The 72,089-nt window shown below is 32.3% G+C and overlaps 5 protein-coding genes, 1 non-coding gene and 2 pseudogenes across 8 annotated transcripts; 5 read left to right on the plus strand and 3 right to left on the minus strand.

Annotated features, from left to right (window-relative positions):
- Positions 1–6,996: 6,996 nt before the first annotated feature.
- LOC110269019 (TATA-box-binding protein-like) lies at positions 6,997–9,616 on the plus strand (annotated as a pseudogene). Its single transcript, XR_015905213.1, has 6 exons — positions 6,997–7,644; positions 8,127–8,234; positions 8,421–8,492; positions 8,767–8,815; positions 9,086–9,132; positions 9,229–9,616. The product of XR_015905213.1 is annotated as a TATA-box-binding protein-like (transcript).
- A 1,747-nt stretch (positions 9,617–11,363) lies between these two features.
- Positions 11,364–11,455, plus strand: TRNAY-GUA (transfer RNA tyrosine (anticodon GUA)). The gene is given in 2 exon segments: positions 11,364–11,400; positions 11,420–11,455. It is a non-coding gene; the product is annotated as a tRNA-Tyr (tRNA).
- A 15,427-nt stretch (positions 11,456–26,882) lies between these two features.
- On the minus strand, positions 26,883–28,510 carry LOC107625859 (CBL-interacting serine/threonine-protein kinase 11 pseudogene; annotated as a pseudogene). Its single transcript, XR_015904890.1, has one exon. The product of XR_015904890.1 is annotated as a CBL-interacting serine/threonine-protein kinase 11 pseudogene (transcript).
- Positions 28,511–35,961: 7,451 nt separating this feature from the next.
- Positions 35,962–37,745, minus strand: LOC148575268 (uncharacterized). The gene is made up of 5 exons (XM_088503607.1): positions 37,725–37,745; positions 37,526–37,639; positions 37,326–37,423; positions 37,045–37,156; positions 35,962–36,060 (listed from the first exon to the last, which is right to left on the minus strand). The coding sequence occupies exons 1-5, from the start codon at positions 37,743–37,745 to the stop codon at positions 35,962–35,964; spliced, it is 444 nt and encodes a 147-aa protein (XP_088359733.1).
- Positions 37,746–37,819: 74 nt separating this feature from the next.
- On the minus strand, positions 37,820–38,572 carry LOC148575269 (long chain acyl-CoA synthetase 5-like). The gene is made up of 4 exons (XM_088503608.1): positions 38,516–38,572; positions 38,326–38,382; positions 38,194–38,242; positions 37,820–37,947 (listed from the first exon to the last, which is right to left on the minus strand). The coding sequence occupies exons 1-4, from the start codon at positions 38,570–38,572 to the stop codon at positions 37,820–37,822; spliced, it is 291 nt and encodes a 96-aa protein (XP_088359734.1).
- Positions 38,573–41,876: 3,304 nt separating this feature from the next.
- LOC148575270 (uncharacterized) lies at positions 41,877–42,547 on the plus strand. The gene is made up of 3 exons (XM_088504425.1): positions 41,877–42,258; positions 42,375–42,433; positions 42,515–42,547. The coding sequence occupies exons 1-3, from the start codon at positions 41,877–41,879 to the stop codon at positions 42,545–42,547; spliced, it is 474 nt and encodes a 157-aa protein (XP_088360551.1).
- Positions 42,548–48,705: 6,158 nt separating this feature from the next.
- Positions 48,706–49,376, plus strand: LOC107625862 (uncharacterized). The gene is made up of 3 exons (XM_016328594.3): positions 48,706–49,087; positions 49,204–49,262; positions 49,344–49,376. The coding sequence occupies exons 1-3, from the start codon at positions 48,706–48,708 to the stop codon at positions 49,374–49,376; spliced, it is 474 nt and encodes a 157-aa protein (XP_016184080.1).
- An 18,511-nt stretch (positions 49,377–67,887) lies between these two features.
- Positions 67,888–70,492, plus strand: SAUR21 (ARM repeat superfamily protein). Its single transcript, XM_016328595.3, has one exon. It carries the CDS (start codon positions 68,215–68,217, stop codon positions 70,315–70,317), a length of 2,103 nt encoding a protein of 700 aa, XP_016184081.1. The 5' UTR covers positions 67,888–68,214; the 3' UTR covers positions 70,318–70,492.
- The last annotated feature ends 1,597 nt before the right edge of the window (positions 70,493–72,089 follow it).

Genomic DNA, 72,089 nt, shown 5'->3' on the forward strand with positions numbered 1-72,089 from the left:
GCTTCTACTCCATAAGCAAGTTGGAAGGGTGTTTCCCCTGTGGCAGACTGAGGCGTAGTCCGATAAGCCCAAAGTACTTGTGGAAGTTCTTCAGCCCAGGCTCCCTTTGCATCTTGTAGCCTTTTCTTCAACCCTGCTAATATGACTTTGTTAGCTGCCTCAGCTTGCCATTTGCCTGTGGATGTTCTACCGAGGTGAACTGATGCTTGATCTTCATGCTGGCTACTAGGTTTCTGAAGATTGAGTCGGTGAACTGAGTGCCATTATCAGTGGTGATGGAGTGAGGTACCCCATACCTTGTGATAATATTTTTGTAGAGAAACTTCTGACTTCTCTGAGCAGTGATGGTGGCCAATGGTTCTGCTTCTATCCACTTCGTGAAGTAGTCTACTCCCACTATCAAGTATTTTACTTGTCCAGGTGCTTGGGGAAAGGGTCTTAACAGGTCCAATCCCCATTTAGCAAAAGGCCATGGAGAAGTTATACTTATGAGCTCCTCGGGGGGAGCGATATGGAAGTTTGCGTGCATTTGGCATGGCTGACACTTTTTTACAAACTTGGTGGGGTCTTTCTGTAAAGTCGGCTAGTAGAACCCAGCTCGGATGACTTTCCTGGCCAGTGACCTCGCTCCGAGATGGTTTCTGCGGACCTCTTCTAAGACTTCTGTCGTCCTTGAGGTCGGAACGCACTTTAATAATGGTGTTGATATCCCCCTTTTGTAGAGGTTATTTTTCACCAAAGTATAGTTTTGTGCTTCTTTCCAGATTTTCTTAGCTTCTTTTTCCTCTTTGGGTAGGATGTCGAATTTTAGATATTCGATTAATGGGTTCATCCATCCGAGGTCCAATCTGGAAACTTCAAGGACGTCTTATTTGGCCTCTGTTTTTGCTACAGAGGACTCTTGGAGAGTTTTTTGGATCAGGCTTCTATTATTCCCCCCTAGTTTGGTACTTGCTAGCTTGGAGAGGGTGTCTGCTCTGCTGTTGAGATCCCGAGTTATATGCTTGATCTCGGTTTCTGCAAAGCGCCTAAGATGCTCCAGGGTTTTATCTAATTATCTCTTCATGTTGGGGTCTTTAGCCTGATACTCTCCGTTTATTTGGGAGGTCACCACCTGAGAGTCGCTGAATACCACTACTTTCGTTGCACCGACTTCTTCTGCCAGTTTTAATCCTGCAATCAAAGCTTCATATTCTGCCTGATTGTTAGAAGCTAGGAATTCGAACTTGAGGGAGACTTCTATTTGTGTCCCCCCTTTTTCGACCAGTATTATGCATGCATCGCTTCCTATTTTGTTTGAGGATCCATCTATGCATAACTCCCACGTAGTGGATTCTTCCTCTTGGTCTCCTGCATATTCTGCTACGAAGTCGGTGAGGCACTGGGCTTTTATTGCTGTCTGAGTTTCGTACTTTAAGTCGAACTCGGATAGCTCTATTGCCCATTGAACCATCCTACCCACAATATCCGTCTTCTGGAGGATTTGCTTCATGGGTTGGTTCGTTCAGACTCTTATTGTGTGAGCTTGAAAATAAGGTCGTAACCTTCGAGAGGCTACTATTAAGGCATATGCAAACTTTTCAAGTTTTTGATATCTTAATTCAGGGCCTTGTAGAACTTTGCTGGTGAAATATACAGGATGTTGCCCGACCTCATCTTCCCGTATTAGAGCTGATGCTACAGCTTTGTCTGCTATCGACAGATACAGGACGAGTTCTTCCCCGATTTTAGGTCGGGTTAGAATGGGAGGTTGGTTTAAAAACTTTTTGAACTCCTGGAATGCTTCTTCGCACTCAGGAGTCCATTCGAACTGGCATCCTTTTCTTAGTAGAGAGAAGAGTGGTAGGGATCTTAATGCTGATCCTGCCAAGAACCTAGAGAGGGCGACAAGTCGGCCGTTCAGCTGCTGGACCTCTTTTAAGCAAGTCAAACTTTTCATTTCTAGGACTGCTTTACACTTGTCGGGATTAGCTTCGATTCCTCTTTGTGTAAGCATGAATCTTAGAAAATTTCCGGCCTCTACTGCGAAGGTACATTTTGCGGGATTCAACCTCATCCCATGTAGCCTTATGGTGTTGAAGACTTGCATGAGGTCTGTCAAGAGATCGGTCTCATCCTTGGTTTTTACTAGCATGTCGTCTACATAGACTTCCATCAATCCCCCAAGGTGAGATGCAAACACCTTATTCATCAACCTCTGATATGTGGCTCCAGCGTTTTTTAGCCTAAAAGGGCATAACCACATAGTAATAGTTTGCTCTAGGTGTGATGAATGATGTTTTTTCTTGATCTGGCTTGTACATCGGGATTTGATTGTATCCCGAGTATGCATCCATAAACAACAAGTATCGATACCCTAAGCTGGAGTCTACTAGAGTATCAATGCTTGGAAGTGGATATGGGTCTTTGGGACACGCCTTGTTCAGGTCAGTGTAATCGACGCACATCATCCACTTGCCGTTTTGTTTTTTGACTAGCACTACGTTTGCCAGCCATGCCGGATATTTGAACTCTTTGACGAACCCGGCTTCTAGGAGTGCTTGCACTTGTTCTTCCACCACTTGAGCCCTTTCAGGTCCGAGCTTCCGCCTTCTTTATTGAACAGGTCACGATCCGGGGTAAACTGATAGTTTGTTCGACATGAGCTCAGGATCTATTCCTGGCATGTCGGAGGCTTTCCAGGCAAAGAGGTCAGAATTTTCTTGTAGGAGTTTTATAAGCTTCTCCTTCAACTCTTCTTTCAAATCGGCTCTTATATTGGTATTTTTTCCTTCCTCTTTTTCGACCTGTACCTCCTCAGTTTTTCCCTTAAGTTGTGGTCGCAACTCTTCCTTAGCTCTGACTCCTCCGAGCTTAATGGTGTGCACCTCCTTTCCTTTCTCTCTCAGGTTCAGGCTTTCATTGTAGCATTTCCTTGCTAATTTTTGGTCTCATCTGATGGTTGCTATTCCCTCTGGTGTTGGGAATTTCATGCAGAGATGAGGGGTGGATACCACTGCTCCGAGCCGGTTTAGGGTAGTTCTGCCTATTAAGGCATTATAGGCTAACCCTACATCAATGACTATGAAGTCGATTCTCAGAGTTTTGGATTTTTTTCCTTTTCCAAAAGTGGTATGAAGGGGTATGTATCCCAGTGGTTTTATTGGTGTATCCCCCAGTCCATACAGGGTGTCGGGGTAGGCTCTCAACTAATTTTCATCCAACCCCAGCTTATCGAATGCTGGTTTGAAAAGGATGTCGGCTGAGCTTCCCTGATCCACTAGAGTTCTATGAAGATGGGCATTGGCAAGGATCATGGTTATCACTACCGGATCGTCATGTCCAGGTATGATTCCTTGTCCATCTTCTTTAGTAAATGAGATAGTGGGGACGTCGGGAGTCTGGCCCCCGACCTGGTAAACTTCCTTCAAATGCCTCTTGCGAGCCGACTTTGTGAGGCCACCTCCCCCGAATCCCCCTGAGATCATATGTATATGTCTTTCTAGGGTTTGCGGGGGTGGAACTCTCTGGTCCTCATCGTCTCGCTTCCTTTTCCCATGATGGTCCGACCTTTCCATGAGATACCTATCAAGCCGACCTTCTCTGGCCAACTTTTCTATCACATTTTTAAGGTCGTAACAATCATTCGTTGAGTGGCCATATATCTTATGGTACTCACAGTAGTCGCCGCAACTCCCCCTCTTTTTGTTTTTGATGGGTCTATGGGGTGGTAGCCTTTCGGTATGGTAGATTTCCTTGTAGACATCAACTAGGGAAACTCTTGGAGGAGTATAAGAGTGATATCTCCTAGGCCTTTCGGGGCCGACTTCCTCTTTTTTCTTGGGTTCTCTTTCTTTCTCTTTTGATGAGTGAGAGTGCCTAGGTCGCCAACTTGGTTCTTGCAGTCTGGCATTTTTCTCCATGTTGATGTACTTCTCAGCTCTCTCTTGTACATCGTTCAGGGAGGTCGGGTGCCTTTTTGATATGGACTGGGAGAAGGGACCTTCTCGAAGTCCATTTACTAGCCCCATAATTACTGCCTCCGTGGGTAGATCTTGAATCTCCAAGCACGCTTTATTGAACCTTTCCATGTAGTCCCGTAAAGGCTCTCCGACCTCTTGTTTTACTCCCAGGAGGCTCGATGCGTGCTTTACTTTGTCTTTCTGGATAGAAAACCGCATTAAGAACTTTCACGAGAGGTCATCGAAGCTAGTGACCGACCTTGGAGGGAGGCTGTCAAACCACTTCATCGCTGCTTTCGACAAGGTGGTCGGAAAAGCTTTGCAACGAGTAGCATCAGAAGCGTCAGCCAGATACATCCGACTTTTGAAGTTGCTTAGATGATGCTTTGGATCCGTGGTTCCGTCATAGAGGTCCATATCAGGGTTTTTGAAGTTCCTCAAAACTTTTGCCCTCATTATTTCCTCACTGAATGGGTCTTCACCTCCCAAGGGGGAATCTTCTCGGTCATTACGAGAGCTTCGATTTTTGAGAGCGGACTCTAGCCTTAAGAGCTTTTCTTCTAGCTCCTTTCGTCGCTCTATCTCATTCCTCAGGTTCCTCTCCGCCTCTTGCTGTCGTTCTAGCTCCTGCTCCAGCTGCTCCAAACGTCCTTGGTGGCCATGGAACAGTCCCATGAAGTCGGTTGCATGGGGTTGTCCTTCTTTTCCGGACTCGCGCCCTTCAGAAGAGTTTTTCTTTGGGTCTTTCAGCCCAGAAGTGCTTTCTCTGTTCTAGTTGGTCGCGCCTTGGTGGGTGGCTATGTCCGTGTCGTTGTTTCTAACATCGAGATTCTCTTGCTCAGAGTCAGACGCCGTATGACCATCTTCTGTTGAATTGTCCGCCATTACTGGATGATCTCTCGGGTCCCCGGCAACGGCGCCAATGTTATGAGGGGTAACCGGAGATTAGTGGACTAGACTCGTTGGGTTGGCCCAATCGTCTGAGGGAGGAAGCCTCCGAGCAGGTTTGCGTTTGGGAGCCTCCGTCCGACTAGTATGTGAGAGAGAGTGGGGGGTGGTACCTGCAAAGACACTCCGATGCTTAAGTCAGTAAGGGTCTAAGCAAGTCTAGAGAGTATTGGGACTTAGAGATACCTAAGGGGTGTCAGTGTATTCATAGTGGTGAACCAATAACCACCGTTGAAGTAGTTCCACCTTTTAAGAAGGATAACCGTCCCTTTATCTTAGGGAAGTTGAGATATGACTCCTTGAAGTGGGTTAAGGAATTTTAGGGGCAGTTACTTATTTGAATGAGTGTTATCTGCCAGCTAACCTTCGTCCCCGACTTTTTTTGACCAAGTCGTTGTTGGGACCAACTTCTTAGGAGAAGGTCGGCGTCGAGTGAGAGCCAATCTTTGGATTGGGCCTTTTATTTGGACCTGGGCCCTAATGTTGGGACAGGGTATGAACAAGAAGTATAGAGAGAAAATAATTTTTTCTCTATTTTCTTTCTAACATTGGAGAGAAAAAAAATTAGTGAGTCCTACCAAATTTTTTTCATCTCTTTTTCTTTCTCTCTAATTTCCTTTCTCAACCAAGCAACGAAAAATAATCTGTTTTTTTTTAATTTTCTTTCCTCCATTTTTTTCTTTTTATTTTCCTTTCAAACAAACATAACTTCTTTAACTTTTTGGGATTCACTTTCACCAGAGTCCAAAGTCAATTCATATATTACAAATGTGGCAATTGATAATTCATAATGGGTACTATGAGGCTGTTACTTAAACTGTTACTTAAACCAAAGAGTGAGAATAACAAACCCCATCCACTCCTAAAAAATAGCATTGCAATTAGATATCTTTTAAAAATTGTCCATCATTTAATCTTTAAAAAAGAGAGAAATTAAAAAATAGGTAACTTCTCATAAAAAATAAATAACTTTCTATGAAAATAGATATCTAAAGATAGAATAATGGACAATGTTTAAAGGATATCTAGTTGCTCTACTAAATCTTTCCACAACATAACCAAAAGAACAAATCCTTCTTTCACTTCCTCTTTTTTGTTCCCAAACATTTCTCTCTATATATAATAGGGGTGTTCATGGTCTGGGCTGGACCGAAGACCCAATTCGGTCCCGAACATTTTAGGAATTAATTTGGTGTGATTTCACCGGGTCTAAAATCGGGTATAGACCTCAAAAATAGACCCGATCATTATTTCGGACCAAATCCGAGTCAAGGCGAACCCGGCTTCACCAACCCATGTGCACCCTAAGGGAACTAAAAAAGGTATATATGTTTTAAATTAATTTTAATATTATGTTATATTAATTATAAGCTTATTGTTTTATTTTTAATCACACTTGTTGAATTAGAAAATATATCAAAGAAATATTAAATTAGAATTTATGGATAATTTCAACTTCAAATATGGATTTCAATTTTTCGATAACAAGTTTCTTCTTTATAAATAAATGCATCATAAATAAGTTTCTTCATAAATAAGTATCTTTATAAATTATTGTTAAAGCTTTAAAGACCCAGTTTTTACTCGGTTTGAACTCGGTGTAGTTATGACTTGAAAATATTTAAATTTTATCGGATTTAGAGCCGAATTAAAATATAAAAAATAAATCTGGTGTATATTTAGAACTGAGTCTAGGTTTAATTACTCTGTTGGTCCCTATAGTTTCGCGAAATTTTTAATTAGGTCTCTATACTTTTTTTTTCTTTTAATTAAGTCCTTGCACCAATTTTTTTTTAATTGGGTCCTTACACTTTTTTTTCTTTTTATTTAGGTCCCTATACCAATTCTTTTTTCTTTAGTTGGGTCCCTATAAAAAAATTAAGCCAATTACTACTAAGAGTGACTTAATTGAAAAAAAAAATAGTATAGAGACCAATTAAAAAAAAATATAGAAATATAATTAAAAATTTTACAAAAGTATAGTACTAACAGAATAATTAAACTAGACTCTTATATAACATCGTAGATTCAACAATTTGCATAATCTGCATCGCTTTCTCATATAAAAGAACCGTTCTTTCGAATTTTTCGCGCTCTCTTTATTCTCTCTTACACTCACCTCACTCCTCAAGACCTCAACTTCGTTTCAATTTTTCTAGATTTGTAGATTCTCGTTTACCCCTAACCCTAATCCGAACCTAATTTTGCGCTTAAATGTCCAATCTCGCTTGCTTGTTATCTCAATTGACGTATATATACAAAGCCTTCCTTTTATTTCATGTTTAATTAAGAGGAGAACACAGAATTTTGGGAGAATTGTATATAGTTTTTAGGTTTTCATTTTTACTTTTTCGTTCAACTCTTTTTGGGAAAGTATGGAATCTGAGTTCCTTTTTATTTTTTAGGGGGTTCTTTCGAAAAAAATGTTTCCCCGTATTACGAATAAGGGTCAATATATAGTATTGTGGGAAGAATTGTGTTCAGCTATTTATTTTTTCATTCTTTTCCCTAATTTTTGTTTTTGGGGACATTTTAAGATCTGGGTGTGTCTTTTTTTTTTGGGGAGGGGTTGTTAATAATTATTTTGGTTGAAATAGTTCCTTTTATGTAAGTAAAAAAAGAAGATGAAAATTTGGTAGATTGAGTGTAATGTTGTATAATAGTATTAGGGTTCATGGCTGACCAAGGATTGGAGGGTAGCCAACCAGTGGATCTGACCAAGCACCCCTCTGAGATTGTGCCTATCCTTCAGTGAGTATCTATCTGATCTTGATAATTTGTTTTCAACACCAAGTGTTTCATGTTTAGATATTACTAAGTGGTCACTTCATGGGTTGCAATGAGATTGCTAAGTCAGCGTTTTTATACGAAGGTCTTGAGCTCTTGAGCTATTGGTTGCAATTTTATCATGAATAAGTGGCCTGATGCTGAATTCCAATTCAAGCAATGTGTTCTAGTAATTGTGTCGGAGCATGCATTATGAACTTGTAACTAGTTAAACTTATCAAAAAATAAGACAGAAATTGTAACTATATAGTAAAAATCTTGCTTTTGTGAATTACAAGCTGAGTGGTAATGTTGTATCTCTGACTATGGTATGTCCGGTTGCCTTCTGGTTACATCTTCAGCAAACGAGGTTATGGGTTTTTACGGTTTTTTATCTTGGAGTATGTAATCACTTTGCTTCTATAAGCATTGGAACATCTAGTGATTTTGCTTAATTGAATAATCTGATAGTCAAGTTATTTGTACTTCAAAAATATTGTGTCAACGGTTAATTTGGACTGTAAGTTGGACCTCAAAACGATTTCACTTCAAGCTCGTAATGCAGAGTACAATCCCAAAGCAAGTTTCACTTAGTTGATATTGAAATCAACATATGCATCTTATTCAAAGCTTTACAAGCACTTTACTCTATCATAATTATGGTTTGCTTAGGAACTACATGTATTTTTTCCATGTATCTTGCTTTCCTCATTCTGGTTCGCCATTTCTACCCTGTGCTAATAGTTGTGATATCATCCCTTACAGCGTTTTGTTGCAGTGATTATGATGATCAGAGAACCAAAAACAACTGCCCTCATTTTTGTATCTGGCAAGATGGTATGTTTCTTAATATTCACCTAGTACTTCTGTCATAAATGATGATAGTGGATATCACTGTACTCAAATAAAAAGTTGGTGAAATTTTTTATCGAGAAACTATTTTTGCTAATTTGAGCGTGAATCTTTGATTCATTGTATGCTATCATGATTTCAATAATGCTCATGCTTTGTGATTTTATTCATGATTTGATGATCATTGTTGCTTTAGTTGAATTTGTCTCTTTATGCTTTGGCTTGCATTCCTAAAGTTAATTTCCATTGGTATGGCTAGGTTTGTACTGGAGCAAAGAGTGAGCAACGGTCTAAATTGGCTGCAAGAAATTTATGCATTATTCTTTTCTATTTATCATGTATGTTCCTGAATATTCCTGAAATGGAGCTTAAATAGACAGGTCAAATATGTTGTTTGTTATAGTTTGGTTATAACCCTGCTCATTCTGTAGTTTGGAGTAGAATAAAGTACTTATTTGTCTTCATCCTCTTTGCATTTGCATGAGTATCCATTTTCTTCTTTCTTCATATGGCGGGGTTAGGAAGCTCTTTATTCCTACAAGTTTGTATCATTGTCTAATTTTACATTTTCTTCCTTCAGTATGCTCAAATTATCCAGAAGCTTGGTTTTCCGGCCAAATTTAAGGTAATACTTCTATTATATCTTGTTATTTTTACTAAATATTTTCAGTCTTTCCTGTTATATCTAATAGTATTTGACTCATTTTGTTTCATGCTTCAGGATTTCAAGATTTAGAATATTCTTATCTCTTGTGATGTCAAGTTCCCCATAAGGCAGGCTTGAGGGTCTTGCATATTCCCATACTGCTTTCTCAAGTGTAAGTTATTAACCTATTATTTAACAAACCAGGAGTGCTAGGTAAACAATGACCATCTTGAACAATATGAACAACCACCAATCAAATAAAAATACAATATATCCTAATTTAATGCTACTAATTAAATTTAGAGTAAAGTATCTTTTTGTCCCTAACATTTGGGGTAAGTCCTATTTGTGTCCGTAACGTTTAAATCGTCCTATTTGTATCCTTAACGTTAATAAAAGTGATTCAATGTTATTCTACTATCAATTATACTAACAAATCAGATTATATTTTTCAATTATTCTCACTTGGATGTATTCATTCTCAATTAGATCTCACTTGGATGTGTTCGATTTTAATATTATATCCACTATTTGTGTTTAGATTCAATTATGTCCATAGAAAAGTGAATTATATAAATGTTGTAGGAATTAATTTCAACATTTGATGAGCTATTTTTCGGAGTAGATCATCGATTCTATCCCAGACATTTGTATTCTAAGTTCAAGAAGAGATTTTTAAAACTCAAACCATGATGTGTAATTGACGGCAGGATAACATTGAATCACTTTTACAAACGTTAGGGATACAAATAGGACGATTTAAACGTTAGGGACACAAATAGGATTTACCCCAAACCCCAAACGTTGGGGACAAAAACGATACTTTACTCTTAAATTTAGGATTAATTTATTCTTTTAACTCTATTAATTCATATTGTTCACACATTGTTCAAAAATATTGTTGATTACCTATATTTTTCCTTAACATTATTATTTTTTGAACGGTTTTGGGTTGGTTTGGGCATCTCATGACTTCTACATTAAAAATTATTACATCGAGATTGAATTATGTACCCTTTGAGATATTATATATAGAGTGTTAATGTTGCAAGCATGAGGAGTCCATGAAGTTAGTCTCACATCAAAAAAAGTAAAGAAGAGTGAGTAGTTTATAAGATGAGATAATCCATTAAAGTTAATTCTCTCGTTTGATTCTTCCCCAAAATCTCCCTAATAGTCAAGAGCTTCCCAAAGTAGTCCAACAAAACTTGTTGGGGGACGTGTCCCGTGGTGTTTTGCTTTGCTGTGTGATGGTCTGGTGGTTTTTTTCTAGCAAAAGGTTGTTTTTTCATGTTTGCCTTGTACACTAAGTCGACACTCTAACTCACTTCTCGCCTTTGAATGTGCGTGGTATTCATTCATTTAGCAGATTCCACACCCCATCCAAGGGGAGAAAGGGGATGCGTGTTAGTTTCAGCACGAGACTACAAATATCATCTCTCTCTTTTTTTTGTTTAATTTTTATTTTAAGGGTCCTAACGAAATATTTGATTGAGACAGATTTTTGTTTAAGGGCAGGAGTAAAGTGCCACTAAAGGAATGAAGTTCCATGAAACTGTAAATATTAAGACAAGAAAAAAAAAAAAGAAACATCTAGATTGAGAGGGGTAAGTCCTATTTTCTAGACTTCTAGTAAAGTGAAGCACATTGTTGTCCTAATCTAATGTACATTTCAAAACAAAACATGATTTTGTAGAGGCAGAAAAGAGTGAGAAGAGAAAAAGACAAAAAAATATGGAGGAGCTAGTCAGAAATAACATTTTTTTTTACAATAGTTTGACAACATTTTAGACTTGATTTATTTATTATTATTATTATTATTATTATTATTATTATTGTACTATTAAATGTTGCTTTATTTAAATTTCTTCCAAGTCAAATTTACCGTCTAAAATTACTAGTGAAATTAAGAAGGGAAAATGGATTGGAAGAAGTTACTTACGATAAGTTAAAGAGAAGTTAGTAGTAAAAAATAGAAATATATGAATTTAAATTCCTCTATTTTACTTAGTATCCTATAACTGTAACCTAACTTTGAAAAAAAAAAAAAAAAAGAGGATGGTCTGTAGAAGGTATATCGATTTTCATTTCACGTTAATATCAACAAAAACTAGTAGTTTGTCTTGATGAGCTTTCTATTGATTGATTGTGAAAGCTGATAGTTGACAAAGTTAAGATTAAAATAAATGATATCTAACCATGAATACAAACCGACCTTAGCTCAGTTGGTAGAGCGGAGGACTGTAGTAGGAATACCCTAATAGAAATCCTTAGGTCGCTGGTTCGAATCCGGCAGGTCGGAAACTTTTTATTTCTAACGTTTTTTGGTGGTTTGGAGATGGACAAAATCCTCTGGATTTGAATTACCTAGGGTCCAAAGTTCATTCTTACGGGCCTAGAATCTGAAACGGGAAATATAAACAGACTTCACCATGGGTATTGACAAAAATGAGCAATGGATTTACCTTTTTGAAATTATTGTAGAACCCACTAGTGTAATCAAGCCTATGATGTAGGAAGATGAATAGGGCAAAAAGCATGACCCAAAAAAAAAAAAAAAGAATAGAGCAAAGGAAAACAAAAAGTAAAAAAAAAAAAAAAAAACATAGTGTTGTAAATAGATAAATAAAAAAGACAAAATAAATATAAAATAAAAAACTTTAGTATTCATATTTACTAATATTATTAGCTCAATATAATAGAAGGTTGTAGAAGGCTTAGAGAACGGGGGTTGAATCTATGACCTTCTTTTAAGTTACTGTAATAACCCTTTTAAAACTAACTTGAAATCTGAATCTGTTTGAACTCAGCAGCGGATAATTTATGAGACAATTTCATTTTGTCTCATGAATATCAGAAAACAGAACAGAGCAAGAAAGAGAGAAGCTGACACCATCATGTATTCTGGTTCGGTTGCCTTGTGCAATGCAACCTACGTCCAGTCTCCACTACAACAGTAGTGGAATTTTCACTATAGTTAAAGTATTACATACATCACAGGATTCACACAATCCTTTCACACTCAAGTTCTAACCTAACTTGACTTGGTTATGCTAATACCTAACTCTTCCTCTTAGTGCTAACCCAACTAAGAAAGGGGTACCTCACAGGTATAGGACACAAGACACAGACTTAACCTAAAGAAATCTGAAATAACTCTAGGGTTTTAACTCATGTGTATCTCTCTATCTTTTTTCTCTCTTAGACTCTTTCAATGACTCTCTCATTTAGCCTTTTACCTCAAGAAATTACAGAAAGATAAATATTGAAAAGTAAATTACAATCTGCAAAACATGAAGGAGATTGACTTAACAACAACCTCTTTGCTATGTGATAAACCATATTTGCTAGCTTCTGATTCAGTTCTTCATTCTGGCGGAATGCTCCTTTGACTAGGAAGCACTGTCCAAGTAGATGAACTTCTTCAGAGAGCTCTTCTCAGAAAATACACCTCAAGAACACTGGTTATCTTTCCTTGACTTCAGAACGGTGAGAAAACCTCTTTTGTATCTCCTTGCATGTTGCTGAGTTGCTCTCTCCTAGGTCAACTCTCGAGCTTTGTGCTTCACCAACTCACCATCTCACTTTTTTCCATTAATCCTCAAAATAGGAATATTGGTTCTAACCTTCTCTTGTTGACCGAAAGCCGTATATGCACAGTAGTGAAGAGCAGCGATCATCTTTCTCATGTAACCCAGAATCAATAGGCAGAACGTTGAAGATGAAGAGAAGAAGATATGATGCATGTTTACAGAAATGGAATTATCTTTTAGCTTCTGACTTCTTGATACAGTTTGATGTGGATGATTAGACTTCAACCTTTTGCTTAACCTTCTCTTTCTTGCTTCTTTGGTGAACAACTTAGGGACTAAGCTTTCTCTTTCTCTTTCTAAGTTCTGACTGAATAGAAAAAAGTGTACGTTGCTTTTGGTGAAGGCAAATTGGAAAGGTTTGAATGAGAGAAGCAATCGGGCTTGGATCGGGTTTGATTTGCTTGGCCCGTCTGATTCTTTTCTACTTTACTCCTTGGAGAATACAGCTTGAGAGGGATAACTTGGGTTTGGATTATATTCACTTACCATTCAACCCATTTTGAATTCCTTGCTTAATTAATTTGGGATTTAAGTGAGTTCTAGTCCGTTTGTGTTTCTGGTTTGATCTCCATTCTATTGGGCTGCTTCTTTCTTTCTTTTGGGCCTGCAACACTTAACCAAATTCAATTAAAACTAATTGGGTAATTACTCCAATAATCTAATGTTTGTCATCATCAATTATGTTAGTTAATTTCTTAGAGAGAGAGAGAGAGGAGTGTCTTATATATTGTTATTGTGTTGTGTATGTATCTCAGACTATGACTTCCTATTTATATAGGTATAATGTTTATTTTTTTAAACTTTATTAAGTTCAGTTCATATTGAGAATTTGAATATTTCATTATAGAAAAATTGAGTCGCCCATTTTATGAAGAAAATCACAAATTATTAAATAGGCATCTATCCATACCAGATATCAGAACACATGGAATCTTATCATGCTATAAGATAAATAATAAATTATTCAAGAATAGCTGATTCTTTTTTATATTATTAATTGTAGAATAATCAAGTTATACTTAGTATCCTATTATAAATAACTATGTTAGATATATATTAAAATTAGTCACTAATATATAATATACATTAAAAATAAATTAAATTATACATATATCTATACAAAAATATATAATTGCTAATTTTAATATACATATAAAATCTTTTCACAATTTGTTGTAACTTTCTACAAATAGATCAGGTAATAAGTATGTTAGAGTCCAATTTCATATTTTCTTCCACATTTCTTCTAGTCAACCTTTCGGCTAAGATCGAACATGTTTAATTTATAAGAGATCAACCATGCTCCTAACTTAAACTTGACACTAATGATTAAAAAAACAAAACTAGTAGTAAAATATTTACCCTTTTCATTGATTCAATGGATTTAGATTACCCTTATCATTGATTCAATGGATTCAGCATCCACATCAAAATTTGTTGTCCATGTGCAATATAATTCACTTTCATAAGACGATTCATATAAGTTGATAAGTTTTGTCATGTCATATGGATTCACAATCTCATATGATCTATTCCTATCAAATTCTTCTGTTTGTATATATCTAGGACTGCTGCTATTTGTAATATTCCACCAACCGTTATTATTATAAAAATATATGTTCTAAAATTTTATTTCGGTGACAACAAACATGAACGAAATAAGTTGTAGTGTCGAATTTTGTTTTTGATATTGCCGTACATTTAAAAAAAGAAAAAAAAATGATCATCTTTTTTTTTGTAATTTTGGACAGTTCAACATCAACTACTATTATCTACCCTAAAATTGATTCCTATAAATCATATTTAGTTTATATTGGATATAATTAATAACTGTTGAAAAAAATAATTTCTTTCATTTTTATGAATATTTTTTTAGATGGCGGCCGTACATGGCTTATGACCTAAACAAGTGATAATTAGAGTGGCCATTGACCAATATTAGTTGGAATCTGGTGATATCAGTTGTGTTCGGAATAATTAAGATTCAAATTAATGTTGTTAGGCCATGTTTGACAAGCATTGGAATTGTGATTGTGGAGTGAAAAAATGGCAAAATGCTAATGGTTGAGATCACCACATACCGTGGGTATGGATATAAATAACTTATATATGGATGGATACGAAGAATATATAGATAACGAAAAATAATGTTGAATAAGTGTATAAAAAGTTTTACAAAAAAAGTCACAAAAAATTTATTTTAAAATGGATACAATTTTTTTTTTTAACAAAATTACATAAATTTTTTTTAAATAATAGAACATAAAGAGAACAAAAAGAAAAATACATAAACAAATCAGCAACAGAATAAAGAGGAGGAAAAAAGAAAAACATAAAACATAAAACATGAGAGAAAAAGAGAAAAAAAAAAGTCTTGTTAATCTATTACTATTGAATTATAAAAACTCTCCCACTCATACTAATTTAATTTTAATAGCAAATCTTAACTCTTAAATTTGTAAAAATTTACTCTTAAAATTTGACTTATTAAAAGTGAAATCTTGTGAATTTATAAGCTAAACCTTAATTAAAATGTGTTTTCGGTTAAAGACAAGACAAAGACCGAAATAAAATTATATAGATAAATTTTTGTTAATGTTACAAGTGTGAGAGTATATGAAGGTAGTTTTACATCAAAGAAAACAAAGAAGAGTAAAAAGTTTATAAGATGAGAGACTCGTTAACTTGACACCTTAAAGTTTTAAGTTTGATGTGATGTCTTATCATTTTATGTTCTCTAACAAAAAAGATTGAGGAGTTTATAAGATAAGAGATTTATTAACTTGGCACCTTAAAGTTTTACGTTGGATGTGGTGTATTTTCATTTTATGTTTTCTCATTTAGTTCATCTCCGAAGTCTTTCCGATGATTAAGAGCTTTCCACGGCACCCCAACAAGTTGGACATTTTCTCTTCTTTGTGAGGCTCAAGCCCAATTTTTTGGGGTGTCTCCTTGCACCCTTGTGTCACTATCCTAATTAGATTTTTAGGGGTTATTGAGAGTGAGAGAGAGAGTAGCCATAAAGTGAGAGAGAAGAAGAAAAAATAGAATTTTTATTTTTGTGCAAAGCAACAGATTTCAAACGATAGTTTCTCATTCATTCGGTCTGAAATTTGAACTGCAGCTTCACTTCATTTTGTTCTTCATTCTAAATGGTAGAGATTTTGATTGGAGATCTACATAGGTAGAAATCTATTTTGAACAGTAGCTCTGTTATTGGGTATTTTTTCATCTTGTTACTCATTTGTCAGTTTTGGTACTTTGGTATTTTGGCTGATTGTATGCACAATTTATGCTTTATTTAATACTCTCTTGTACCTCATATTTGATTATAGCCATTTTCCTGATTTTGGGGACTCGTGGTTTTTACCTCTCACATTGAGGGAGATTTTCACATTAAAATATCTGTGTGCTCTTGTTGTTACTTTAGTTGATATATTTAATTGCTTATAGTTGCTGCCATGTTATGTTGTGAGCGCTTCCATATTGTTCTTGTATTGGATATTTGTATTGTTTTTTTTATTGGGCTCTTTCATATTGGTATCAGAGTTTGTTGGTATTTTTCTGGGTTTGATTCTGTGAACAATAGAGATTAATACTAATATTAGTAGGATGATCACTTTTAATGGCCCTAATTATGATTTGTGAAAGTCGAAGATGGAAGATCTGCTTTATGTTAAGAATTTTCATCAACCAATTTTTGGTACAAAGAAGCCTAATAATAAATCTGATGATGATTGGATTTTGATACATAGACAAGTTTGTGGATATATTAGGTAGTGAGTTGACGATAATGTGTTGAACCATATTATCGGAGAGACACATGCTCGGACCCTTTGGATTCAACTTGCATAGTTGTATCCTTGAAAAATTGGGAATAATAAGATGTTATTAATTAAACAGTTGTTAGATTTGAAATATACAAATGAGATATCAATGACATATTACTTAAATAACTTCCAAGAAATCATGAATCAGTTATTTTTCATGTGTATCAAGTTTGAGGAAGATGTTCAAGAATTGTTACTTCTTGGCTCTTTACCAGATTTGTGAGACATTCTCAACATTTTATTGTCTAATTCTACTCCTGAGGGTGTAATCTCTATGAATCTAGTCAAGAACAATGTTTTGAATAAAAAAATGAGAAGAAAGTCACAAGATATATCAGCTACACATTTAGATGTTTTGGTTTTTGAGTCTAGGAAGAGAAACAAAAGTCGAAGTCCTAAAAGTAGAGAACAAAGTAAAAGCAAATCTCGAGGAAGGTATAAAAATATTGAATGTTATCATTATGGTCATAAGGGGCATGTGAAAAAAATTTTTGACAGTTAAAAAAGGAGAAAGTCAAGGCAAGTAAAGACAATAGCACAAATAAAGATAATAGTAGTAATGAAGACAAGGTCAATGTAACTCATGATTTTTTTTCTTGTTGAGGAGTTTGAATCTGTTAACTTTGTTGATAATAGCACTAATTGGTGATTGACAGTGATGTTTCTATTCATATTACATCTAGCAGAGATTTGTTTACGTCTTATACTCTTGGTAATTTTTGCTGATGTGAAAATGGATCATCAAGGCATTCCAAAGTGTGTCGGTGTTGGACATGTAAAAAATATAAAAAAATAAAAATAAAAATAAAAATAAAATAACATTATAACAGAACTATAATCAACTCAGAAAACGAATAAAAAATTTAATAATAACAAAATTATTAAAACAAATATTGTAAATAAGATAAACAAATCAACTAATTTTCAAGAACATCATTTTTTACTCAAAAACAAAAATTTTTCGGTTTAACAAAATATTTAAGAACTCCAAATGTACAATAAGCTTCCCAAATTGAAACCATAAGATAAAGATCGCGATGAATCATGAACACTCAAATCTAATAAGATTTAACATGGTGAGTGGCAAAGACAAAGACGAGAAGGAGAAGAAAAAGACACACTGCGAGTAGAAGACGACAAAGATGCGATGGAAAAAGAGGAGAAGATGAAGATGCGACGCCAGGACAGACGAGAAAAATGCGACGTTAGGAGGAAGAGGAGAAGATGATAGCGGCGTTGCGAAGAGAAGAAGAAGCCTTTGGCAACAACAGCGTTTGGAGACGTTCGAGGCGTCGCGACGGTAGCGACTGAGAGATGAGTGTGCGACAACGGTGGTAAAGAGAAGAGTGTGGCGATGATAGAAGCTCAGAAAAAAACGATCGAGTTTATGAGTTCTTTGTTTTTAGTAATTAGAGCTTTTGATTGATTTGGGGTAATTTGGAGCTTTAGAATTGGCCCTGACCCAACTCTTATTTTAGGGGTCTGTTTAGGGTTTGGGCTTTTATATATATATATATATAGGACCATGGGCTAAAAAAAATTAAAGGGCTTAGGGTCAATTCTAAGGTGAAAATTTGGGAGGACAATTGGATATTAAAAATGAATAAATTACAGGAATATAGAAAGCTTGAAGTTGAGTATGTCAAAGATTTGTTAAAGGAGGGAGAAGGGTGAAATTTAGGTAAGCTCACTACTTGGTTCAGACAAGAAGATATAGAAAAAATTATAGAACCCTAGTTAGTATTATCGATAGAGAAAAAGACACATTGCGAGTAGAAGACGACAAAGATGCGATGGAAAAAGAGGAGAAGATGAAGATGCGAGGTCGGGACAGACGAGAAAAATGCGACGTTGGGAGGAAGAGGAGAAGATGATAGCGGCGTTGCGAAGAGAAGAAGAAGCCTTTAGCAACAACAGCGTCTGAAGATGTTCGAGGCATCGCAACGGTAGCGACTGAGAGATGAGTGTGCGGCAACGGTGGTAGAGAGAAGAGTGTGGCGATGATAGAGGCTCAGAAAAGAGCGATCGAGTTTATGATTAGGGTTCTTTGTATATATATATATATATATATATATATAGGGCCATGGGCTTAAAAAAATTAAAGAGTTTAGGGTCAATTCTAAGGTGAAAATTTGGAGGACAATTGGATATTAAAAATGAATAAATTATAGGGATGTAGAAAGCTTGAAGTTGAGTATGTCAAAGATTTGTTAAAGAAGGGAGAAGGGTGAAATTTAGATAAGTTCACTACTTGGTTCAGGCAAGAAGATATAGAAAAAATTATGAGAACCCCGTTAGTATTATCGACAGGAAAGATAGATTTATCTAGCCTTGTACATTTGAAGGTTGTTATTCTGTTAGGTCAGGGTATAAGGTGGCGAGAAAAAAAAATTTAAGGGTTGGAGTAGGGAGCCCTTTGCCAAGTGAGGATATTAAGAATTTATTTTAGAAAATATGAGGATATCAGATACAAAAAAAATTAAGATGTTTTAATGGAAAGCTACCCACAACATAGTGCCGGTGTATGCTAATTTGCATAAGAAAAAAATTACTAACAATTTTATGTGTCTCATTTGTTTGTAAGAACCAGAGACAATAGAACATGCAATGTTATTATGTCCATGGACTAGGGCACCATAGTTTGGATTCCAAATTCAATATAGTCCAACGCCACAAACAATTACAAGTTTCGGTACATAAATGCTTAAACAGATAAGAAGAATTAGAAAAGAGGGGAGAAAGTCAAAATATGCTCATCAGTAAACTAGCTTCCCTAACATGAAAAATATGAAAATCAAGGAATCAAGTAATTCATCAAAATGTCAGCATCAATCTAAAGACAACTATAAAGAGAACCAGATTTATGGAATAGGACTTCACAGGTAAGGAAGAGTAGCAAAAAGTTGAATCACATAGGACTAAAAGGGACAGGGTTAGGAGGATTATCTGGAGACCACCACCATTGAACTGGGTCAAGATTAATATTGATGCGGCATACAAAAAGAGTTCTGGAAGTGGAGCAATATTAGTAGTAGTTAAAGATCATAGGGGGAAGATGATTACAGGTTCTGTAATGAGGGTCAAGGCTAGTTCAGCACTAGTAGCAGAGGCAATGGTAGTTAGGAATGCTCTGATAATATCAAAAATTTTGCAAATGGAGAATGTAATCTTTGAAACTGATTCACTTACCATAACACAAGTTGTTAAATCCAGAGGTAATATAGGTGAAATACAACCTATACTCCAGGACATTAAAATGCTGATGGAGAATTCTGATAAATGTGGTCTGACATGGGTACCCAAAAAAGATAATGTCTTAGCCCATTTCATAGCAAAATTAGCTGCAACGAATAATCTAGGGTCTCGATAGAATGATTTTGAACAGAGAGACAATAAGACCAATTCGAAGTTATGAAGAGCATATCACAAGCATAAATGCAGACAATTTGGACATTGAAGCTGACAGAAGGGGTGATAGTGAAGAAGGAAGCCATGACCCAATTAGGAGAGGAAGGAACAACAATCAAAATTTACAGCGGTGTGACGTCAGATCTTATGCTGAGACTCAAAACAACATGCAGCAGTATCAACCTTAAGAATCGTCAATGGTGGGCAAGCTTAACGGAAATGGAGGAGAGAGAATTCTGCAAGATGGAGTAGATTAGAGGGTCATGAGTATCGGCAACGAGGGAAGGCAATTGTGGGTGAAAAACACTGGCGCAGACAACAAGAGTACTCATCGGCAACATCAGGAAGACGGCGGTCAATTTTGCATGCCAAGAAGTGTAGCAGAAATTGAAGCAAACCCAGCAAACCTGATTAGAGATAAGTCAGGAATTCTATGCCATGGCCAGGATGGCATCGTAGCAAGTGACAATGAAAAAAACATGGTGATGTTTTCCAACGACAATGGCGGTTCACACTACGGCAACGCACAGAGGCAATAGACACGGTGATGACGAGGTATAAGAGCTGCGTCTTCTTCGCATGAGGGAGGCAACATTGCAGTGTTGATTTATTGGAAGTTTTAACCATGGAAATGGAACGGAGCTGCAGCCTGTAGATTTGGGAAAGAAGGAAGATCAAGTTCAGGTCGAGTTGGGATATGAGTGTTGTTGGTCTGGGTCTTTTTGGGCACCAGACACTGACAAAAAAAATTATATGTATGATTTGTGTTTTATTTGAGACTCTTGTATTTCATATTTGATTATAGTGGAACTATTTTTTTAATTTTGGTGATTTATAATTTACTTCTCACAGTAAAGAGGTTTTCTACGTTAACTATCGATATGTTCTTGTTGTTACTTTAATTAATATATTTACTTGTTTATAATTATTGTCATATTATATTATATTGTGAATGTTTTCATATTATTTTTGTATTAGATATTTATGTTATTTTTGCTACTGTATTATTTCGATTTTATTATTAGGGTAACATTATGATGTTGAAAAAAAAATTTTTCAGTTAGTGCTAAAAGTATGTATTATAAGAAAAAGAACAACACGTGTCTATGTTGTTGGTAAAGTCCTAGACAATTCTACAGTGTGGCAGAGAGTACTATATGAGATAATTAATTAGATAATCTCAACTCATGCGTTAATGAAGATGATCATGATTTTGGGGTTTTTTTTATGGTCCAGCAACAATTTAGTAAATAATGGGCTTACACTAAGGTTTGGATTTTTTGGTTGTAATATTGAACAAAGATGAAGTGATTAAAATATATGATGGGTTGTATTAAGAATGGAGTTATAAAAAAAAAAAATTTTAAACATATATTTAAAAATTTTTACTGGACTAATTTTTTTTGTCAGTTTGATATAGTATGCAGTTATTTTTTTTATTGAGAAAAATGGTAATTGTTAATTTAGTTATTGGAATTGTTATGACAAAAAAAATTAAAATTGTAAAAAATAATTTATTACTATTAAATGTGTGTTTAGATTGAAGTTTATAAATGAAAAGTTGCATAAAATTAATTTTGATTAAAAATAAGCTGAAATTAGCATAGTTTATGTTTGTCAAGTTTTTATATTAAAATAAATTATAATAAACTAAGAAGCCATTTAGATTATATTATTTAAAATTATTTTTAAATAAAAAATTATTAAAAATATAAATTTAAATAGTTATTTGAATTAATCACATTTGTAATAAAAATTAATATTTATTTAGTGAATTAAAATTAGCATAAGAAATTGACAAAATGTTATAAATATTATTTTAATATGATTCTATTGTTAGTTAAAGTTAGTTTTTTTATTTAAAAATAAAAAAATTAAAATTTGTAATTTTTTAAATTTAAAAGTATTGATAATTAACGTTGTAGAATAAATTTTAAAATAAGTAATTTTAATTAAAAAAATATACTCCTAAAATTTAAGGGTTATTATTTATTGAGTATTATTAGTAGAAAATTATAAAATTCAAATAAACAAACATAGCAGAATAATTTTAGAATTTGAAATTATTAAAGATTTGAAAATAGATAATTTTAAATTTCAATTTTTTTTAATTTTAGATTTTAGAATTTAAAATTATTAAATGTTTGAGAATAAATAATTTTAAATTTTATATTTTATTTAATTTTAAAAGTATTGAAAATTAAAGTTGCAGAATAAATATTATAAGTAATTTTACTATTTCTAAATTTATTTCGAGAGTATACGTTGAGAATAAATAATTTTGAATTTTATATTTCCTAAATTTCATATTTACTAAAATAAAAATTTCGTATACGTTGAGAATAAAATTAAATACACTAATACGTAATGATATTTAAGTGTGTCGGAAGTGTATCCAAAAAGAAATTCATTTTTTTATTAAGTTTGACACATGTTATCACGTATATTTCAATTTTTTAAATTTAAACTTCTCATTTCTTAAAATAGTACGTTTGTTTAACTTGATTAATTAAAATTACTTATAATATTTATTCTGCAACTTTAATTTCCAATATTTTTAAAATTAAATAAAATATGAAATTCAAAATTATTTATTCTCAAACATTTAATAATTTCAAATTATAAAATTTAAAATTAAAAAAATTAAAATTTAAAATTAAAATCTTTAATTTCAAATTCTAAAATTATTCTGCTATGTTTGTTTATTTGAATTTTATAATTTTCTACTAATAATACTCAATAAATAACCCTTAAATTTTAGGAGTATATTATTTTAATTAAAATTACTTATTTTAAAATTTATTCTACAAGGTTAATTATCAATACTTTTAAACTTTTTTAATTAATTATCTTATATAATACTCTTTGATATACTGTAAAATTGTCTAGGACTTTACCAACAATATAAATACGTATTGTTCTTTTTCTTATGACACATACTTTCAGTACCAATTGAAAAAATTTTCTTTCAGCACCATAATATTACCCTTATTGTTATGGTTAGTTGAAATTGTCTTAATGAGATTATTACTTAGTTGTATTTCGGGGTAGCATAAATAATTAGAACACTAAATAATTGTGATAAATTGCTTTGCTGTTGATAATTTGATATCGATAAACTAATGAGTAATGCTAGGTAACTAATAACATTTTTGAATAATATAAATAACTGTTAATTAAATCAAAATATATTATATCTCTAAATTATTTATCTAAATTTTAATATTAGAATAATTATTCACACACCTAATAAAATAAACATCTAATATATTTATCGTTCATATTTTTATTATCTACCTATACTTTTCCTAAAACAAAGTGTGTGATAATGATATTAACTAAACGAGATACTTATGTTTAATGACTTTGTATATATATATATATATATATATATAGTAAATGTTTAAGTCAACTATTTTAATAAATATACAACTACATGGTTAATAAAAATTAAAATATTTTAACATTAATAATGCACCTAACTCTTTAATTTCTAAGGCTGTATTTAATTTTAAAAACAGAATAAAATTTAATATTAAGAACATAATTTAAAAAATAAAAATATAAAAATTAGTATTTTTATTTAATAATAATTGAATATAAAATAAAATAAATAATAAAAAATTTAATTTATCTTAATTTTTTCTTTCACACAATTTAAAGAGAAAAATAAGATAACAAAAAATATAATTATAAAAATTAAAAAATAAATTATATTTTCACTCATTATTTCTATTTTTTTATTAAAAAATATAAATATATTAATTTAATATTTTAAAATATAATATTTTTATCTATATTTTATTTATCAAATACGATGTTGTATATTTTATTCGTGAACGACGCAACATAAGAGAAAAAAAGAAAGGCGAATTCTTCTGTGTAGAAGGGGTGATGGCTTCTACACATGTAGATGTGTGCTGGTAAACGAAGAAGATGACAAGTGTCTTTTTTTTTTTTTTGTAGGGAACAGGAAATGACAGATCAGGCGCATATACAGAGAGGATGCAGGAAAAAATCACGTGATGAGTTTCAAGATTTTGTTGGTTAATTATTTTATTATCATTAATGAGTATTAACATAATCCTGGCCTGTAAGTTGGATTTTATTTTCTTTTTAGATAAAGGTATGTATTTTTGTTTAAGGTAAAAAAAGGTTTTTATTTGTCATATATTCATTGTTAATAAACGAATAAATATATTGTTTATTGTTGTAATCTTTTTTTCTTAAAGAAAAAAAATCCAAAACCCAGCACCACCGAGTATTGTAGGTATCTCCCCAATACAGTAGCATCTCGTATATGAACTAAAAATTGACTATATAAATTCAAGTGAATATTTGTATTTGCTAACAATAATAATATTTGTATGAATAATATTTTTTATAATTATAATATTAGAATATTATTATAATAATATAATATTTTTTTATAATTGTTTCTATATTATTAAATAAATAAATATTAGATCCATAGAAATAATTTTAACATTATTTAATGAACTTGAATTGATCTAATAGTTAATTCACTAGCCACTAGTCTATTTAAGTAAATATAAAAAATTTAAATTTTATTTTATACATACAGTAATTTATTATGTAACTACATTTTTTTTAAACACAATTTAAGGTATTTTTATCTTTTAAGTTAAGCTTGAATTGGATATTTTAGAACATTAGAATTAATCTTTAAAAGAGGTATTATTATTTTACTAAATTCAAATACAAATCTTATTCTTTAAAACAATCAAATAACTCTAATTCTAGAATAATGAGTATTTTTGTCTTTTCATTGATTTTAACATTTTCATGTTGTTTTGTCCTTTTTTTTTTTTTTTTTGAGATAAACAACAGGGCATAAAAAATATAGATTACACATTAGTCACTACTTTAAAAAATATGATTCTAACCATATCTGCAAATAAGTTAAGAAAAATACAAGAAGGTAGAAAAAAAATATATGACAATTATATACCAATATTTACTTTTAAAAAATTCATTTCAATACGTAAATTATGCAATATATGATTTCATCAATAGTATTACTTTTTGATTCTGTTTATTTTATCTCCAATTGAGATTGAATATTTTATTATTATTATTATTTTCAGATTCAATAATATAGAAATAATTATAAAAAAATATGAGTTATCCTACGTATACATTAAAATCAGTCACTAAAATTAGTCACCAGTATAAAATACATGTTAAAATATAAATACACATTGAAAATAAATTAAACTACATGTATTTATATATAAATATATTAGTAACTAATTTTGGTGACAAATAATATTTTCCAATGGAAAAGTCTAGGGGGCCAGTAATTTTATTGAATTTTGGCCAGCATGTAACCAACAGAAAAAGATGAGTCATTAGATGAAATCTCACACTAATCTCATACCATTAAATCATCATTGATGGCTATTTGATGGCTACCAATCACAAAAGTTATTAGTCCCTAGCATTGCTCATTTCCAAAAAATATTATATCATTATAATAATATTCTAATATTTTAATTATTAGAAATATTATTCATACTGAATTTATATAGTTCAATTTTTAGTTCATATAGATTTTGGATTTTTTTTTTTAAATATTACAACAATAAGCAATATATTTATTCGTTTATTAAAAACAATGAGTATATATACGACAAATAGAAACCTTTTTTTGCCTTAAACAAAAATGCATACCTTTATCTAAAAAGAAAATAAAATCCAACTTACAGGCTACGATTAGTCGATTATGTTAACACTCATTAGTGATAATAAAATAATTAATTAGCAAAATCTTGAAACTCATCACGTGAGCTTCTCTGCATTCTCCCAGTATATGTGCTACAAAAAGAGCCAGACCTGTCATATCTGTTTCCCAACGAAACACTTGTCATGTTTTCTATTTGCCAACACACATCTACGTGTGTAGAAGCCATCACCCCTTCTACATAGAAGAATTCGCCAAAAAGAAATATAGAAAGACATTTTAAACAAACATGTAGATGTAGGTCTTGTAGACCATAAAGAGTTAAAGACTTCAAAACAAATTTGGTAAACCATAAAGTTCAAGATAAGTAGTACATTTACGGTGCTGATAAGCCGTCGCTTTCAATTTTATATATCACATCGTTTTGCGATTTTGCTCTCTTATATATGATAGATTTCTTCTGCTTCTGGTCACCAAAAAATATATAGCCACCAAAAATATGATAAATTTCTTCTTAATTTATTACGTCAGACTATTTGAATCTTTTAGTTTACTGGTGCTCCCAATCATGTGCAAAAGTCTAATTAATCTGAGAGGCTATTATTTTATCAAATTTATAAATAAATTTATTTATAATTAAAATTTTAATTCATTCTCAAACTATTCTTATAATAATCTACAAAATATGAATACTGACACGATATAAAATACGAAAAACGTAAATATACGAATTTTAATTTTTTATAAGACACAGAAATACTATATATATATAAAAAATAAAATATTTTTTAAATAAATTATAATAATATTTTAATATTTTTTAATTATATAAAATATTTAAAATAATTTTTTACGTTAATAATAATATATATTATTTATAAATTTATTTTAAAAATATGGTTTAAATATATATATATATATATATATATATATATATATATTTTAAAAATATAAAAAAATAAATATTCTTTACTTATTAGAAGGAAAATTAGGAAAATAGTCTAAGATTTCCAATTTTTTTAATTTATTCATGAACTAAATAAAAAATGTGTTAAAAAAAAACCTTACAAGATTATTAGATTAAACATATTATCTTTTAGTATGTTATTAATTTAATATTGTGAAATATATATTAAAATTGAATGTTATACAACAATTAACTAAACTAATTAATAGTGTAATCACCATAGTAAATTAAAATTAACCAAGAGCTAATATATATTAAACTTGAATGAAATCAAATATTATTATTTGGGATCATCAACGGAGAGCCAATTCAAGAAGTAAAGGTTTCAACCTAGTCCTCCAAAAATTTCCACCTCCCACTTTTTTCTCTTTTCTTTTGACCTCAATAACCACCAATTCATTCATTAATCTATAAATCCTAACAGCAATTACATAATTACCATCTAACCCTTCCAACCTCACACCTTCACAAGCATTTTCGTCTTTTTCCACTCTCACCCTTTCCATCTTAGCCCCCATTATTTTCACCCTCTTCAATATACTTTCCGGTTCCTCTTTAGAAACAAACCGCTCCACGCAATTCAAATACTCCGAGTGGGTCAGCAAACCCGAAATGTCAAACCCGGATGAGAAAGAAATCAAATCAAATGCGTTCAAATCCTTCAGCATCACATGATCCTCATCTAACTCGGGCACCACTCGGGTCGGGTACTTGTATCCGCCCTGACAAAACCATGGATCCTTCAAAATCTCGTCAATAGTAATTCTCGTCTCTGGATTCCTATCTAACAACCTGGAGACCAAGTGTTTAAAATCACAAGAGACCCACTTAGGATACCGAAACTGCCCTCGATAAATCTTTCGGTACAAAAGGGTAATATTGTAATCATTGAAGGGTAAATACCCCGCAACAATAGTGAATAAAATAACACCACATGACCAAATATCAACACTTCCTCCGCGGTAGCCTTTTTTCGCGAGAATCTCAGGTGCCACGTAAGCAGGAGTACCGCAAATCGTGTGTAACAAACCGTCTGGCCCGAACTGACTCCGACCCGCACTCAGCCCGAAATCCGTCACCTTCAGGTCCATATTCTCGTCGACGAGGAGGTTCTCAAGCTTGAGGTCGCGGTGGAAGACGCCGTGAGAGTGGCAGTACGCGACGGCGGAGATCAGCTGCTGGAAGTATCTTCTGGCGAGATTCTCCGTCATCCTTCCGGCGGAGGAGACACGGCGCAGAAGCTCGCCACCGGCGGCGTACTCCATGACGTAGTAAATCTTCGCCTTCGTGGCAAGTACCTCAAAGAGCCTCACGGTGTGCGGGTGGTGCATCCGGCGCATGATAGAAATTTCGCGCTCGATTTGCGCCGCGTAACCGTCTATAGTGCTGAGCTGGCGCTTGCTAACGGCCTTAACCGCCACGCTCTCGCCAGTATCGACACGCCGAGCGTGGTACACCTTTGCTGACGCGCCTACTCCAGCCAATTCCAGAATCTCATATTTGCCGAACAAAACGACGCCTTTTGACGCAGATGCCTCCGTGAACGTGTCATTTTGTGTCCCCGGCATGTTTATTTTTAAAGAAGAAAAGATGAAATTAAGATGAGAAAAATGAAAGAAATAATAATAATAAGAAAAATAATAATAGGGTTGATGAGAATTTAGAGATTGATAATCGTGGAAGTGAATGTTGGGTTATGTGTGAAGCAAAGCTAAGGTTTCTTTGCTTACAAGTATTATTATTGTCACTAATGCTTAAGAGATGGTGAGAAATTAAGGGAGAGAAGCAAGAAGCCATGAACTGTTTGGTGAAGAATTTGACGGTAGAGTGGTGTGTGGGTGCATGGTATATATGTACGAATGAATTGGTGATGCTGCTGATGAAATAATTTATATGACAGCTCTATTAGATACACAACAAAAAATCTGAATAACGTGAATCATGAACTGATTTTTTGGCCCACCGGTAAAAAAAAAGTTCATTCAAATTAAATAATAAAAAAATTTTTTATCTTACTTTTTTAAATTTTAACTATCTACTGCTGTTATTGATTTTAAAATTTTAAATTGTTAATTTTTAAATTTTAAAATTTATTAATAATTATTTAATTAATTAAAAATTTTAATTTTAATTTTAATTTTATTTTTCTTATCATTGTCCATATTGTTGGCTATATATTATTTACCTATATTTTTTCTTTATCTGAATGATTAATTTTTAATTGGAAAAATAATGAGAAGGGAACATGTGAGTGGTCCTGCATGTAGTGAAAGTGATAAGGGCATGGTAAACTATATTTATGAGGAAGATTCTAGTAAGAACAAGAATTATAAAACATCGTCCTTGTTTGAATTATATATATTTCTTTTACCGTAAGTCAATATAGCATTGTATGTACGGAGGATTTTCGAAATGGCAGGCGTACACGGCTTAAATATCTTAAATTGGTGATTAGATTAGATTTGCCAATTAATATCAATTGAAGATTATTGTTGACATGGCTTTCATTTGAATCATTTGGAATTTTAATTTGTTCAGACATACATAAGCCAGATTCTAATTAATGTTGTTATACATTGGGCTATGCATTGTGTGCCGTGAAAAACATGGAACGATGTAAAGAGGGGAACGTGTAGGGTCAGAGTTTGTGTCTGAGTGAGAGAGGACATAGGAGGGACTAAACGCCTAAACTGAACCTATGGTGAAGATAGGAGAAGTCATGCAACTGCAATCTTATATTGTCTTTCTCTCTATACCAGACTCAGGTCCAATAATTAGGATATGGATATGGATATAGATTCAACTTATCAGCAATAAACATCCCACAGGATTCATCATGTGTGTGGTCTAATAGTTTATTTATCCAAGTGTTGAGAATTCGAATAGCGTCTTATTTATTAATTAGTGACGAATTAATTTTTGACCTATTAGATTAGGTAATACAATAAAAATTCCAAAAACAAAAATGATAAGTATTATAGTAATTTTTTAACAAAATTTTAATTGATTCCAATTAAATTGTTAGTTGATCAAACTTTTATAATTTTTAATTAAAAAATGTTAGATGATGAATATTTTTTTATATTTATTTTATATTTGAGTTATCATCTAATAATTATTAATTTTTTTATTAAAAATATTGACTTCTTTAGTATTTTTCTTCTCGATTGTTCTAATTCGGGTGGATTAAGGGCAAATCATGAAAGGAGTAGAAATCAAGATCGCGAATACTTTGTTGATATATTTAAAGATATAAGTATTTATATACTTTATCCTATCTATTAATTTAAATTTTTAGGAGATATTATTTTATAAAAAAAAATTACAATAATATATATATATTTTTTAAGGAAAAGTCTAGGAGACCAGCAATTTTATTGAATTTTGGCCAGCATGTAACCAACAAAAAAAGGTAAACCATTGGATGAAATCTCATACCAATCTCACACCATTAAATCATCATTGATGGCTATTTGATGACTACTAATCACAACAGTTGCTGGCCCCTAGCATTGCTTTTTTTTTAATTTTATAAAAAGTAATTGCAATAATATTTGTTTCCACCATTAATATTTTTACCCAAATATATATCAAATGGGATCCACAGTTTAACAAAATTTAATTCTAGGGTAAACTGTTAAAAACAGATCTTTTAATTAGCTAAACTCGAGTTCTTATATTATTGTACAGTTTCAATATCTAGGATAATAGTACTTCGGATACTGCTGTATATAATTAAAAAGGTTCCTAATTTATAATTAACCATTGTCCCTCCCAAAGTTTTTGAATTATTATCTGTTTTTTATTTTAATTACTATAAATAATAAATATAAATAAATTGACGAATTACTAACGAATTATAATTTAAATGGTATAATTTTTTTATCTTTATTTAAAAATTTTAAATTTGAGTCTCACTCTTCACTTTAGAAAAAATATTTTTGATGAATTGCTTGTAATAACGATGAAGTAAATAAAAGGAGAACATAATGGGGTAGAGAATTAATAAAAAGGATCGGAAGCAATAATAATCCAGCTGGTACAGTATATGTTTGGATGGATGTGTCATGTGGTTACACGTTACAATAATTATAGGACTTTGATTTACATTAGGACATAACAAAAATCTTGATATATAAGTGTCATGAATTATCAGATACGTACTACATTGTCACATGGAGATTCATTGGCTCATTATAGCAACCCCACAAAAAATTAGAAAATGAAAGAGAATTATTGATGCCCGAGAGAAACAAATAATGAAAATGACAAAAAATGAGAAATCCTCAATTTTTTCTCAATATATTTATTATTATATTTCATCATGCTAAGAAACTTAATTCAGTCAGATTAGAATAGTTTAGCTGGACTGTGCAGTATATTGCAGAAGTGGCATCCTGCATAAGATGAATCTAAAGAGAAGAGAAGACAATATCTTGTTATGCAAGAAACTGTAGGAGTGAAAATTTCATTAGTGTATATTAGTGAACTTATACATGAGTTTTCTATATATTAGAAGACTGTGAATAAAGTCTTTTTATACTAAATATCTTGATGACTTAGGTTACATTTGGAAGAAAAATTGAGAGCGATTGAATTAAATTTTTATATTGTATTTAATGTAAAATGTATTGAATTGAATTATATCTCAATATCGTGTTTAGTTTAAAATAATTATGGAGATTTAGGTGTAGATTTAGAATTTAAAAAATTAAATAAGAGTATTTTTTTAAAAAAAGTTATAAATGTTTCGGTCTCCATCTCTAAGACTGTGTTGTTTACAAACACATGACACTAAGATAGAGATACAAAAACACAAAATTGTGTTTGACAGATGAGACATAAATAGAGATATTGTGTTTAGAAACATTGAATTAGTATATTTTATGTTCATCCTAATAGAAAGAACAAAGAAACACTAACAAAAAATACTACACCAAATTGCATAATATATATATGTGTGTTTACCCATATCCCCCTCAAATACAGAGTGATGTTAGGAACCACTATGAGTTTGATTTTCAACTTTTCGAAAGGAAGAGTAGACAGGGACTTGGTTAAAATATCAACAATTTGTGAATTTGCTGGTATATGCACACAATGAAGCTGTCCTTTTGGAGGAACTTGGTTAAAATATCAACAATTTGTGAGTTTGCTGGTATATGCACACAATGAAGCTGTCCTTTTGGAGACTCTATCTTGAATAGAATAGAGGTCAATTTCGAAATATTTACTTCGATTATGAAAGACTGGATTATCAGCGAGCAGCACTTGAGTTGTTACAAAAAATTATAGGAGCAATTAATTTGGATACTCCAATTAGTTTTTATATTTTTGTTTTAAGGGCAAAATCATCAAAACATTATTATTTTTTGTAAAAATGATGATTTTAAAACTGTTTCTAACCTTAAAAATAAAATTAATAAAACAAAAAGTTGAAACGATTTTAATTTTGACCAATAATCTTAAAAATAAAAAAAATACTTAACCCGAAATAATTATATTACTTATTACTAGCTGTTATTATTATTATTTGAGTATGAGAATTTTGCAATTACAATTTTTTTCAACAAGGGATCGGATAATTTTGTTATACTTGTCAATAATATTTATAAATAATAATAATAATATAATATTTATATTTGAATTCTGTCTTCGTATATATAGTTATTTTTTAATCAATAATAAAATTTTAAATAAAATTTCGATTCATAACAGATTAATTATTGACTTATAAAAAATATCATGAAAAAATAAATATAATAATTCATAGAAATAGGATAAGATAGACTAATCAATTACAAATTAAAAATGAAATTGTTTCATTCTATTTTTCTTTTATCATATATGTTATTCTACCTACAGTTAAAATTAAATGGTCAAATTAAAATATGTTATATAAACATAAAATAAGAAATGATGAGACATTTTATGTATGTAAAATTGCAACCACATATATATATGGAATACCAGCTATCACAATTCACAAGTTGTTGGACACATCTGGTTTTGATTTAGACCGTACGTAACTACTTATATATGAGAACAAATTAAACTTGGAATCTTTCTTATTAATCAGAAACATTTTCTATCTCTACAAAACTTGCTTAATTAAATCACTATTGTAAGAATATTATAGTGCGTGTCAAAAGACATACGGTGGTCCATAGCTATAGCCTATAGCCTCCATGTGGACGCATAAATTTTTTAATAATTCAAAGAAAGGAATCCAATGCAGTGAGTGGCACATCGATTCAAGAAATGTATACATAATTTAATTTGTTCAATCGTTTTTCTCTAATTGAACATAAATTACCGATATCGGAAAATTTTGATATATGAATTTTTTTCTAATTAAATTTCAGTTAAGCAATTTCTTTTTTTTTTTTTACCAAAGATAGGAGATTCGAACCCGCAACCTCTTAATTGAGTATGGAGAGACTATGCCATTTGAGCTATTACTCATTGACTCAGTTAAGTAATCTCTTACTCAATATTAAAATACATAATTTTACGCTTCAATAATAATAACATAGATTTATAAATTATTCGAACAAGATATTTAAACAGACCACTTTTTTTTAAATTTAAAATGAAAGAAAAAATATATAAAAAATTATATCTTCAATACTTTTTTATATAAGAAATTTTTTTTTGGTTTATGTAAATTTTTGTTTTATTTTCTTTCTCTTTTTATATATGTAGATCAATCAATAAAAATTAAATTTCAAATATTTAGATCATAGAAATTTTGATATATCATGTTATTAAATTATTTTTTAAATTTAAACGAATAGAAAAAAACACTTGAATATCTCTATTAGAATAGTATTTATAAATAAGAAAAATAAATACATAAATAAATAAAAGAAGATCGAATATAAAAAATTAAATTGAGAATCACAGAGAAATAATAATAAATAATGAATGTACGTTGCAATTGAAAACTTGACCACATTCAACTTGTATACGTAGCAATCCTAAAATAATATTTAGAATTAAATTAAATGCTGCATATTAGTTTAAAAATATGTTCTAATCTATCAAGTCGTTCTTTAATTTCCAGTGTATTCAATGAAATTCAATTCACAAATGGAGACAGTGCACATTTTATCCGAGTCACCATCACGGATATTATATATTAATTTTTTCTTAGAAATTTTATTCTGTCATATAATTATGATTAAAAATGAGTTATATATGGTTCTAGAATCTTGATACGTTAAAGGAAGCCAATTCAAGTGGATATAGAATATATAGCATAGATGAGAGCTTTTCAGCAAATATTTCTTTTGAATACTGTGATGAGATTCTTCAGATTTGGATATAATATTGAGCTTATTGACAAAAGAATAATGTCACAATAATTTATTAATGCAGATATATAATATATAATGAGAAATGTTAGGGCCAGCAACTTTTGTGATTTGTAGCCATCAAATAGTCATCAATGATGATTTTAATGGTGTGAGATTGGTGTGAGATTTTATCCAATGACTCACTTTTCTTTGCTGGTTACATGCTGGCCAGAAATTAATAAAGTTGCTGGTCCCTTAGACTTTTCCATATATAAATTACCAAAATTAACCATTTAAGATTTTAAGTAGATGGTTACTAACTTTGAAAAAAGTAAAAAATCTAGTTAAGAAAAAAGACAGAAAAAAATAAGTTCAACATATTTTAAACTTATGAGAAAAAAAAAATTGTGAATATAGCCACGTAATTTATGAGAATAACTTAAATATTCGATGTCTTAAATTTTTTGTGTTAAACATTTCATTAGAACAAAACCTGCTTTAGGTTAAGAACATGGTTAATCATTATGGACTTATGGTTAATTGTAATATTGGTGGCTTAAGCTTTTGTTGGACATTGGTTTTGGGTATTCAGAATATGGGCTTGAATTGAATAGCGGATCAGAACTGGCAATTTTTGGATTTGTTATTTTCTTTTCTCGCAAAAAATAGTCTCAGAGAATTTAAATACTAGTTTCAACGTTTTATGCGCCATGACCAAAAAAAAAGTTTTATTATGTGGAGGCCTAGGATACAAACTTTGATGGATGATAGTAATAACTAATAAGTCCTGCTAGATTTAATTAATTTGGGTTAGTCTAACGATTAGTTCGTTAGTTTGTTTAAATAAGTATTGAAATTTTAAATGCCGTCTTATATATGCAGTAATTTATTGACCAACGATAAATCTTTAAATGAAACTAGATCCATGATAAAGTAGTCCTTAATCTAACCAACTTGGGTTGGTCGAGTGGTCAGCTCATTCGTCCGCTTAAACAAGTGTCGGGGGTTCGAATCCCACCTTGTGCATGCAGTAACCTATTGGCCAGCAGCAGACCCTTAAATGGAGCTCAGATCTGCGACGGATTAGTCAATACTGTGAAAAATAAAAAAATAAAAAGTCATGCTAGATTTTTTGTTTTGTTTTATTTTATTTTTTAATTTCTGTTCGCCAAGTATGGTAGGATATATAGATTAAACATATTTATGTAAATCTTGAGACTTATAACACTACAAAAAACATCGTTAAAATTGACGGTCAAGTTGTCTATAATACGACAAAATCGATGGCAGAAGTGGTCGCTTTTAAACTTGTCGAATTTTCAAATTTTTATTAAAATCAACTATTTGCCAAGATGTCGATAATAATCTAATAAAATCGACAGTATTTCCGTCTATAATATGAGTTTGAGAATTTTGCTTACTTAATAAAATCGATAACTTTGCCGTCGATATTATTATATAAAATCGACAAAGGGACTGTCGATTTAATTATTTAGATATTGACAAATGTTTAATCAAATGGACAACATTGCCGTCGATATTATTATATAAAATCGATAACATTTTTGTCGATATTTGATTCATTAAAATCGACAAGATTGCCATCGATTTAATTATTTAGATACCGATGGCTTCTTTTTCTGTATTTTGTTTTTTTTTTTTTGTCTATTTTATATTAAAAAGCGACAACATTGCCGTCGATTTTAATAACTATATTTTTTTAATTTTTTTTCTATTTGAAAAATAGTAGACAATTAATACAAATAAACTTTTAAATATAAAAATAAAATTTATACAAAATACTAGATAAATAAACTTCTAAATATAAAAATAAAATTTATATTAAATATTAGATAATGAGTTTACAAACTTATCAAAATAATAAATAATCCTCTAATATAAAGACTCAAAACAAGATAAATAACTAAACTTAGACTTATATTCGTTTAAACTGCAATCTACTAATAATACAAAATATTCAAAGCAAAGTAAATAATTCTACTCATACTCATCTAAATAATGATGTATTATGTTTGGGGGACCCGTGAAAATTGTTTCTTCTTGTTGCAAGGTATGGCCTCCAGTTGGTACTAACCATAAATTTCACCTGAATCCATATATTAGAGATTAACTAAAGAATCCATATATAAAAGCTTAATAGTAATAATAAATATGAGAAAAACGAATTAGGGTGGAAAACAAATTTTATATTATACTGTAAAATACTGATTAAGTATCTTGCCTATAAACCGTGAAGGCATGAATAAATTAGAATCTAACAAGAAGGTATTTCTATAAGCAAATACTATAGTTGTTGATTCAATAGAAGTAAAGAATCACATACTATTAATCACTCAATTCATTAGGAAACCATGTGTTATTATTATTTTTTATCACAAGTACAAGAATCAGTTTGCAGCAATGTTAAAAGAGATTATTACGAATTTTGCTACAAATATTTTATTGCACAACAACTACAAATGTTCCTCATAGCTTTAAACTAGTTGACATTATGATCGAGTGCCACAAATGTAAAACTACTAAGAAAACCTGAACTTTATCTTAATGGTTTTCCAGTTTAGATCATAATGATGTGCCTAATATGTATTCATCAGAACACAATTAAAACATTTTTTGCAAATAACTAGTCCTATGCTCCTACACATGGTGAATTTTGCTGATAAGGACGATATAAGAGAATGAAGAATGCCTTTGGGCACACCCTTCTACCTCCCGCCCTCATTACCTCTAAAGATTTTGATATATCTCAATTGTTTTGGTAGGCAAAACGCAAATTTTAAACCTATAAAATCTAATGCAAGAAACTAAATAAAATAAAATCCCAACAGAAAAGCTTCATGAATCAGATCCTGATATGCATTATATTGGGAGGTAATGGCTTGAGAACAAATTCCTGCAATGTGAACCAAACTACCATGATTGTATAGTTAGTCATGTTCTCTAAGTGATTAATGCACAACAGCAAACAGTTCACAACAGAGTCAACTACACATTTTCCAACCAAAGCAAAAGAGAACGAGATTGGAAAAGAAGCCAGCAGAAAAAATTACAATTGAGGTGATTTACGTACCTCCTTGCCATGTTTAGCAATGCATTCTTTATGGCCCAAAGTTACCACAGCCCTTTTGCAATACTTAGCTAGAAATTCTAGAGCAGCAACTGGATCGGCATTATGCTCATCCCTAAATGGATGTAATGTATCAAAAGAGTGGAAAAAGACTGGAGAATACACATGAAAATTATGACAATTAATAGCATGAAAAATGGTTTATTTATTCATTTGGGGTTCAGGAACCTCCTATATGCCGCAGGGTACAATCCAAATCCAAATCCAAATGACAGTCACCTCACCTTAGAAGTTCCGTTGCTTCATCCTGATTGGCAAAACAGAGGTCTATATTGCCAGACTCCAATAACTTCATAAGTGGTGGCTTAAATTTTCTCACCATCTTGTCAAAGAAAAGAAGTATTAGAAAACAGTTAGCTTCATTAATTTTTTCATGGAAGAGAATAATAAAAGAAGAAGAAAAACAAATTGTGGTGGTTAGTACCTCAAAACTGGCCAAATCCAAAGAAACAAGAAGACCTTCCTGTTTGGCCAAAGAAATTGTTGCTTGAATAACTTTCAAATTGAGAATTGCATACCTCAAAACCAGCCACAAGTGCTACAAAAAAGAAATAAATGTGATTGCTTCTTTATAATACAGAGACATTTTAGGAAACATGTGTAGAGGATCAGTGAAAACTTACTCTTGAGAAACTTCGATGCATTTGGAAATGTCTTCAATAGCTGAGAAGTTTCAGAAATAAATATATGAAAAGGATTGATCACATTTAATAAAAAATCATGCTTTGTAAGAAGACACTGATGTAACAAATAATTTTAGTAGAAGAACCTTGGGTATCTTCTTTTCTTCTACAAAAGCAATTGAGATCTCTCCATGGCATATAATAAACTCCACTGCTCCAGCACCTGAGCATACACATACATATGAATGCTAATAAAAGTTAAACTTTGAAAAATAAAGATTAAAATACTAATACAGAAGATATTCTTGGTATGAAAAGAACCTAGGAACAAAAGTTATAAACACTAAGGCTTCTGATATAGTATATCTATTATAAACGAGATTCTGTGTTCTTTAAACTTGGGACAATGAATTCAAACTTAAAAGGATCTTTTAAATGATTAGTCATGCTAAAGAAGTTAAGGACTCACCTAATGTATCATACAAAGGAACACAATAAAGTCTATGAGCATTACAGGCCTGTAGTTATGTTGCACTTAGTCAACAAGAAACATTGAGAGGATGAAGAAACAAAATGTGAAAGCGAAGAAATGAAAATGAACTTCCATGCTTATTATCCACCCAAGGCAATTGGCACCATAGATACCGCATTTCACTCCCTGAAAATTGGCATCATATTAATTAATCTCAGACTACAAGAGATGATTCTTCCCTAAGAAAAATAAAATAACTAAATGATCATTTCTAAGCTCTTCATGAAAAGATAGCAGCAGCATCAAAGAAGTACCATACAAGAGCATTGATCAAAACAAGTGGAAAAAAAGGTTTCCTTTTGTGGTAAATATGCATAGATGACTTACTTGCCCGTAACCACAACTGCGGATAGAGCTTCCAACTTTCTGTATCACCTCGTACACTTCTTTGTAAGTTTGTCACTTGTACTTGCCAGTCTATAAATAGTGACACAAAATTCACAACACAATGGCATCAGAAATGATCAGTAAACTTTTTATATAACTCACATGTCCTTTATGCAGAAGCTTAAAGTTTCTCTAATATCCCTAGTAAAAAGCGTTGCAAGACACTGAAGTTCTTTACAGATTTCTTCAGCATAAAACGAGGTTACATATAGTTGATTCGCACATTGAATCTAACTTAATAAAAAATTAGAGAACTAACACCGAAAATAGAGAAGAATCCTATAAATCTATGTCAGTCATGAAGAAAGAATACAAAATTGCAGGATAACACAGAAAAATGAACAAAAGTAGTGATAACACCCGCAATGCCTTTCTTTCTTCATCAATATTTGAATTGAAGACCTATATCATTGAGAAAAGTAGTGAATCATCTACAAATGCTGAGCAAATTTTTTATTGATGAAAAAAATCAATTGAAGAACGAAATAGAGAGAGTAACTGATTTTGATTGAGCACGGTCAATTTAAGGCAACAGCAACAACGGCACAGAGAGACCAAGCGATTAATGAAATGTGATGAATTGATTATGCTAACTAGGTTTCAGTAATATTGATGCGATTGTTATTAACAAACGCAAATTCAGAATTTCATTATGAAAATAGTAGATACAACAACTGCAAAAATAAGTATAATAATCAGAGAGACTGAGAGGAACTTACATGAAGAGGATGGTGCGGTGGCGGGCTCGGCGGAGGAGGAGAAGAAGAAGAAGAAACTCTTCTCTCCGACGGAGGACGGCGGGTTTTCTCAGTCGTTGGAGAAGAAGAAGCTCTACTGATTTGCTCTCTGCCTCTCTTCGTGACGGTGACTCCGTCTCTGGTCTTTACTCTCAAGCGTTGGAGAAGAAGAAGCAGCAGTAGCTTCACTCTGAACTTTGATTCTTTGAAGGTTTGGGGTTAATGGTTGGGAAATTGATCGAAACAAAGGATGCGGGCATAATTTTTTGTTGATAAAAATTGACGGTAAGTTCGTCGATTTTAGTTAAAACAAAAATCAACATATTAACCGTCTATTTTATATAATAAATTTACACCGTCCATCCTATTTTAAAAGAAAATCTCCATCGTTTAAATTTATCAACGGCAAAAGTTGTCGATATTATAATTATTAAAATAGACAACTGATCTGTCGATTTTAAAGAAAAATAATTCTCACCCATGATCTCGTCGGAAATATGACGATAAGAGGAAGGTATTGAAAGTTGCTAAAATAATAGACAGTATTGTCGTCGATTTTAATATTTTATTTTTAATAATTTCTTTTCTTATTTTATCGACGTCAAGCCGTCGAAAAATATCAACGAAAAATTTGGCCGTCGATTTTTGTCGTCGATAATTACATTATTTCTAGTAGTGTAAGTAGTAGTTGTTTTGGTTGTTTAAGTGTCATATTCTGAATTCGATTTTTAGAGACAACGTGTATGTAACATGTTTCATAATTAGTTCCAATCCACGTAAAATGGATTCTGATTTGGGTTTAGGATCATTCTATGATACTGAAGCAAGATCCATTTTTTCTACAGAATGGTTCGTATTATATTAAACCTAAAATGTGTCCCTTCGATCTTATTTTTTCTGCATAGCTGCTACTATTGGTGTAGTTGTAGGCCCAATTTTTTTTTTCAGGACTTATCTCTGAACAAGCGTTGTATCCTGAACAAGCGTTGTAATATGTGTTAAGTGAATCATGATAAAATGTTAATTAAATGAGTTTGAAATATTAATTTTTTCTTGGTCTTGGGCTAAGCCCAAAACCCTACCCGAACCCTGACCCACCCGACCCAAAATCCTAACTAAATCCTCTATCACTTCAACGCCACTGCAGGAAGATGCTCCCATTTTTGCTATTATCTTCCCTTGTTGCAACGAACAGACTACAAGCTCCTTTTTTCCATTTGATTACTGGCTTTGGATCAAGCATAGTTGTAGTTGAAACAGGTCCGAATAGGTCTCTCTGTTGGCGTCACCTCCGCACAAAGGTCCGCCACAGAGGAAGGAGGAAATACACACAAGGCCGCAACCATGCTTCACCGGCAATCTTCTTGCTTTCAATTCCATCAACCTCTGATCTCGTCCAATACTCTGAATTCCATTTCAGCATTAGTTCGAGCCTGCAAAGTCTTCCTTTTGACACTTGCAACTTTCCTTTCATCTCTTTTGATGATTCTTGCTAATTCCTTTGGAGGTCTCACACACCATTGTCGCCCTAAAGCTCCCGAAGAAGCCATTTCTGCCATTTTATGTGCCAGGTCATTACCCTCCCTTGGAGTCCAGGTTAGACCAACTTCTAGATAGTTGTTTATCAGTTCGAATATGTCATTTAACACTGCATCGATCCAAGGCTTGCTTCTTGACTTAATTGTTTGAACTAGTGCTAAACTATCTGTTTCAATCAAACATCTCCCTAATTGCAGATTTTTTGATAGAATCATGGCGTCCCTCATGGCATGAGCTTCAGCAGCTAATGGAGATTGTAAGACCCATAATTTTCGAAAAATATTATTATGAGTTAATTTCAATGTATTTATTCATTAAAGACTTTATTTTTAGAAACTATTTTATTAAAAGTAATTAAATAAAGTTTTGACAATTAAATTAGAAATTTTACTTAATTTTATAATTATTGAATAATTTTCTATATTTAAGTTATACAGCTTAACAGTTGCAAAAGAATAAGAATTTTATACAATTTAGTTAAATAATAGAAACTCTAGAATTTAATACTTTAATTTTATAAACAAAGAAAATTAATTATATTATCTTTAATTTTAAATTAAAATATTCGATTAAAAGTCAATTAGTAAATTAATAATCAAATAACATTTTTAAAATAATTTTAATAGATTAAATTAGATTTTTAATTAATACTCTATACCCCTAATTTTATTAAAATTACCTAAACTACCCTAATCCTAACCTTCTACCCGCACCGTCTTACCCTTTCCCCAAAACCCTAACCTTTCCCAGCTTCAGACAAAAGGAAATGAAAGAAAGAAAAAAAAAAAGAAGAAGAAGAAAGAAAGGAAAGGGGGAGGAAGAAAGGGAGATCTGAGAAAGAAGGAAAGGGGGAGGAAGAGAGGGAGATCCAAGGGTGAGAGCGCGCCGGTGGAAGGGCGCCGGAGCTGCTAGGCCACGCCGTCGGGTCGCCTTGGCTGCCGTTGGGAGTAGAGACGCATGCAGAGGAGAATCCACCACTGCCTCACTTTCATCGTCATCCTCGCCAGGAAGCATGTCGCCGCTGCTGTCCGTCCGTCCAGCCCGAGTCGTCGCCGTCGTTGCTGGTCCGCCTTGGAGCCGCCGTCGTCACTATTGAAGCCGAGGAGAGAGAGACGCGGTGAGAGGAGGGTCACACCCAGTGTCGTTGCCGCCTTTCTTCCGCCATCACCGAAGCTACTGGGCTCGCCGTCGATGCACCCATGTTGCTGCTGTGTCGCCGGAGCTTCACGCCGCTGTACTGGCCACCGGAGAACGCAGATGAGGCCTCTGTCTTCTTGGGTTTTGATTGTTGCTAATTACTCGATTGTACGCCGTTTTCGGAATCAGGCCAGATTTACCGGTAACCACTTTCTCCTTTCTTGAATTTATTCCATTTTTATTTTGCCCCGCTATTCTGATTTTGCTGGTATCTCTACTGTCTTACCGATCAGAATGGTGTTATTGCCACTAGAACAGATGCACAGGTCCCTGATTCTCTTCTTTGTTGCCCCATCGTTCTATTTTCTATAGCTGCAGTAAGTTATTCTAACCTTGATATCCTTACCGCTGTTATTCTGCTATAGATTTTTGAGAATTTTGTGATGTTGACGTTCTAGAGTCGAGTTCCAGTAATTGCATGGTTAAAATAGAAGCCGTTTCTGTTGTTGTGGAAGTGAACGGAGTGGCAGATGCAGCTGCCGTTGAGTGCGAGTCGAGAGAAAAATGTTTCTTGGACGTATTTGATTTATGAATTTTGATTATTCGAGGTAGGGGCACTTTTCTTAAACTTGTTTTACTTTCCAGAGTTGTTATAAATCGATATTAATGCATAAAATACTTTTTTTGTGATTTCGTAAGTCTTGTGAATTGAATTTAGTTGCTTTGGATGAATGAGATTGTTAGTTCGATTGATCGATCGATTGAGAAAGTTGAATATTCTGATTAATTGACTGATGTTGTTAAAGTGGTTTTCCTTGAATTATCGGAATTTGATTTTGAAACAAAATTGGAAAGTACTTGATATTTGAAAATTGTTTCTTTATTGAGAATGATTTGCTATTTTGGAAATGATTCAAAAAGGGTTAGAGGAAGGGTTTGGTTTGAAACTGTTTGAGAAGACCGAGAATTCTTTATTATTGATTGATGCTGTTGATTGAAGCTGGTTTAAATTGCGATTTATAGATTGGTTGATTGAATTCTGGATTTTATAATTTCTTTGGGTTGAGTGTTGTTGTTGTGATAATGGTTATTGGAAGTGATTTGAATGATTTACAGGCGTTTGGTTTGGTTTGGTTGGGACCCGAAAAGGGTGGCAGAATCCGAGTTTTAGAGGAGATGCTGCCGAAATTTTATAAAATTGAAAGTTTCATTTGAAGTAATTATTTAAAAAGATTTGGTTTTAAACATTATATGTCTTAAGATTGATTTATTTATTGAAGAAAGAATTATGTTTTGAATTGAGATTTGTTAATAAACGAAATGGAAAGAAGGATAATGAGGATTTTCTTTGAAATATGGTTTCTGAATGAATTTGGAAAATGAGATTTGGATTGATGAATGATTATGGTGTTGAGAATGTTGAGAATGTTGAGATATGAACTTTGAATTATTCACATGGCTTATGAATTTGAAATATCTGAGATACGAGGTTCCCTGGATTAAGTGCCGTGACTTGCCACCACGTGTACCAGGTTGAAAACTCGATACTCTGTTGACCCTACGACGTAAGTGTGACCGGGCACTATATAAATTCCCGGGAATGTTACCCCCATTGAGCAATATTGATTATTTGAGAAAAAGCTATGCATAGACTCTTGGGGATGCACGTCGGGGGACAGCCTAAGGACAATTCAGACTTGTCGGGTTGGCTGGATAACCGACAGATGAGCCTCATCAGCCATAGGACAGGCATGCATCATATGCATTTGTATGCTTTGCTTGGGTTTGAACTTTCTTTGGTTTGCCTAATTGCTAAACTGTTCTTAACTGCTACTTGAACTATTTGCTGTAACTGCTTCCTACTTGTGTTTTCCTTATCTGTATTGCCTGTGTTTGTCCTGGCGTGTTACATTTGAGAATGGATTTTTGGTGCTGAATTAATGATTGTGTTGTTTGATTGCGTGGTTGGTTTCTGATTGAGATTTGCTTATGAGAAAAGAAAGACTTTGGATTTCTGAAAATATTAAACATTGTTTCTTGAAATGGTTTTGAACGACTAGCTATTGGATTTTAAAAGGATTCATAAGGCAATGATAATCACTGAATTTGAAAACAGTTTTCTTATTGAGTATCTTCTTATGACAACTTTGAAACTCTGTGGTGAGACCGTGTGGTTAGGTTCTCACCCCCTACAGCTTTACCTTTTCAGGAACCAGATGAAGAAGCATTAAGAAGAGTTATACTATGTTTGGTTTATATGTTGTTGTATTAATTAGATTATTTTCTTCCCTCATCTTTGTTATTACAAGTTTGTAAGAGGGATAGGAATTGTGTGTTTTATATATATATATATTATATTGAGTTATTATGTAATGAGTCTTGTATAAGAATCTATGCCTGCTTGTAATTTTCTTAAAATGAAGTATTTATCTCCGGTTTTTCAAAGAAATCAGCGATACAGTATTGAGTTACAGGCTCCTATTCTAGTATTTAGTATGTAAAGTAGTCGTAATACTTCTTGCTATCAGAGTAGCGCAGCCGGAAGTGTGATTTCTGATAGTGAGGGTGTTACATTATGGTATCAGAGCGGTCTTTCCTGTAGAGCCTTGGGATGGACTGATTATGCTTCAATTGCATATTCTGAGAGTCTGTCATGTAGTAGGTCTTGTTTAAATAACGAGAATAGAACTTTATGTACATGACTGCCTATTAATTAACACTGTTAACTTACCGTTGCATATCTGTTGATGTTAAGTCTGGCCTACTTAATACTGATGACTTATGTGAACGGGAAGTTAATAGGTTATTATAGGCGAATCGAAATTGATAAGAAATAGGTAACGCTTATCACGCGGCTTGAGGACGTTAGGAGTTAATTCTCGAGGATTTGTTTTTGTCTGTTCAGACTCTTTATTTATGTACTCTTTTATGTGATTTTGAAAATCGTTTAATGTATTAGGAAGGTCTTTGAAATCTTTAAGAAATTGCTATTGACTGGGTTGTTCTTCTTTAAGAATTTTGTATTTCTTCGACTTAGCTGAGAATTTATTCGATTTGTCATGTCTTGTGAATTCTGTTCGAATTCTTTGATTTAATTTTCTTTCTCAAAATGTGAGTGGCTTTCCTTTCTTACATCTCTCAATCTTCTTAAATATTTTTATGAGATTGTGATTTCAAAATATATATATACTTGGAATTTTAGTTTTAAACTTTTTAAAAGAGATTTTCGATTTTCTTAGAAGAAAATTTTAACTCAATCCTTTCTTACCTTATTCTACCTATAATCATTCTTTAAATTTTGATAAAGGTATTTTGAATTTGGCATGTTTTTATTCATATGTATTTTTGAAATCATTCCTCAAATTTTCTTTTTTAAACAGAATTTGAAATTCCTTTCAATTTTACTGTAATTTCTCTATATATTCCTAATTGACTAAATGCATGAGTACCTTTTGAGATTTCTAAAGAATTATTTTTGGTTCTTAGTCCAATTAGATTCCATCTTTCAAATTTCACATATTTTGTCTTTACCTTAGAAATAGTTTTGGCAAAAAATAACTTGATTTCCTAGTAACATCGTTTTGTTTTTATGCAAATTCTTAATTGATTATGTAAAGTACCTTTCAAGGTTGTCGAGAAAACATTTCATCCTTAGCTTAGCTAATTTTCATTTTCACAAATTCTTCATAATTTAGTTCGACTTGAATTTGTTTTAATATCACACAATATTTACGTTTTTGATGATTCTCTTGAATTATATAAAGCAATTACCCTGTTCTTCTCTATAATTCTTATTGGAGTTCTTTGAAAAAAAAAATTTTCTATTTGCATTTTGATTCTCCCTTCTGACATACTTTATGACTTTTAACCATTCTTATTTGTTGGTCATTTCAGCCATTCCTTCACATTTTTGTGAACCTTGTACTCCTCTGATTTGGTTTTAGTTTATTTTGATCTAATTTACTACTACCATTTTCTTGTACCTTTTAGAATTCCTAAATTACATATTTCTTGTTATTATGCGAAATGACTCTTTCCAAAACGTTTTCTTGTGCCTGTACATCATTGCTTAGTTGCAATCTTACACCTCCTTCCAAATTCATGAGAAACATAATTTTATTGCTTATTCTTCTCTTCCTACGAATTGTATCTCTTTGAATGTACTTGTACTTATCTCAGTGTCACACGTGGTCCTTAGAGGTAAAAACCAATGAGTTAGCTCTTTAGGGAACGACTGGTAGAAGAGGAGGTTTAAGTTTTCAGTAGCTCGATTGAAAGCTTGTTCGATGTCTTATGCCTAGTTGATCTTGTTTGAACTCCCTTAATTTAAGATCCTTTTTCATATGGCCTGATTTCTTTTTAAGTACATCTTAATATTCTCGAATATTCTTTATGTAATGGCGAATTCATTTTGATATGAACTTTTAAAACAAGTTTTAGATTCTCTTCTTAAGAAAGTTAAATCAATTTTTCTCGCTTAAATTGCATCCATAGCTATTCTTTAAATTGACAAATTTATTTTAAGGTCGGCATGCACTGTATTAAATAAAGTTTCGAAACCGACTTATAAGCAAATTTTTACTTTAGAATTTTTTTCTAAATAAAGTTTAATTTCTTTTTCCATATTTGCTATAATTTTTATACACACTTGATTGAATATAAACCTTGAAAATTTTTTTTTTAAACAAACGTTTGATTTTCTTACAACCTTGCCATGATTTCACTGTATACCTTTATTTGATTGAATACCTAAATGTCTTTTAAGATTTTCGAAAAATTGTTTTGGCCTTAACCCAATTAACTTTCCCTTTTCAAATCTCACCTATTTTATCTTTAACTTGTAGATTATTTTGACAAGAGGCAATTTGATTTCCTTCCGAGTTTTATGCCTACTTTTGGTTAAGTGGTTCGTCTAACTATTTTTCTCAAATATTTGAGAGAATATTTTTGTTCTTAGTCATATCGGTATTCATTTTCTTTCAAAACTCTACATAATTTATTTTAACATGGAATTGTATTAACGTAATGCCATAAATATACTTTTGTTATTTCTTTTACAAAGTGTTTGATGCGCACTTTTCCTTTGAAAATGTGAAAATAATTTTTGAAATGTTTTTCATTCTCTATGCGCAATTCATTCGAAAATATCCTTAATTCTACTCGAGACTTATGAGCCTTGTCTTTGATCTTAGACAGTTTTTTTTTTGTAAACCTCATATTCCTTGACTCGACTTAATTTTGCTTCAAACTACTGCACTACTTTTTCTTTTGCTATTCCTATCGGATTTTGTTGATTCGGGAATCATTCTTGAGAATTGTCCAAACTAATTTTCTGTCTCACACTCTTCAATCCTTATGCATTTTTGATTACTTGTGGTTTCAAGAATCTTTTCAAGCCCTGGCGGATTTTGTCGCTTATCTTTTTCCAAGATCTTGTGTTCTTTGAAACAAATTTGAGGATTGCCTTAGAATTACATACGACTTTTAGAGGTAGCAAACGAAACTTTAAGATGCCATTCGTAAACGTGAAAGATGGATTAATAAGTGTGCAACGTTATGAAGAGTATAGCAATTCGTTCCTCGTAAGAGTTTGTAGATGTTAGGATTTTGACGGGTTGTGGAGTTGTGAAATGATTGATGGAGTTGGGGAGTTGAAGTTCTGAGATGGGTAAGAGATCTGTGAGTGAGTCTTATATCCGTTGTTTTATACCAGCCTGCTTTGTAGCCCTTTCGCTACACTAGCTACTGTTTTGTTTTGTGAACGCGTATCTTGATTTGCACTCTATTTTGTTCCTCCAAGCTTTTGTAAAATTTTGAACATTTATATATGCATACTAAGATTTCATACTTTTCTATAAAGTGTTTAAAAAGTAGAGAGCAAAGACTATGTATTACCTTGTATATTACTTTAATTTTCGAGGGCGAAAATTTTTATAAGGTGGGTAGGATGTAAGACCCATAATTTTCGAAAAATATTATTATGAGTTAATTTCAATGTATTTATTCATTAAAGAATTTATTTTTAGAAACTATTTTATTAAAAGTAATTAAATAAAGTTTTGACAATTAAATTAGAAATTTTACTTAATTTTATAATTATTGAATAATTTTCTATATTTAAGTTATACAGTTTAACAGTTGCAAAAGAATAAGAATTTTATATAATTTAGTTAAATAATAGAAACTCTAGAATTTAATACTTTAATTTTATAAACAAAGAAAATTAATTATATTATCTTTAATTTTAAATTAAAATATTCGATTAAAAGTCAATTAGTAAATTAATAATCAAATAACATTTTTAAAATAATTTTAATAGATTAAATTAGATTTTTAATTAATACTCTATACCCCTAATTTTATTAAAATTACCTAAACTACCCTAATCCTAACCTTCTACCCCCACCGTCTTACCCTTTCCCCAAAACCCTAACCTTTCCCAGCTTCAGACAAAAGGAAATGAAAGAAAGAAAAAAAAAAGAAGAAGAAGAAAGAAAGGAAAGGGGGAGGAAGAAAGGGAGATCTGAGAAAGAAGGAAAGGGGGAGGAAGAGAGGGAGATCCGAGGGTGAGAGCGCGCCGGTGGAAGGGCGCCGGAGCTGCTAGGCCACGCCGTCGGGTCGCCTTGGCTGCCGTTGGGAGTAGAGACGCATGCAGAGGAGAAGCCACCACTGCCTCACTTTCGTCGTCATCCTCGCCAGGAAGCATGTCGCCGCTGCTGTCCGTCCGTCCAGCCTGAGTCGTCGCCGTCGTTGCTGGTCCGCCTTGGAGCCGCCGTCGTCACTATTGAAGCCGAGGAGAGAGAGACGCGGTGAGAGGAGGGTCACACCCAGTGTCGTTGCCGCCTTTCTTCCGCCATCACCGAAGCTACTGGGCTTGCCGTCGATGCACCCATGTTGCTGCTGTGTCGCCGGAGCTTCACGCCGCTGTATTGGCCGCCGGAGAACACAGATAAGGCCTCTGTCTTCTTGGGTTTTGATTGTTGCTAATTACTCGATTGTACGCCATTTTCGGAATCAGGCCAGATTTACCGGTAACCACTTTCTCCTTTCTTGAATTTATTCCATTTTTATTTTGCCCCGCTATTCTGATTTTGCTGGTATCTCTACTGTCTTACCGATCAGAATGGTGTTATTGCCACTAGAACAGATGCACAGGTCCCTGATTCTCTTCTTTGTTGCCCCATCATTCTATTTTCTATAGCTGCAGTAAGTTATTCTAACCTTGATATCCTTACCGCTGTTATTCTGCTATAGATTTTTGAGAATTTTGTGATGTTGACGTTCTAGAGTCGAGTTCCAGTAATTGCATGGTTAAAATAGAAGCCGTTTCTGTTGTTGTGGAAGTGAACGGAGTGGCAGATGCAACTGCCGTTGAGTGCGAGTCGAGAGAAAAAGGTTTCTTGGACGTATTTGATTTATGAATTTTGATTATTCGAGGTAGGGGCACTTTTCTTAAACTTGTTTTACTTTCCAGAGTTGTTATAAATCGATATTAATGCATAAAATACTTTTTTTGTGATTTCGTAAGTCTTGTGAATTGAATTTAGTTGCTTTGGATGAATGAGATTGTTAGTTCGATTGATCGATCGATTGAGAAAGTTGAATATTCTGATTAATTGACTGATGTTGTTAAAGTGGTTTTCCTTGAATTATCGGAATTTGATTTTGAAACAAAATTGGAAAGTACTTGATATTTGAAAATTGTTTCTTTATTGAGAATGATTTGCTATTTTGGAAATGATTCAAAAAGGGTTAGAGGAAGGGTTTGGTTTGAAACTGTTTGAGAAGACCGAGAATTCTTTATTATTGATTGATGCTGTTGATTGAAGCTGGTTTAAATTGTGATTTATGGATTGGTTGATTGAATTCTGGATTTTATAATTTCTTTGGGTTGAGTGTTGTTGTTGTGATAATGGTTATTGGAAGTGATTTGAATGATTTACAGGCGTTTGGTTTGGTTTGGTTGGGACCCGAAAAGGGTGGCAGAATCCGAGTTTTAGAGGAGATGCTGTCGAAATTTTATAAAATTGAAAGTTTCATTTGAAGTAATTATTTAAAAAGATTTGGTTTTAAACATTATATGTCTTAAGATTGATTTATTTATTGAAGAAAGAATTATGTTTTGAATTGAGATTTGTTAATAAACGAAATGGAAAGAAGGATAATGAGGATTTTCTTTGAAATATGGTTTCTGAATGAATTTGGAAAATGAGATTTGGATTGATGAATGATTATGGTGTTGAGAATGTTGAGAATGTTGAGATATGAACTTTGAATTATTCACATGGCTTATGAATTTGAAATATCTGAGATACGAGGTTCCCTGGATTAAGTGCCGTGACTTGCCACCACGTGTACCAGGTTGAAAACTCGATACTCTGTTGACCCTACGACGTAAGTGTGACCGGGCACTATATAAATTCCCGGGAATGTTACCCCCATTGAGCAATATTGATTATTTGAGAAAAAGCTATGCATAGACTCTTGGGGATGCACGTCGGGGGACAGCCTAAGGACAATTCAGACTTGTCGGGTTGGCTGGATAACCGACAGATGAGCCTCATCAGCCATAGGACAGGCATGCATCATATGCATTTGTATGCTTTGCTTGGGTTTGAACTTTCTTTGGTTTGCCTAATTGCTAAACTGTTCTTAACTGCTACTTGAACTATTTGCTGTAACTGCTTCCTACTTGTGTTTTCCTTATCTGTATTGCCTGTGTTTGTCCTGGCGTGTTACATTTGAGAATGGATTTTTGGTGCTGAATTAATGATTGTGTTGTTTGATTGCGTGGTTGGTTTCTGATTGAGATTTGCTTATGAGAAAAGAAAGACTTTGGATTTCTGAAAATATTAAACATTGTTTCTTGAAATGGTTTTGAACGACTAGCTATTGGATTTTAAAAGGATTCATAAGGCAATGATAATCACTGAATTTGAAAACAGTTTTCTTATTGAGTATCTTCTTATGACAACTTTGAAACTCTGTGGTGAGACCGTGTGGTTAGGTTCTCACCCCCTACAGCTTTATCTTTTCAGGAACCAGATGAAGAAGCATTAAGAAGAGTTATACTATGTTTGGTTTATATGTTGTTGTATTAATTAGATTATTTTCTTCCCTCATCTTTGTTATTACAAGTTTGTAAGAGGGATAGGAATTGTGTGTTTTATATATATATTATATTGAGTTATTATGTAATGAGTCTTGTATAAGAATCTATGCCTGCTTGTAATTTTCTTAAAATGAAGTATTTATCTCCGGTTTTTCAAAGAAATCAGCGATACAGTATTGAGTTACAGGCTCCTATTCTAGTATTTAGTATGTAAAGTAGTCGTAATACTTCTTGCTATCAGAGTAGCGTAGCCGGAAGCGTGATTTCTGATAGTGAGGGTGTTACAGAGATATTGTTTTGAAGTTCATTGTTGATCCAGATAGAACCTTATCATCACAGTTTCTTATCACTGCTACTGATGCTGCTTGACCAGTTTCTTTATCAAACGATGCATCTATGTTAATTTTCATCCAACCATCCGATGGTGGCCTCCAGGTAATTTGCTTCCTGTATCTATTATTTACTACTTCTTTTACTTTTTCTTCATACTCTATTGATTTCCTGCATTCTGCTTCCTTGTTGGTCGCCATAATAATTGTTGTTTTTTGGGCTAAGCTGTTTATGTTGAAATATAAATGAGTTCCTAGCTTTCTAAATAGACCAACTTATGAAAGCTAAGTTGTTAATCCTATTCTGTGTTCCACACCCATCTTCAGCCTTTAATCTATTGACTATTGCTAGTAACCACTTCGCGAAAGATGTGACATTATTAGGGGTGGGTGAACATTGAATCTGAGATCCAAACCACATTGCTCTAGTCCATGGGCATAATAATAGCGCATGTTCCACTGTCTCCTCTGCCTCTTGACAAATCCTATAGGTAGGATTTTTCACAATTTTTTTTTGTAAATAGATTATAATTCACTACCAAAATATTATGACAAGCCTTCCAAAGAAACATTTTTAATTTTTGAGGAATATGCATTCCCCAAATTGTCTTCCATAACTCCTTCAGATCCGTACTTGATGATGCCTGATTTCGAGCTTGAGTTATCTTCTCTGTCCTTACTAGATGATACCCTGTTTTCACCGTATATTATCCGTTTGCCTTATATGGCCAAATCAGACTATCTTGCTTATTTATTAGGCTTATCGGTGTCTTCATAATTCTCTCGCGAACTTGATTTGGAAAGATGTTCTGAATTTTTCTCACATCCCAACCCTCTCCCTCTGTCAGGAGTTCCTTCACCTTCATATTTCTTTCTCCAATTGGGAATTCTAATCTCCCTCTTCCTTCAATCTAATTCTCGGCCCATACATTCACCTCTGATCCATCACCAATGCTCCATCAACCTTTTCTTCTCAAAAAGTCTCTCCCTTCCAAAATACTATTCCAAATCCACGAAGCCTCCTTACTCCTCTTAGCTTCCTAAAAATTTTCATTCGAAAAATAAAGAGTTTTGAGAATTTTTACCCAAGTTGCAATGGGCTTTGGAAGGTGAATTTGACGTGGGTCATTATATGAATATGTAATACACTTGTTGGTATGGTTGTTGGATTTATAGAATTTATGCAGATAAGAACTGAAGCCAATTCCATGGGCTTGATGTTGAGTTAAGATTGATTTTGATAAATAAATTATGATGACAAACATTTATTGGATTAAAAGTCCAATTGTAGTTTAATGTGCGTTTTAGTGATGCTGACCCATTATTCTTTTCTCAGCCCAACAATGTTGCTTAAGTATTCCTTTAATGCTTCAATTCGATGCACAAGTCCAAAGTCTTTAAACAAGCACCGATCAGCAAAAAGGTGCAAAGGAAGAAGGCTCTGCATTTGCAAAGTGATAAAGGGACATTTGTCTTCATCATGGAAAAAGGAAGACATATGAAACAAAAGGAAATTAACGAAGCAACAAGACACAAGGACATTTGGCACTATTATAGGACAGCTGTGACTCTAGAAAGGAAAAAAAAAACACAAAAAATATCACTACTCCAAGGACAACTCAGAATCAAAATTCAGAAGATCATTAGCAAGTTTGGAAGAGCAAAACAAAAATACATAGTTATGGACAGCAATTGGAATGGCTCAAAAATGGAAGTGCTATGTATGCCAAAGAAGACAGCAGATCTAAGTACAACAGAGTTGGTGGAGCAACTCCTCCAACAAGTAGCATTAGTGGAGTAGAATGGAAAAAGGACGGCATGCCAATGGACATAGCTCCAACGGGTTGATGGTACAAGGAATTGGAAGAGGAAAATTGGAGAGCAAGCTGAAAATATAAAACAGACCTCACTTCAACATTTGAAATCAAGAAAAATAGAGTGATACAAGAGCATCATCTCAAAACACTTGAGCTGAAATCATTCTCCTTCAATTTGTGCTTCATTTCAAATTTTCTTTGGTATGGCTATCTAATGTCATCTTTCTGTATTTGAGGAAAAGGCTTGAGAATGTGAGTTGAAAAAGTCATAAGAGAAGAGGCAAGAGAGATGCATGAAAAAGCCAAATGAGTTCTTTCTGTGAACTAAGGTTTAGTTCCCCTTACCAAGTTGGGATAGTACTTGGTGGTAAATTGAATCTGCGGATTTCCCTTGCCAAGTTGGGATAGCACTTGGTGTTTCTGAATCTGGCTAGGTTCTCCTTCTAAGTTGGGGCAACACTTGGGTTGCTAGGCTTTGGGGTAAAAAGCTTAGTGGAAGATACTAGATGAATTGGATTGTAATTCATTAGTATTGGTGTTTGTAATCTGTTTGATTATAGTAAAAATTCCATCATGGTTGTGGTGGAGACTAGATGTAGGTTTCATGGGACTTAGAAACCGAACCAAGATACATGCTGGCCTCTATCTCTTCTTTCCTTCTCTGTTTTATTTCTGAGCATGAGACAAAACGAAAAAATCTCCTGCATATTTAGCTTCTGCAAAAACAGAACTTCAAAAGTTAATTTTGGGCCAACTTGATTCAACCCCCTTCTCAAGTTCAAGTAGTTCCATCACTTGATAATGAAAAAAAAAACTTATAATATTTTTGATGTGATTATAATGGTTTTATCGTGAGCTTTTTCAGTTACGTTGCATTTGTGGTTAATCAAGAGTAAAATTTTAATCAAAATTTTATGAAAGTTTAGTTTTTGAGGTATAATTGTATATTCTTAGAAGGATTAGGTTATATAGTTGTGGTGATTACAATAACATCAAGTGATTACATAAGGCAAGGATTGAAAGGTAGATGATGTGGTGAATTCGCTTGGATTTTTATATTAGTCATAAACAAGTATTTTATAGATTTTGTTTTTACACATTGCCAATGTACGTACCATGAAATATTGGATATTGGCTAATATGGATACGAATCTTGATATTTCTTGAATCCAATTTTTTAGACGAATACAATGTGGCCTAACAAGTCGAAAATAAAAAATTACGACGCAAGCCTTTTTTTATATCATAAAAATTTTGTTATTTTATCCCACAAAACTACCACCAGCCCAAGTCCATCACCACCTTCACCAATTTCACACGACCCACTTTACTGCTGATACGTATTTCAAACGTTCGTGATATGAAAAGTTTAAGAATTATTTAGAAGTTATTAATTTATCTTTTTAAAATATTGAATTAGTTTGATGTATTTTAGTTTTGTTTATTTAGTTACTAAAATAGACTTTATGTTTATGGATTTAGTGTTTTTTCTTTATATTAACCTAATAAGAGGTTATAAATACATCATAAATTATTATAGTCGTCATTCTGTGATTAGAGATTTGAAAAACCTTATAGTGATGAAACTATGGTGTGAACAAGTGAGGTTGAATGAGTCCCTCTTTCATTAAATCGAAAAATTAGGTAGAAGGTTGAGTGAATCTCTTCGATTCAATTTTCAAATTATGGTGTGGACAAGTTAGATTGAGGAGTTCCTTTCTTGTTGCATCAAAAAATTAGATAAAAAATAAAGTGATTCTCTTTATATTCAATTTCAATCTATCTTTTTTATATCCCATTTAATTTCAACGTATCTTTTTATTCAGTTTAAATCCCTATCTTTTAGTTTATCTTTTATTTCATATTATTTGGTATCAATGTATCATAGTTCAAGTATTAAATTAATTTTTGTTAATCTATATTTGTTCTATTTATACCTAAAAAAAACTTGTTCGTCCACTCTGTTCTACTATATCTCTTTCTCTTATTGTGTTTTTCTTCCTCCTTTGATTTTTTTTTGTTCTTGTTTATTTTGATCCCTTTCTTTTTTTATTCATTCTCTTTTCTCTTGCTATTTGTTTCTAGCCAATGTTCTTCTTCTTCGTGGGTCGTTACTTTTAGTTCTTGTTATTCTTATTATTACTTTTTTTTATTGATTAAAAACAACAACAAAAGCATTTAGTATTAAGCAAAAAAAATAAAAATACAAAAAAATGAGAAAAAATTATCTTCCTTATATTTATCTTTTTCATATACTATTTTTTCAACTACAAAATTTAAGGATGAATTTTTTTTTTGAAAAGAAAGAAAATGATACGTGCTTTAAATATTCGTGATATAAAGAGTTTAAATAAATTATTAGTTTATCCTTTTAGAATGTTAAATTTAGTTTGATGTATTTTAGTTTTGTTTATTTGGTTACCAAAATAGACTTTATATTTATGCTTTTAGGGTTTTTTATTTATTTTAAAATAAAGAGGTTATAAATACCTCATAAATTTTTGTAGTCATCATTCAGTGAGTAGAGGCTTGAAAATCTTTTTAGGTTTTGTGATGAAACTATGGTGTGGACAAATGAAATTGCATGAGTCCCTCTCTTGTTACATTAGGGAATTGGGTAGAAGGTTGAGTGAGTCCTTTCGATTCAATTCCCAAATTACGGTGTGGACAAATTAAGTTAAGCAATTCCTTTCTTGTTACATCAAGAAATTGGATAAAAAATAGAATGATCCTCTTTATTTTCAATTTTAACCTATTTTTTTGTATCCCTTTCAATTTTAATGTATTTTTTTATTCAGTTTGAATCGTTATCTTTTTGTTTATCTTTTATTTCGTATCAAGTGCCCTGCTAGGTCCATCCTAGAATTATTGACAGTCCACCAACTTTAAATTAAAATAATATATTCCTATCTTAGTTAATATTTATATTCATTTTTTACCAACCCTTAATATTCCTCTAATATTATCTCGTCAGGCTCATTCGCAAAAAAATTATCTGATGTATGAGACTTAGTTTTGCAAACTGCTGACCCTAAACCCTATCAAAAACAGTTACAAAGAGAAACTAATATACAAGGACACGTTACTTTTTAGGACGTGACATGCAATATCAGCATGCAAGGAAAAAAAATTTTCATCGTTACCATAGATTTTTTTTTCAGTTTTATTGTTAATTGCTACTAGGATTACTGGATTTAGAAGTTCAATTAGTAAGTTTTATATGTATACTAAAAGTACCTTAGCGGATAAGATGTGAGAGAAACGAGTAGCTGGCGTGTTCAAACGGTAAAATTTCTGGCAAAAAAATGAAGATGTGGTATATACAAAGATACTCCGATGTCCAAATCAAAATAATTGAAAAAGAACAAAGATTAAGATTAAATATATCATACCTAAAGAAGTCGTGAGCTCCCTATTATATGATACCAGTAAAGGTGTATCAAGAAAGTATATTGCTATTTATGATGATTGGATCTTTTCGTATTTGGTGATATCCTTCGCTTGCTGAGGATGTACCCCTCTCTTTGAGGCTCAGCTCGTGCGGACCTGAATGTAGGTGGTCAATCTTGGGCTAAGCCCAGATCCACCAAAAGTGAATGGGGTCATCCTGTAACAATATACACAAAGGATTAAATATATCATGCCTTATAAGTTGAAAGGAAAGAAATAAAAAAAAAAAAGTAGAAAGGAAATAAACAAAAAAAAAGTTGTGTAAATTTTTATTTTTGTAGATATATTTAATCGAAAAGAAAATAAAAAAGAAAGAAATGTTATAATAAAATAATTTTATTTTTATATTATAAAATATATTAAAAAAATAGGGACAATATTAGACTAAATAACATAACAAGTTTTCTATTATTTTTTATCTTATATTAAAAAAAATTAGTGAATTTTATCAATTTTTTATACTATTTATTTTTTTTTAATTTCTTTCTTCAATCAAATAATAAAAAATAATCATTTTTTTTTCAACTTCTTTCTCTCCTTTTTCTTTCTTTTTATTTTCCACTCAAACAAACAAAACCTATCAAAGCCTAAGAAAAAATTAATACCCATAACCTTAAACTATATGTATCGTCTGCATTTATATTGAGTACTAAAATTAATATTAGAATTGTTATGATACATCGTGGTGGCTCACCGCACCTTTCTACGACCGAGAATGCTATATCCTGGTGTCCTCATCATTCCTAACATTGCTATTTTGATGTTAATGATTTCCTTATCATAATACATGCTGTCTAATAATGTCTTGTTTTGAACCTTGAAATTTTAGTTTTCAGGTTTTAGGCATAGTGATGATATCTTCTATCAAACACTTATCATTACAATTGTCATATTCATGAAGCTTTAGGCATAGTGATGATATCTTTTACCAAACACTTCTCATTACAATTGTCATATTTATGAATCTTTTTGGAACTCTTAATGTCCTTTTTCCTCAACTAAACCAATATTAACATATTCCTATGCTTATTCAACCAAAATTGTGATATAGTTAGCCATATATAAGTAATTGTCCTACTTTGTCAAATAATGTTAAATAATTGAGGCTACATATATCATATATGAGTGATTCTTATATATGATGACTATAGTTGCTCCTTTTTACTTGGCTTTATATATATTGATTGGCCTTCTTCAATATTTCAATTAAAAAAACAAGTTGCTATACTATTATGAATATATGGTTGCTGTTGGAACTTTGCAATCTATTAGAACAACCAAACAATATTCTATTTAATTTCGAGGATTGTACATGTCAAACAATGTTTTATTTGGCATATCTAAATAAAAACCCTAGATAAAACCCTTTTCTTTTTTTGGAAAAGGGAGTGAGAGAAATGAAAGAGGATTTTAATTTGAGCAGTTTTTAATATCATAGCTTTACAATAAAATCGACAATTGAGTATATATCGATAGCTAAAGCCAATGGCGGAGCTTAGTGTAAATAATGGGACCATGGCTCTCAAAAATTTTTTATAGAGTCTTTATAGTAATAAATTTATATAAAATATGAATTGAGTTTGGTTGGTAAAAATTTTATATATATATTATACTAAGTGTCTTGTGTTTAAACCTTAATTTTTTTTTATTTTTATCATTTTTTTTAAATTGGTAGATTAATAGATTATCTTACTATTTTTTTTAATTAGTCGCACTAATAAACTAACTAAAATAGACTTTTATAAAGTAATTGATACAATAAAACTCATCATCATAATCATTATAATAATTAGTTTATTTTTAAATGTTATTTTATGTCTTATTAGTTTTATTTTAATTTTTTACACAAAAATATTAAAATATTTTTTAAGTATTGATGTCATTTTATTGGTATAAACTAATAGAGAATTTTTATAAGTTACAATTTTTAAAGTTTTAATCTTTCAAACTAAATTCTAAATAATTATATTTTTTCATATCATCTTTAAGAAATTAAATAATTTTTTATATCTAATTAATTTGGTATTATTTTATGCTTTGTTAGTTCTTTAATTAAATCTTTTCTAAAAAAATATATTTAATATTCAATAAATATTGTAATTTTTAATATCTATCATTCTAACTATAAAAAATTTAGTTTTGATTTAATTAGTGAATATTTCAAACATTCAAGACTCGAAGAGTATATTTTAAAATATTTTTTTATAAAATTATTCATTTATTATCATCTTAAAAACAAATTCTAAAAAGAATTATTTTTATAAATTTTGTTTTTATATAAATATTATTATGTATATTTATGTTAAAGTTTTGATCCTCCAAAAATATTTTTGAAGCTTGACTTAAAACATCTATTTTTATAAAATAAAATCTAAACGATTCATTCACTCTGAGGAGGGATCTGCATCGTTTAAATTAGGGGGCAAAACGGGTTGAATCCGTCAGGGCGACTCGCTAAAAAGGGCGGGTCGGGCTTGAACTTGAAACCCGCCAAATTAAAAAAATTCGTCAAACCCGAACCGCTAAATTGGCGGGGCGGAACGGGCCGGTTCGTCGGGCAAAAATTTTTTATTTTTTTTATTAAATAAAAGAGTAATTACTATTATAAAATTAATAATTATAAAATTTTCAAACACTTTTTTGTTATTTTTGTTTTTATTCTTCTTTTAATTATTAACTTTATTTATTTTATTTTACAATTTCGTATATTTTTTCGAATTATGTGACTTGTTTTTTAAAATAAAGATAGTTCTATTGACAAATATTATTTTGAACAATTTTATTAAAGTTAAAAAAAAAAAAAAGATAGTAAAAAAATTATATTATAATTTGATTATTTTTTATTTGTATTTAATTTTTTAATTATTATTTTTTAGTTAATTTTAATGAATTTTATTTTAAAAAAAAAAAAAGTCAAGCGGGCTAACCCGCCGACCCACCAATCCGCCGTAAAGCGGGACGAGCTAACATTTTGAACCCATTTTAGTTGGCGGAACGGGACGGATCGGGACGGGCCAGCCCGCTTTACCATCCTAGTTTAAATTTATTTATTGATTTTAATTTTATCTTTTTAATAAATTAATTTATTGATAAGTCATCGATAAGTGTCGAAAATTATGGACACCGACAATGGCTGTCGCTTTTTTTTTTCCAGCTATATTTAGTACTGGTCTTGTAGTATGATCTAAGTTACGTTAATTTGTATTGACACCACTCTATGCTTCTTAAATTTTGAAATAATATAATCTTTAACTACTTTATATAATACTACATTTTTTTATTCTTTAAATCATGTTAGGCATCCTACTAATAAAACCTAATTTTAAAAGTATAAATGCAATCGAATTCCCAATGTGAAGTATACATCAACTTCAACCTCAAGTCCTCAACCACAACCTCTTGGCCATTCGGGGAAAAACCTAAGTGAACAAAATTTTATGTCAATAATTTTTTTAACTCAAAAGTGAAAGGTAGGAAGGACAAAGAATCTTTAACTTCAGGGAAAACATGAAAATGCATGTAAAATAATAGAAGTGACTTGACACATTTGCATTAGATTAATAAGATTGTTAAGCAACTTTTATCATTAGCAACACTCAAATAATGGAAAATTTAGCTTTCAAGACTGAAATTGGATTCTGCTTTATAATTATTTGTGCCCATTATCTATTATGTCAACCTCAATTGCTTTTTTGCACTTTTACTCTTTTGGGATAAGTTACTTTGCCAACACAATTTTTTTTGAATAAGTAAAGCAACAAAGCATATTAAAGCATATAATTTGTTTTTTTCCCTTTCTTTTATGTTAAAATAATAATTTGGTACATATAATGCTTTTTTTTATTTACTTTTCAAAATCCAATACTAATGCGCTCCAAAAAAAAAATTAAGAGTGCATGGTTTCCTGAAAATTAACCTGCTATTGCAGATAAAAAAAAACAAAATATAACATCATAAATATCTAAATATTAAACTATAAATTCTAAATCTTAAATTTTAAAACATAAATTATAAATACTAAATTCGAGTTATTGATATAAAATATAATAGATGAAGAACTAAAATTTATTTAATTAACAAAATACAGTACTTCTTATTTAATAAAAAATATTTAAAAATGAGCAATTTTCATAATTTAAAAGTATAATTTCACATTCAAGAAAAAATCCCCTGAAATTCAATAAAAATCCTCTGACCTAAGCTGCATTAGGTAATTTGGTACATATATAATTCTTATTATATGACAATTTATTTCACTAGTTTATATATATACCTAAGCTACAACGTTGTCATTTAGCTTAGATTGTTGGAATGACCAAACCATGATCATATTGTATACCATTGCTGGCTTGGAACCTTCTCAATGATGCAAGTTTGTTACAACTAACTCTAATTTAAAGTTCCTTTGCGGTTCCTCAATCAATTACTACATACCCACTCTCTCACATGCATTAAGTATTTGTTACTTCTCATGGAATTTCTTTTGGTAAGATTAATGATGCTTATAAGGTTGGGTACGAAAAGCAAGGAAGGACATAGAATTTCATGTATTATTAGAAATTAAAGAGTAAGCTAAGTTAAACGTGCAAACATATGTATAACGAAAATAGCAACTAATTATCTTATTTCTTGCTTGGAATTGGTTACCCTTGTAACATTTTTTATATTAGATGATATTATATAGATAATATACTATCTATCTAGCTATTATACATATTAGTAGAAGTATGTATAAAGCTTTCTTGTGGTGGCCGAAGGCGGCGACAAGTGACGGCCAGGGGCTGTTAGGCGGTGGTAATGGGTGCCTGATGAATGATGATGACGGATAAAATTGTGAGATCGAAAGGAAAAGAGATTTTTAAAAAAAAATCGAAAAAATAATGGTTGGTAGCGGTGCAACAATTAGTGGCTAATTTTTTTTTTTTTTTTGATATAGAGAAAATTAGTGTGTAATATAATTGTTGATATTAGGTCTTGTTTTGTCGATTTTTAGCAAATCGATAGTGGTTCGATTCTAATAGTATGGGAGCAAAACCAACTCCTCTTTTACAAGTATCAATTTTTTAAAAGTGCATTAAAGACCATCGAATTAAACGGAATTAAAGGAAAAGACTAAAGAGGCAATAAATAAATAAAATGTTTTAAAAATAAAAATGACAGGAATCGAAATAGTTTGTCTTGAATTTAAATAAAGCAATAAAATATCTTCGATTAGATTGAAAGACTTTGCCCTTTCATTCGTCGAATAGGTTGTTTCTGACGGGCCTGTTCTTTCTTGTGAGCCAATTCTTTCTTCATCATTTCCTTTTCAAAAATTGCTGCAGCTTCAGCATCGAAAACTGCATTGCATCGATGACACAGAAATACGTCCTAATCTTTTAACTTCTGCTATACCAGAAAATCCAACAACTCATCTCCTGCTCCAAGGTATACAGATCGGACATCTGACTCAAAATTTCTCAGAGCCATATCAAACTCATAATACATTCCAACCATATTCATACCAAAATATGGTTAAGCAAAACTGGTTTCAGTATCGAAAGGATCAGAATCAACTTTCATTTCCTTTTTACTATCATCGAATTTCAACCACCCTTCCATAATGGCTTCTTGAATTAAATCCCTGAAACGAACGCAATTGTTAGTCGAATAACTAGTTGCTTGGTGAAACTTACAATAAGGTTCCCTTTTAAATCTTTCACTGAAAGTAAAGTTCTGCTTTCCGGCAAAACTAATTGTTTATCTTTAAGCAACACATCAAAAATCTTATCAGATTTTGAAATATCAAAACTATATCTTTTTTCACTTTTCAATTTTGAATCATTCGACTTTTCATTGTTAGGGAGTTTCTTAAGTAAAGAACAAACATAAGGAAGGTCTTTCTTAAGTTCAACCAAATCAACTTCTGCCTCTAAATCGGACTCCTCGTAAGAGGATTCCATGGCTACATAAGCGACTTTCTCTCTTTGAGAAAAAGATTTACTCTTCAACCTCCTTTCATTCTTATATTTCTCCTTTTCTTTTTTCAGAATTTCTACCTGACGAACTCTTTTAGCCAAATAGGCTAAATCAGGAATATGCACATTGAGTAATTTTCGACGCATATAAAATCCTAACCCCATAACTGCTATCTTTACTACTTCACTCTCAAGGAGTGATACATAACAACGACTTCTAGCGTTTTTGAAACAAATCATATAATTATCAATGGTTTCACCATCTTCACGTTTCAAATCCACTAATTCAGTAACTACCACGTTCAATTCTCCCCAATAGAATTGGGCATGAAAAGTAGTTTCTAACTGAGCCCATGTTGTTATCGAATTTGGTCTAAGATTCAAAAATCAAGTAAATGCATTCCTCGTTAATGAAGAAGGAAAAAACTTCATTTTTAAACTTTCATCATTGGCTAAATTTTTAATCTCGACCAAATATCAAGCAACATGTTCAGTAGTTGATTCTCCAACTTCTGCAAACTTCGTAATTATTTTAGGATTTTTCACTCCCCTTGGTACTTTAGCCATTTGAACATTATGAGAAAAAGTTGACATAAAGTGGGGTCGATTCATGAATCCTATATTGAATCCAACCCTATTTAGAACATCTTCCAAAATTCTGGTAACATGATAGTGTTCACCGACTTGATTAGCTCGTAATTGAGCCAGGACATCATCTACATTTTGACCACGAGGAATTAACTGAGGATTTTCTCTGTTTCTAAAAACATCATTCTCATTTTGAAATAAGTTCTCAAAACCCTCATTATTTTCTCTGGCATTCTGCCTTTCTCTTTGATCATAATCAACGATTCGGGCAATTCGCTCGACTTGCCTTGCAAGATGATCAAATTTCGATTCGTAATCAGCCATCATAGGATTTAGAATTATGGTCATTTGCTGGGTCAATAGATTGACCAGATTATGATGACTTTCTTCTACATATTATCGAAATGCTGCTATTGAATTAGAAGCATTCGATGTAGAACCCACATTATAATCTCGAAAAAATTCATATTGCTGTTGTGGATTTTAAACATTATTTACTCCATTTACGCCCCCAAATCGGATCGGAGGAACAAAATCACTCACTGGCGGAGTATAACCAGGAGGAAGGTCATAAGGAGGCCAACTAGCAGTTACTTGTGGCTGAATTGGTGGTGGACTATCACGTGGACGAATATTATGTCCGTTATTTCCAGTCTGAACATTTCTAACTGCCACACTTTCACTGATAACCACCCCTTTCGAATGTGAAGTAACATCCGAAGGTTGTACAATTACTGGTGCACTGTCATTAGTGGACGAACCACCATTCACATTCGACACTTCATCAGTCATGTGGACAATTCTTCCACTTCTTAATTGCATACACTAAGTGACACCAAAATCATTTGACACACTTCAAATTAAAAAACTGTCCCACCAGGCATGCCAATTTGTTTTGTCGATTTTTTGTAAATCGATGGTGGTTTAATTTTAATGGTCTGGGAGCGAAATCAACTCCTTTTTTGCGAATACCAATTTTTTAAAAGTGCATCAAAGACCCTCGAATTAGACGGGATTAAAAGAAAATACTAAAGAGGTAATAAATAAATAAAAGGTTTTGAAAATAAAAATGACAGGTATCGAAATGTTTTGCCTTGAATTTAAATAAAGCAATAAAATGCCTTCGATTAGATCGAAGAACTTTGAATTCAAAAATAACAATACGAAAATATAAATTTGAACAAGAAAATTAAATGTTACTTGAAAGATAAATTTACGAGAAAAGTAAAGTTTGCAGAAAATATAAATGGAAAGTAAAACAAGTGGAAGGAACCCTACAGAAAATTGACTCGAAACAGACTCAGTAAGTCGCTGGGAATATGAGTGTGCGTGAGTAATTTCTGAAGCAAACTTCCAACCCTTGTGACTTCGAGCCTTCTAGTATTTATAACCATTTCCTTAACTGACTAATTTGAAATAAAACTCCCACGTATGCGAAAACGTGAATAACTATTGTCGCTCTTTTGCCTGATCATGTGACGGTTCTAGAATGACTTTCGATTTCAGTTTTTGATCTTCTTTGTTAAATACCTCTTCGATTTGCTAAGTCAATCGGACTCTTACTTAACATTCCCAAACACGTGTGTCCTTCGATGCTAACTTTTCTCCTAAAGTTCACTTAATTACTCGAATAACCTTCTCCTTCGAATTCAATTATTTTTTGGCCAACAAATCTATATATTAAAAATTTTAAAAAATTAAAGTACAAAAATCTGAGAATCAAATTTATATTTTAAAAAATAAATTTAATAGTTTAATTTATATTTTCCACATCTTAATTAAACACACCATATTCTAATAATGTTGTAAAATACCATCTTCTCCTTAATATCAAAAATAAAAAGCGACAATTAGTTATTCACTAAATTTGCTGATTCTTTTATTGATTCTCCAGAGGGTTTGAATTTATTTACTCTTAAAAGAAAGTTAGATAATAAATTTTAAAGTATTTTCTATTCTAAAATTAACATAAAATTGTGTTTGAAAATTAAAGGTATTTGGGGTGCAGGATTTTGCCAAAAACACCCATGCAAGCAGCGTAACGTGGACAACAATGAAAGAATGCTTGATCTTCTAGGGATAAATTAAGAGGAAGAAATTAAAGTTGCTTTAATATTTACTCAACTTATAAGAAACCAATAAAAATAGAAGGAAATATAAAATGTGTGACACAACGAGTCAAATTAACAATATTCCTTTAGCTGGTGATGAAAGGCATAGCCCACAGAAAATCACCAACCATGTTATTCATGTTTATTATTAGAGGTTTTCAAGATTCTCTTTCGCCTAATAAAACAACAACAAGGTTGGTTTTGTATACTCTACACAAGAGGCAAAATTAGGAAAATAGATAATGGATGAAACCTGAAGCTTGATCAGAAAAAGACAAAACAAAAGAAACTGTTAATTTATATTATTGAATGTACTATTAGGTTAATTAAGAATCATATTATTTGTTTTAAAGAATTTCAATTTAACTTATTTTTGTAAATTGTCTATGAAAATATATATTTGTTTATATTTATTTGAAGTTTTAAAGTTTAATTTGTAGAAATAACTTATTTTTAGGAATAATTTTTTGACGAAAATGTAGTTTTATTCCCTCTAAAAAGATAGATATTTGATCTTTTTATGTCATATAAAAGTTTATATATAATTATTATTATATCTTTCAACTATTATGTATGTTTCTTGTGAAGAAAGAGTTCATCATTTTGTTGATATTGGAGTTATCTTAAAAATTAAGAATCTATTTCTACGAATATGTGTAATATATATATATATATGATATTTCGAGAATATATAATTCTTTAGAATACATTTCTATTTAACCTTGAAATAAATCTCCTCTTTAAGGTAGATGTAATTTTATTTAATTTGTTTTAAAATTTTTATAAATTGTACTTTTTATTTATTTAGTAAAATTATAGATATTTTTCTATTGGATGCAATTATAATGCCATCCGAACATTTTAAATATAATAAAATACATAGCTTTTAATATCATTTTTCGGATAACGCATGAAAATTCAGATTTATAATCCGCATTCTAACTTACCAACGCAATATTTATTTACCTGTGCGATAAGTCACTACAAAATAACATGCAAATTTAGAATATAATAATCTTATCCAATTAATAAGAAACAATAAGATGAGTGGGGGTGGGAGGCTACGTTTATTAGTGCGTGCTTATTAAATCAAAGTAACTCGCACAGAAAGAAAAGTCAACATTCGTTTCATCAATTTTGGGTCTTCCACTTTCGGCGGCTAAACAATGGAGCTAGTAATAATCTCATGCTTGAATTCCCCTAGAGTGGGCACCATTAACAAATGCTTATAATATTCATACAATAAACGTTTCTAATTTCTTCATTTAATCGAATTATATAACACTTTAATCTGGTGTCGTTAGCATCTCTTTCAAGTAAAATCCATACATATAGAGTTTTATTTATATATGATGATTATTTCAAGTAAATACAATGAATGGTTTAATTTCTTGAGACTTTTTTTCTTTCTTTTTCTTTTAATTTGGTGAGCATAACTTTCATAAGACGTCAAATGTACTAACATACCTTTTTTTTTTTGCTATATATTAATACTTCAACCATATAAAAACCAATTATGAATTCAAAACGTATAGTATATTGGGAAACCCCATCAAAAAACATTAAAACGGGATTACTCTAAATAGATTAACATCTTCTATTAATCAAAGACATTATTGTAAGTTGCACCTTATGGTAACTAATTTACATTATATTCTCCATAAGAGACACTATACAATGATTAAACCCAATAGATATGAGAAAATAGATGAAAAATTTTGCAAAGATTGTGGCAATTCTCTTTTACACAAAAGTTTGAGCTGGAGATTAATCATTGCTAATCATATACATGCTGTTTTAATACGCGTGTATATATATGCCTATTCCCTCTCATAACTATACACTTTGCTTTTGCAAGATAAAGTTGTAAAAGGAAAAAAGAATAACAAAAGAGAATAAAATAAAGGGTAAGAGGAAAAAGGAAGCATTGTTAAATATTTAAATATGAATTTGGATAGGTACTGAAGCAAAGTGTAATCTTCGAAATAATTGATTGGTTCAACCAATATTTTAATACAATCATACATGACCCCATCATATAAATTATTCAGAACCAAGTCCACAACAACCCTTACCAATTCGTAGCCATCCCAACTTGATCAAACCAGTGCCAACCAGTTCATACAAAGTCAAGAAAATGCTAACAATAACAATATTAAACATTAAACAAATTAGGAACTAAAATATTACAAAAAAAATAAAATAAATAAAAAAGTGTTGCTGGGTAACACATTACCCACCACCATTTGCAGGGCCTCAACAAATGGCATGTTTTACATACATAAATCTTCAATGAATTCGACCACAGAATTAAATGTTTGTCAACTAGGTAATGCTTATCTTGATTAAATGACAAATATGGATTAATTATTTACCATGTAAATTAAATCAAGACAAGAAAGAAAATTGTTTAAAAAGTGCAAAATATTCAAAATTGAAACAAATGCAGTCAAATACCAACAAATGTGCATTAATGAATAGCTATTGACCCATCTTTCATTGTCTTTGCAAAAGGTTGAGTTTTACACGCAGACAAAAACAAACAGAAAAACAAACAAACCCAAGTTGTTACGGATAATATCATATCATCTCATATCAATATCATATACTATATGAATTAGTATTCACATTGCATATATATAAAGATATAATATTAGTTTTCCAAGTTTATTATTTTTGTTACTAATTCCAATCATCTTCCGAATGAAAAGTCACCTCCTTCTTCTTCCTTCACTCTAAAGAACTTCATCCAAACTCTGCGTTTTGCAACCAAAAAAGAAAAGTAAAGAACGTGATGGCTATTTCACCGCAAACTTTCCCTCCCAGAAAACGACGACCCTCAGCAGGGTCGTTTATCTCGCCGAAGCTAAACGACATCAACCTCCTCCACTCCCTCCTCCATCTAACGACACAAATAAGTTCCATAAACCGTTCAACGACACTGCTTCTGCTTAAACGCAGCGCCAATGCTGTCGTTCGCAAGGCGAAGCTACTCGCCGTTCTATTCGAGGACCTAATACGAAATTCCGATTCTGGCCTCACTTCTTCTTCTTCTTCGTCATCGTTTCTCCTCTGCCTGGAAGAGACATACATCGTTCTGCACCGAATCAAAACCCTAATTGAAGATTGCTCCAACGGAAGCAAGTTCTTCTTCCTCATGCAAATCGAAACCGTCGCCGACAACTTCCACAAACTTACCGGAGAACTCTCCACGCTCCTTGACATCTTCCCGGTACACGACCTAGACCTGAACGACGACGTTCAGGAGCTCGTGGTTCTAATCAGAAAACACTGCTTGCAATCGAAACCGGTGATAGAGGATTCAGAAACAGAGCTCCGAAACGAGGTGGTTTCGGTGCTCGAGAGTATCAAGAACGAGATCGTACCTGACCGGAGCAAACTCGCTTCGATCTTCGAGAGGTTGGAGATTCGCGATTCGTCGAGCTGCAGGGCAGAGATTGAGTGCTTGGAGGAGGAGATCCAGAATCGGAGCGAGGAGAATTCCAAGTCTGAGATCGTCGCCTTGATCGGTCTCGTTCGCTACGCAAAGTGCGTCCTCTTCGGCGCTTCAACCGCCGCCGCGGCGTCTTCTTCAGTGGAGGTTCAACGGCGGAAACAGCCGTCGGAGTTAGTTGTTCCGGCGGACTTCCGGTGTCCTATAAGCCTCGAGCTCATGCGTGATCCCGTCGTCGTGGCGACAGGGCAGACGTACGATCGTGAATCGATCAAGCTCTGGATGGATTCTGGACACAACACGTGTCCAAAAACGGGTCAGACCTTGGCCCACACAGAACTCATACCAAATCGCGCGTTGAGAAACATGATAGCATTGTGGTGCCGCGAGCAGAAGATTCCCTTCGATGCAGAAACCGTTACCGGAAGGCCTATAAGCCGCGTAACAAACAAGGCCGCGCTTGAAGCCACGCGCATGACGGCGTTGTTTCTGGTCAACAAACTCAAGGTCCCTATAACTAACTCTCAGTCTATGGAGGACTCAAACGCCGTCGTTTACGAGCTTCGTTTTCTGGCCAAAACAGACTCGGATAGCCGAGCCTGCATCGCGGAAGCTGGAGCCATCCCGCTTTTGGTTCGGTATCTCAGCTTCGACGTTGGGGTTCATAGTCCAAGCCTGCAGGTTAACGCCGTTACTACGATATTGAACCTTTCAATATTGGAGGCGAACAAAACGAGGATAATGGAGACTGACGGCGCACTTAACGGAGTTGCGGAGGTTTTGCGTTCGGGTGCCACGTGGGAAGCTAAGGCAAATGCAGCGGCCACGGTGTTCAGTTTGTCAGGTGTTCCAGCTTATAGAAAGAGACTTGGAAGGAAGACACGTGTTGTGAATGGATTGGTCCAGTTGGCAAGATGTGGACCCGAGGGACCCAGGAGGGATGCATTGGCGGCAATTCTGAGTTTGGCGGCGGATAGAGAAAGCGTGGCAAAGTTAGTGGAGGGCGGCGCGGTGGAGATGGCGGTGGAGGTGATGGTGGCCGTACCGGAGGAGGCGGCAACTGTGTTGGAGGCCGTGATTAAGCGCGGTGGGTTGGTGGCCGTGGCAGCGGCATACAATGGGATCAAGAGGCTGGGAGCAGTGTTAAGAGAAGGTTCAGAGAGGGCAAGGGAAAGCGCCGTGGCGACATTGGTGACAATGTGCCGGAAAGGGGGGTCGGAAGTGGTGGGGGAGTTGGCGGCCATTCCAGGGGTAGAGAGAGTAATTTGGGAGATAATGGCAGTTGGAAGCGTCCGGGGGAGGAGAAAGGCGGCAACATTATTGAGAATCCTACGCCGGTGGGCGGCCGGGTTAGATGGCGTAGAGATAGAAGGGTTTTCAACAACCACCATGTCTTCCGCAACCACTGTGGTGGTTCCAACTTCCAATTCAGTAGCGCAGTAAACTTTTGTCTATTTTTTCTTAGAATTTTTTTATAATTGTAAATGATGTAAAACTTGTTATCATTGGTTTTTTTTTTTTTTTTCTCTTAAAAAAGAATTGATTTTTTGCCATCCTTGTAAAATGTAATTTATGGAGCAGTTTATTTTATTTGATTTTAATTTCTCCATTCTTTTTATCTGGTGGTGTTTCAAATGAGAAATTAATTTGTTCTATGTTATGGTAGTTGAATTCGATGGACTTTTATTGAAATTTTGTTTCATTGATGATGGATTAATCTAAAAAAGTGACATTTAGTCATTATAAGGTGCTGCTCTTGCTCTATTCTATTATTTTTAGAACATTGTCTTGCTCTTCTACAGAATCAGAGTAGATTGAGCTATGTTTAATTTATTTATCAATAAAATTTTTGGGAATATTGGTACTTGGTAGTGCACTTCATTATACATAACTGATTCACATGAATTAATTCATATATGGCATTTTACTAAGGTGATGAAAAGCTGTTCTTTTTAGTTGAATCAAAATATACTATTATTTCATTTATTCATATATTTATTTATTTTTTCACATTATGCTAAAATAAAGAATATTGTGCATATTGGCTGCGTTTGTTCTATCTAAGTGTTATGTTCTAATAACCAAACGCAACGCAGCCAAGTGCTTGTTGAACTTTTGTGTTGGTCCATAGTAGCAATCGAGCTTTGATGTCCGCGCTGACTCTGTCCCTCTCCACCGCAAACAAAAGAACTTCCTTGTCAGGTTGGATTTTCCTGCAAGAGACGGCATTGCCGTTTACATTCACATTTACAAACCTTATAAAATGATGAGAATTGATGCTTACCGTTAATAATAATTATTGATAAAAATTTATGTTGTAATTTGTACAAATTTATGCTTGATGTTGTATGTAGCTAACCTATATTACTAAGGTAAACTTGGAATGATGCTTGATTTTTTAAATGAAAAATGATAGAAACTTACCAGAATTTATTATTTTGGTTATTATTTAATTATTAACTTAATTTTTTTAGTTTAATAATTTAATAACATATTTTATTTTATACTTTTAAATATTGATGATTAATTAATAGTCAAAAACAAATAAATTCTTGATAGCATTGTTTGAAATACCTAGCATTGGAAATCCCCATTCTCGTGAAAGTTATATCATATTGGGAGTTATCATATTGTATCATCATCGTGTCACTCATGGGATATGATTTCAACAGAGCTATCATGCGAGATCCAAGTTTTGGGGGGCTACATGTCAAAATAAAATGCAAGTTGTTGTGGAACTACTATTCTAAAGTCAACTATATAGTTCTCTAACTTCTATCACATAGATTATTTTGGTCAGCTCTGCTAGGTTGACATGTATATATATAATTTCGTTGACAATTGATTAATAATTTTTAGTTTCCTTTTTTTTTTTTTGGGTCAAATTGTCACCTTTGAAACATATTACCTAATTGTCAATTTTTTGCCATAATAGCAACTGAATTTTTTTGTCGACTAATAGAATAGGAGACTTCAGAGATAAAGAGCAGCTTAACCATCACTAGGTCAGGCTGTTTCTTGTTATATTTAATGTCTTTTTTTAAATATATTACATAACTATATATATATATATTTTCTAATTCTTATATATAATTTAAAATGTTCAATTAAATATTATTTTTATATTTAATTAATTTTTATTTTTATTTTATATTTATTTTTTTAAAATTAACAATTTTTTCTTAAAATATTTTTTGGTGTGATTTAACAGGTAG

The sequence above is a fragment of the Arachis ipaensis genome, chromosome B2 (genome assembly GCF_059453495.1).
Source record: "Arachis ipaensis isolate K30076 ecotype BB chromosome B2, ASM5945349v1, whole genome shotgun sequence".
NCBI lineage: Eukaryota > Viridiplantae > Streptophyta > Magnoliopsida > Fabales > Fabaceae > Arachis > Arachis ipaensis.

Bases quoted from the DNA above. Each gene is read 5' to 3' on its own strand.
- LOC148575268 (XM_088503607.1), bottom strand. From the start codon at position 37,745: ATGCATCGAAGTTTCTCAAGA. The intron at 37,640-37,724 runs GTAAGTTTTCAC...TCTTTTTTGTAG, and splicing joins TGCATCGAAGTTTCTCAAGA to CACTTGTGGCTGGTTTTGAG. The intron at 37,424-37,525 runs GTACTAACCACC...TTCTTTGACAAG, and splicing joins TGGATTTGGCCAGTTTTGAG to ATGGTGAGAAAATTTAAGCC.
- LOC148575269 (XM_088503608.1), bottom strand. From the start codon at position 38,572: ATGCATATTTACCACAAAAGGAAACCTTTTTTTCCACTTGTTTTGATC. The intron at 38,383-38,515 runs GTATGGTACTTC...GCCAATTTTCAG, and splicing joins TTGTTTTGATCAATGCTCTT to GGAGTGAAATGCGGTATCTA. The intron at 37,948-38,193 runs GTGAGTCCTTAA...GTGTATGCTCAG, and splicing joins TCCTTTGTATGATACATTAG to GTGCTGGAGCAGTGGAGTTT.
- LOC148575270 (XM_088504425.1), top strand. From the start codon at position 41,877: ATGCAGAGGAGAATCCACCACTGCCTCACTTTCATCGTCATCCTCGCC. The intron at 42,259-42,374 runs GTAACCACTTTC...CCACTAGAACAG, and splicing joins GAATCAGGCCAGATTTACCG to ATGCACAGGTCCCTGATTCT. The intron at 42,434-42,514 runs GTAAGTTATTCT...TTGACGTTCTAG, and splicing joins TTCTATTTTCTATAGCTGCA to AGTCGAGTTCCAGTAATTGC.
- LOC107625862 (XM_016328594.3), top strand. From the start codon at position 48,706: ATGCAGAGGAGAAGCCACCACTGCCTCACTTTCGTCGTCATCCTCGCC. The intron at 49,088-49,203 runs GTAACCACTTTC...CCACTAGAACAG, and splicing joins GAATCAGGCCAGATTTACCG to ATGCACAGGTCCCTGATTCT. The intron at 49,263-49,343 runs GTAAGTTATTCT...TTGACGTTCTAG, and splicing joins TTCTATTTTCTATAGCTGCA to AGTCGAGTTCCAGTAATTGC.
- SAUR21 (XM_016328595.3), top strand. From the start codon at position 68,215: ATGGCTATTTCACCGCAAACTTTCCCTCCCAGAAAACGACGACCCTCA.